Below are 71,689 nucleotides of genomic sequence, written 5' to 3'. Positions count from 1 at the left end.
ATGTAATGCTTTTGTGTGCGGGACGCTGTACTCAGATAATCGCATGGTTTGCTTTCGCCGTAAAGCCTTTTTGAAATCCGACAAAGCAGCTGGATTAACAAGAAGTTAATCTTTTAAATGATGTATGACACTTGTATTTTCATGTGTTGAATGTTTAATATTACGATTTCTGTTATTTGAATTTGGCGCTCTGCAATTTCCCCGGATGTTGGCCAGGTGGGACGGTAGCGTCCCAATGATCCGTAAGAAGTTAACAATGTCTACATTGTATTTCTGATCAATTTGATGTTATTTTAATGGACAAAAAAAACTTGCTTTTCTTTCAAAGACAAGGACATTTCTAAGTGACCCAAAAACTTTTGAACGGCAGTGTATGTATATTGTAGCTAAGAAAGTAATACTAAGTGTATGTTGTGTAGTAAGACATTAGTAGCCATGTGCCTCACCCTAATAATTTGGTCCCTCTTCCCCTCTTAATGTTGCCTACTGTTCTGACTTGGTGGTGCACATGTAGCCTATAGCCAGTTTTAGAGAAATGTAATCATTGAATATTGTAAGAGCTTTCATTGTCTGCTTATATGACCCCTATATTTATCCTACGGTTCTGACTTGGTGTACAGGGAGAAAACTGTAAGAACAGCCCATGTTCTGAATTCTGTCGCTGTACATTTCAAAAGTGCTAAACAAATACAGTGCCTTCGGAAAAGTATTCAGACCCCTTGAGTTCCCCCCCACATTTTGTTACATCTAAAGAAGAGTAAAGTTAAAGGCCTCTACAGGCCTCTTGCTGAATTTATCTGAAATAACATAGATCTGAATTTTCCGTCGGTGTCCATTTTGAAAGTGCTGAACGAAGGCCTACCTCGTCGCAGCTCGTTTTCTTGAACTTTCTTATTCTTAGTGTTAGATTCTAAATAAATAGAGTAAAACTCACGGATGAATATCTCAAACCAAGTTTATTCACCCACTGGGTCACACAGCTGCGTAAGACAAAATACATGCTTACACAAGCACATATATTTATACCTTCCTATGCGGTGTATCGTCCTTGCAGATCTAGACAAGCAATACATCTCTGTTTGCTAGACTTTAGTGACTCCTGTTCTTTCTCACTTCATCTGACCTGACCTCAGCCCCAATTCCTCACTCCTCCCCAACTCACGGCTGTCCTACCTTATCTGTTGACTGAAACCAAACTGTGGCCCTTCTCCTCTCCAATAGGATACCTGAGATTTAACAATAACATGTTGTGACAGATTGTACGTTTTCTGCATTCCTCAGTAACATGAATAAAGATATTTCATATTAGAAGCCATCATAAGTGTTAATGATGTCAGAACAAACATTATGAATTTACTGGACATTAATGTAATAATGTTTGTGTATGGTTCAAAAGTCTAAACTAATGTTGGTGTTCGTTATTATTGAAGGACAATGCGGTTCTCATCGACAATGCGGTTCTCATCATGTTTTTTTAAAAGGCAGTAAATGAGGCTGAATGTTTTGCTGCCAGACAAGGCTTCGCTGATAACCAGGTGTAACAGTGGTAAGGATTCACTCCATGGTGCTGAAAATAAAGCTCTGTTGTTGGGACAGCTTTATGTCGGCCCTAACCGTTTGTGGGCATCGTTTGCCACCGTTACAGTGCAATTAATGTATAGTTTAGTGTTGTGTTGTGTGGTAAGCATTCCCCCCCCAAAATGTTGAGTTTGCCCCACTGAGAACCTCAGTGCTAAAATTGCCACTGCTCATGTTGAAACTTTTCCACCAATTAACGTTTTAAACTAATCCGGGCCAACAGCCAACGTTGCCAGACAACGTGTGGAGCCTGAAGCCAGTAGGAAACGCCTTCTAAAGAGCAGCTTCAGGGAGTTAGACTTCAGAGTCCACCGGGGCGAACGCCAGGTTATAGACCACCCTCGTCTGAGCTCGTCTGTAACTCCAGAGGCTCCGGTTTGACCGGGAAGCTGTTGGTGATGTGGCTCCCGTTAACGGGTACAGGCTAGTTCTGAGTCTCTCATATAGAACGGCTCCTGTTTGATGATACAGTCTTTCTTAATGTCAGTCAGCAGCAGAGAATCAACTTTACATCCACCTGGTGATCCAGAGACTGACCAGACAGCAGGGACAGCTGCTCCAAGCTGCCCGGGGGGGAAGGCATCCTGACCGGGGTGGGAGAAGGGGTTGTGGTCGCAGTCCTGGCAGCTCCTGTTGAACTCGGTCTTGACCACCACAGGGGAAGCAGGAAGAGTCTGCATGTCCACTCCAGTGAAAGGAGATGGAATCTCGGTCAGAGCCTGGCTCCAGTTGCCACTGGATGGATGGAGAGTAAAGCGAGGGAGAGACAGCGCTCATGGCCAAGCAGGTTGAGGCAGAGGCCGAGAGGGAGGCAGAGAAAGTACCGGCTGGATACCTGGTCCTCCACCGTGCAGATCCCAGCTATCTCAGTGATCATGTTGAGCAGGGCTTCTATGCTGCAGGATGGTACCGTCCACGGTAACAGCTCCCTGGTGTAGGTAATAGGAGGGGACAGCGTGTCTGAGGAACAGTCACTCAGTTCGGAGAAGAAATCCGAGAGAACATAACCTGAGAGATGAACCTCACCACTATGGTTATTATCATTATATAAACTGATAGGCTACATAACAGAGTCAGCAAGCAGTGGGCAACAGGGAACATCTAGATGCATTACATTGCGTAATTAACATATTCTATATTTTATTATATGCATATTTACAAAACATTTGCATAATAGCTACTAGAGAATGCATATAATTTCTTTATGAGTGATGTATTCAAATGTTATTCAGAATGCATTGATGCCTTGATCCTTGTAGTCAGGGGTTAGAATCTAGAGAGAAACCCACCTTGTAGTCAGGGGTTAGAATCTAGAGAGAAACCCACCTTGTAGTCAGGGGTTAGAATCTAGAGAGAAACCCACCTTGTAGTCAGGGGTTAGAATCTAAATCAAATCAAATCAAATTTTATTAGTCACATACACATGGTTAGCAGATGTTAATGCGAGTGTAGCGAAATGCTTGTGCTTCTAGTTCCGACAATGCAGTAATAACCAACAAGTAATCTAACCTAACAATTCCACAACTACTACCTTACACACACACACAAGTGTAAAGGGATAAAGAATATGTACATAAAGATATATGAATGAGTGATGGTACAGAACGGCATAGGCAAGATGCAGTAGATGGTATAGAGTACGGTATATACATATGAGATGAGTACTGTAGGGTATGTAAACATAAAGTGGCATAGTTTAAAGTGGCTAGTGGTACATGTATTACATAAAGATGGCAAGATGCAGTAGATGATATAGAGTACAGTATATACATATGAGATGGGTAATGTAGGGTATGTAAACATTATATTAAGTGGCATTGTTTAAAGTGGCTAGTGGTACATTTTTACATAATTTCCATCAATTCCCATTTTTAAAGTGGCTGGAGTTGAGTCAGTATGTTGGCAGCGGCCGCTAAATGTTAGTGGTGGCTGTTTAACAGTCTGATGGCCTTGAGATAGAAGCTGTTTTTCAGTCTCTCGGTCCCTGCTTTGATGCACCTGTACTGACCTCGCCTTCTGGATGATAGCGGGGTGAACAGGCAGTGGCTTGGGTGGTTGTTGTCCTTGATGATCTTTATGGCCTTCCTGTGACATCGGGTGGTGTAGGTGTCCTGGAGGGCAGGTAGTTTGCCCCCGGTGGTGCGTTCTGCAGACCTCACTACCCTCTGGAGAGCCTTACGGTTGTGGGCGGAGCAGTTGCCGTACCAGGCGGTGATACAGCCCGACAGGATGCTCTCGATTGTGCATCTGTAGAAGTTTGTGAGTGCTTTTGGTGACAAGCCGAATTTCTTCAGCCTCCTGAGGTTGAAGAGGCGCTGCTGCGCCTTCTTCACGACGCTGTCTGTGTGGGTGGACCAATTCAGTTTGTCCGTGATGTGTACACCGAGGAACTTAAAACTTTCCACCTTCTCCACTACTGACCCGTCGATGTGGATAGGGGGGTGCTCCCTCTGCTGTTTCCTGAAGTCCACAATCATCTCCTTTGTTTTGTTGACGTTGAGTGTGAGGTTATTTTCCTGACACCACACTCCGAGGGCCCTCACCTCCTCCCTGTAGGCCGTCTCGTCGTTGTTGGTAATCAAGCCTACCACTGTAGTGTCATCCGCAAACTTGATGATTGAGTTGGAGGCGTGCATGGCCACGCAGTCGTGGGTGAACAGGGAGTACAGGAGAGGGCTCAGAACGCACCCTTGTGGGGCCCCAGTGTTGAGGATCAGCGGGGTGGAGATGTTGTTACCTACCCTCACCACCTGGGGGCGGCCCGTCAGGAAGTCCAGGACCCAGTTGCACAGGGCGGGGTCGAGACCCAGGGTCTCGAGCTTGATGACGAGTTTGGAGGGTACTATGGTGTTAAATGCTGAGCTGTAATCGATGAACAGCATTCTCACATGGGTATTCCTCTTGTCCAGATGGGTTAGGGCAGTGTGCAGTGTGGTTGCGATTGCGTCGTCTGTGGACCTATTGGGTCGGTAAGCAAATTGGAGTGGGTCTAGGGTGTCCGGTAGGGTGGAGGTGATATGGTCCTTGACTAGTCTCTCAAAGCACTTCATGATGACGGAAGTGAGTGCTACGGGGCGGTAGTCGTTTAGCTCAGTTACCTTAGCTTTCTTGGGAACAGGAACAATGGTGGCCCTCTTGAAGCATGTGGGAACAGCAGACTGGGATAAGGATTGATTGAATATGTCCGTAAACACACCAGCCAGCTGGTCTGCGCATGCTCTGAGGATGCGGCTGGGAATGCCGTCTGGGCCTGCAGCCTTGCGAGGGTTAACACGTTTAAATGTTTTACTCACCTCGGCTGCAGTGAAGGAGAGCCCGCAGGTTTTGGTAGGGGGCCGTGTCAGTGGCACTGTATTGTCCTCAAAGCGGGCAAAAAAGTTGTTTAGCCTGTCTGGGAGCAAGACATCCTGGTCCGCGACGGGGCTGGTTTTCTTTTTGTAATCCGTGATTGACTGTAGACCCTGCCACATACCTCTTGTGTCTGAGCTGTTGAATTGCGACTCGATTTTGTCTCTGTACTGGGACTTAGCCTGTTTGATTGCCTTGCGGAGAGAATAGCTACACTGTTTGTATTCGGTCATGCTTCCGGTCACCTTGCCCTGGTTAAAAGCAGTGGTTCGCGCTTTCAGTTTCACGCGAATGCTGCCGTCAATCCACGGTTTCTGGTTTGGGAATGTTTTAATCGTTGCTGTGGGTACGACATCGTCAATGCACTTCCTAATGAACTCGCTCACCGAATCAGCATATTCGTCAATATTGTTGTTGGACGCAATGCGGAACATATTCCAATCCGCGTGATCGAAGCAGTCTTGAAGCGTGGAATCAGATTGGTCGGACCAGCGTTGAACAGACCTGAGCGCGGGAGCTTGTTGTTTTAGTTTCTGTTTGTAGGCTGGAATCAACAAAATGGAGTCGTGGTCAGCTTTTCCGAAAGGGGGGCGGGGGAGGGCCTTATATGCGTCGCGGAAATTAGTATAACAATGATCTAGGGTTTTTCCAGCCCTGGTAGCACAATCGATATGCTGATAGAATTTAGGGAGTTTTGTTTTTAGATTAGCCTTGTTAAAATCCCCAGCTACGATGAATGCAGCCTCAGGGTGTGTGGTTTCCAGTTTACAAAGAGTCAGATAAAGTTCGTTCAGGGCCATCGATGTGTCTGCTTGGGGGGGAATATATACGGCTGTGATTATGACCGAAGAGAATTCCCTTGGTAGATAATGCGGTCGACATTTGATTGTGAGGAGTTCTAGATCAGGTGAACAGAATGACTTGAGTTCCTGTGTGTTGTTATGATGATCACACCACGTCTCGTTAATCATAAGGCATACCCCCCCGCCCCTCTTCTTACCAGAAAGATGTTTGTTTCTGTCGGCGCGATGCATGAAGAAACCAGCTGGCTGCACCGACTCCGTTAGCGTCTCTTGAGTTAGCCATGTTTCCGTGAAGCAGAGCACGTTGCAATCCCTGATGTCTCTCTGGAATGCTACCCGTGCTCGGATTTCATCAACCTTATTGTCAAGAGACTGGACATTGGCGAGTAGTATGCTAGGGAGTGGAGCGCGATGTGCCCGTCTCCGAAGCCTGGCCAGGAGACCGCCTCGTTTGCCCCTTTTACGGCGTCGCACAGGGTCGCCGGCTGGGATCAGATCCATTGTATTGGGTGGAAGGCAAAACACTGGATCCGTTTCGGGAAAGTCATATTCCTGGTAGGAACGATGATGAGTTGACGTTAATCGTATATTCAGTAGTTCCTCCCGACTGTATGTAATGAAACCTAAGATTACCTGGGGTACCGATGTAAGAAATAACACATAAAAAAACAAAATACTGCATATTTTCCAAGGAACGCGAAGCGAGGCGGCCATCTCGTTTCGGCGCCGGATGTAGAGAGAAACCCGCCTTGTAGTCAGGGGTTAGAATCTAGAGAGAAACCCGCCTTGTAGTCAGGGGTTAGAATCTAGAGAGAAACCCACCTTGTAGTCAGGGGTTAGAATCTAAAGAGAAACCCACCTTGTAGTCAGGGGTTAGAATCTAGAGAGAAACCCACCTTGTAATCAGGGGTTAGAATCTAGAGAGAAACCCGCCTTGGGGTTAGAATCTAGAGAGAAACCCGCCTTGTAGTCAGGGGTTAGAATCTAGAGAGAAACCCACCTTGTAGTCAGGGGTTAGAATCTAGAGAGAAACCCACCTTGTAGTCAGGGGTTAGAATCTAGAGAGAAACCCGCCTTGTAGTCAGGGGTTAGAATATAGAGAGAAACCCGCCTTGTAGTCAGGGGTTAGAATCTAGAGAGAAACCCACCTTGTAGTCAGGGGTTAGAATCTAGAGAGAAACCCACCTTGTAGTCAGGGGTTAGAATCTAGAGAGAAACCCACCTTGTAGTCAGGGGTTAGAATCTAGAGAGAAACCCACCTTGTAGTCAGGGGTTAGAATCTAGAGAGAAACCCACCTTGTAGTCAGGGGTTAGAATCTAGAGAGAACCCCGCCTTGTAGTCAGGGGTTAGAATCTAGAGAGAAACCTGCCTTGTAGTCAGGGGTTAGAATCTAGAGAGAAACCCGCCTTGTAGTCAGGGGTTAGAATCTAGAGAGAAACCCGCCTTGTAGTCAGGGGTTAGAATCTAGAGAGAAACCCACCTTGTAGTCAGGGGTTAGAATCTAGAGAGAAACCCACCTTGTAGTCAGGGGTTAGAATCTAGAGAGAAACCCACCTTGTAGTCAGGGGTTAGAATCTAGAGAGAAACCCATCTTGTAGTCATGGGTTAGAAGCTAGAGAGAAACCCACCTTGTAGTCAGGGGTTAGAATCTAGAGAGAAACCCACCTTGTAGTCAGGGGTTAGAATCTAGAGAGAAACCCACCTTGTAGTCAGGGGTTAGAATCTAGAGAGAAACCCACCTTGTTGAGCTGGAAGTGCGACATCAGAATCTGTACTAGTCCATCTGACACTGTCCACCCAGGGGCTGCTCGCCTCCTCAAACTCTGACATTGAAGATGTCTTCCTCTGTGAACAGCATGTTGACAGATCCGCTCTCAGTTAAATGAGAGGAAACGATGTGCTAAATCCAGAGGTAATCGATCAACCAATCAATTAAGTGATTGATCAAGTTCCAAAAACAGATATCCGATGAATCGTACATACGATGTGGGGATTCCCTTGTAGTGGTGAAGATGAGTCCTTGGTTGTAAGGTTGCTGTATTCCATCATTGGAGTCAATGTCGGAATGATAACCGGTGGCTCACGCCTCTCACTTTTATACTTTTCTGGTTGCTAGGTAACCCCTCCTCCCGCCATTGGTTCGACGTCTGCGAGGGTTCCCCCGCTGTGTAGGATTATGCCCAAACATGGACAGAGGATGTGATGCGGGGTATCCCCCTCCATATAAAGACACAGGTGTGGGATGTATCAGAGGCTTCTGAAGATCTGTGTCTGTACTGAAACCAGGGCAAAGCATCAGAGCGAGAGACACATAGCAGGTTAACCTACATGTCGGTTTGAAGGGTGAGCGACAGTCAGTTTGAAGGGTGAGCTACCGTCAGTTTGAAGGGTGAGCTACAGTCAGTTTGAAGGGTGAGCGACAGTCAGTTTGAAGGGTGAGCGACAGTCAGTTTGAAGGGTGAGCTACCGTTAGTTTGAAGGGTGAGCTACCGTCAGTTTGAAGGGTGAGCTACAGTCAGTTTGAAGGGTGAGCTACAGTCAGTTTGAAGGGTGAGCTACAGTCAGTTTGAAGGGTGAGCTACAGTCAGTTTGAAGGGTGAGCTACAGTCAGTTTGAAGGGTGAGCTACAGTCAGTTTGAAGGGTGAGCTACAGTCAGTTTGAAGGGTGAGCTACAGTCAGTTTGAAGGGTGAGCTACCGTCAGTTTGAAGGGTGAGCTACAGTCAGTTTGAAGGGTGAGCTACAGTCAGTTTGAAGGGTGAGCTACCGTCAGTTTGAAGGGTGAGCTACAGTCAGTTTGAAGGGTGAGCTACAGTCAGTTTGAAGGGTGAGCTACCGTCAGTTTGAAGGGTGAGCTACAGTCAGTTTGCAGGGTGAGCTACAGTCAGTTTGAAGGGTGAGCTACAGTCAGTTTGAAGGGTGAGCTACAGTCAGTTTGAAGGGTGAGCTACCGTCAGTTTGAAGGGTGAGCTACCGTCAGTTTGAAGGGTGAGCTACAGTCAGTTTGAAGGGTGAGCTACAGTCAGTTTGAAGGGTGAGCTACAGTCAGTTTGAAGGGTGAGCTACAGTTAGTTTGAAGGGTGAGCTACAGTTAGTTTGAAGGGTGAGCTACAGTCAGTTTGAAGGGTGAGCTACAGTCAGTTTGAATAGCAATATACCAAAACACAGCTTAGTTTGTTGTTAATCCACCTGGCGTGTCAGATTTAGAAAAAAAGCTTTACAGCGAAAGCAAACCAAGCGTTTGTGTGAGGACATCGATCAGTAGACCAAACATTACAAACAGCTAGCAGCAAAGTAGCTTGGTCACGAAAGTCAGAAAAGCAATAAAATGAATCACTTACCTTTGATGATCTTCAGATGTTTGCACTCACGAGACTCACGAGACTCACGAGACTCCCAGTTACACAATAAATGTTTGTTTTGTTCGATAAAGATTATTTTTATATCCAAAAACCTCCATTTGGTTGGCGCATTTTGTTGAGTAATCCACAGGCTCGTGCAGGTCACGACAGGCAAACGAAAATTCCAAATAATATCCGTAAAGTTCGTAGAAACATGTCAAACATTTTTCATAATCAATCCTCAGGTTGTTTTTAACATAAATAATCGCTAATATTTCAACCGGACGGTAAACTTTTCAATACAAGAGAGAAAGAAAATGTCTAGCTACCAGAGGCGCGCACATGAACAAATCTAAGGACATCTGGCTGTCCACTGACGCGATGGGATCATTCTCGCTCATTTTTCAGAATAAAAGCTTGAAACCATGTCTAAAGACTGTTCACACCCTGTGGAAGTCATAGGAAAAGGAATCTGGTTGATATCCCTTTAAATGGAGGATTGGCAGGCAATGGAACGCAATGGAACGGAGTAGTTTCAGAAAAACAACACTTCCTGGTTGGATTTTCCTCAGGTTTTCGCCTGCAAAATCAGTTCTATTATACTCACAGACAATATTTTGACAGTTTTGGAAACTTTAGAGTGTTTTCTATCCTAATCTGCCAATTATATGCAAATTCTAGCATCTGGGCCTGAGAAACAGGCAGTTTACTTTGGGAATGTTATTTATCCAAACATCAAAATACTGCCAAGATGAAGAGCTTGACCGGGTGGGGGGGGCTAGCTGGGGAGGGGTGAAGACCTTGACCTGGTGGGAGGCGCTAGCTGGGGAGGGATGAAGACCTTGACCTGGTGGGGGGCGCTAGCTGGGGAGGGATGAAGACCTTGACCTGGTGGGGGGCGCTAGCTGGGGAGGGGTGAAGACCTTGACCTGGTGGGAGGCGCTAGCTGGGGAGGGATGAAGACCTTGACCTGGTGGGGGGCGCTAGCTGGGGAGGGATGAAGACCTTGACCTGGTGGGGGGACGCTAGCTGGGGAGGGATGAAGACCTTGACCTGGTGGGGGACGCTAGCTGGGGAGGGATGAAGACCTTGACCGGGTGGGGGGCGCAAGCTGGGGAGGGATGAAGACCTTGACCTGGTGGGGGGCGCTAGCTGGGGAGGGATGAAGGACCTGGTGTGGGGCGCTAGCTGGGGAGGGATGAAGACCCTGACCTGGTGTGGGGCGCTAGCTGGGGAGGGATGAAGACCCTGACCTGGTGGGGGGCGCTAGCTGGGGAGGGATGAAGACCCTGACCTGGTGGGGGGCGCTAGCTGGGGAGGGATGAAGACCCTGACCTGGTGGGGGGCGCTAGCTGGGGAGGGATGAAGACCTTGACCTGGTGGGGGGGCGCAAGCTGGGGAGGGATGAAGACCCTGCCCTGGTGGGGGGCGCTAGCTGGGGAGGGATGAAGACCTTGACCTGGTGGGGGGCGCTAGCTGGGGAGGGATGAAGACCCTGACCTGGTGGGGGGCGCAAGCTGGGGAGGGATGAAGACCTTGACCTGGTGGGGAGCGCTAGCTGGGGAGGGATGAAGACCTTGACCTGGTGGGGGGCGCTAGCTGGGGAGGGATGAAGACCTTGACCTGGTGGGGGGTGCTAGCTGGGGAGGGATGAAGACCTTGACCTGGTGGGGGGCGCTAGCTGGGGAGGGATGAAGACCTTGACCTGGTGGGGGGCGCTAGCTGGGGAGGGATGAAGACCCTGACCTGGTGGGGGGCGCAAGCTGGGGAGGGATGAAGACCCTGACCTGGTGGGGGGCGCTAGCTGGGGAGGGATGAAGACCCTGACCTAGTGGGGGGCGCTAGCTGGGGAGGGATGAAGACCCTGACCTGGTGTGGGGCGCTAGCTGGGGAGGGATGAAGACCCTGACCTGGTGGGGGGCGCAAGCTGGGGAGGGATCAAGACCTTGACCTGGTGGGGGGCGCTAGCTGGGGAGGGGTGAAGACCTTGACCTGGTGGGGGGCGCTAGCTGGGGAGGGATGAAGACCCTGACCTGGTGTGGGGCGCTAGCTGGGGAGGGATGAAGACCCTGACCTGGTGTGGGGCGCTAGCTGGGGAGGGATGAAGACCCTGACCTGGTGGGGGGCGCTAGCTGGGGAGGGATGAAGACCCTGACCTGGTGGCGGGCGCTAGCTGGGGAGGGATGAAGACCCTGACCTGGTGGGGGGCGCTAGCTGGGGAGGGATGAAGACCTTGACCTGGTGGGGGGCGCTAGCTGGGGAGGGATGAAGACCCTGACCTAGTGGGAGGCGCTAGCTGGGGAGGGATGAAGACCCTGACCTGGTGGGGGGCGCTAGCTGGGGAGGGATGAAGACCTTGACCTGGTGGGGGGCGCTAGCTGGGGAGGGGTGAAGACCTTGACCTGGTGGGGGGCGCTAGCTGGGGAGGGATGAAGACCCTGACCTGGTGGGGGGCGCTAGCTGGGGAGGGATGAAGACCTTGACCTGGTGGGGGGCGCTAGCTGGGGAGGGATGAAGACCTTGACCTGGTGGGGGGGCGCTAGCTGGTGAGGGATGAAGACCTTGACCTGGTGGGGGGCGCTAGCTGGGGAGGGATGAAGACCCTGACCTGGTGGGGGGCGCTAGCTGGGGAGGGATGAAGACCTTGACCTGGTGGGGGGCCCTAGCTGGGGAGGGATGAAGACCTTGACCTGGTGGGGGGCGCTAGCTGGGGGGGGGTGAAGACCTTGACCTGGTGGGGGGCGCTAGCTGGGGAGGGATGAAGACCCTGACCTGGTGGGGGGCGCTAGCTGGGGAGGGATGAAGACCCTGACCTGGTGGGGGGCGCTAGCTGGGGAGGGATGAAGACCCTGACCTGGTGGGGGGCGCTAGCTGGGGAGGGGTGAAGACCCTGACCTGGTGGGGGACGCTAGTTGGGGAGGGATGAAGACCCTGACCTGGTGGGGGACGCTAGCTGGGGAGGGATGAAGACCCTGACCTGGTGGGGGGCGCTAGCTGGGGAGGGGTGAAGACCCTGACCTGGTGGGGGACGCTAGTTGGGGAGGGATGAAGACCCTGACCTGGTGGGGGACGCTAGCTGGGGAGGGATGAAGACCCTGACCTGGTGGGGGGCGCTAGCTGGGGAGGGATGAAGACCTTGACCTGGTGGGGGGCGCAAGCTGGGGAGGGATGAAGACCCTGCCCTGGTGGGGGGCGCTAGCTGGGGAGGGATGAAGACCTTGACCTGGTGGGGGGCGCTAGCTGGGGAGGGATGAAGACCCTGACCTGGTGGGGGGCGCAAGCTGGGGAGGGATGAAGACCTTGACCTGGTGGGGAGCGCTAGCTGGGGAGGGATGAAGACCTGGTGGGGGGCGCTAGCTGGGGAGGGATGAAGACCTTGACCTGGTGGGGGGCGCTAGCTGGGGAGGGTTGAAGACCTTGACCTGGTGGGGGGCGCTAGCTGGGGAGGGATGAAGACCCTGACCTCGTGGGGGGCGCTAGCTGGGGAGGGATGAAGACCCTGACCTAGTGGGGGGCGCTAGCTGGGGAGGGATGAAGACCCTGACCTGGTGTGGGGCGCTAGCTGGGGAGGGATGAAGACCCTGACCTGGTGGGGGGCGCAAGCTGGGGAGGGATGAAGACCTTGACCTGGTGGGGGGCGCTAGCTGGGGAGGGGTGAAGACCTTGACCTGGTGGGGGACGCTAGCTGGGGAGGGATGAAGACCTTGACCAGGTGGGGGGCGCAAGCTGGGGAGGGATGAAGACCTTGACCTGGTGGGGGGCGCTAGCTGGGGAGGGATGAAGACCCTGACCTGGTGTGGGGCGCTAGCTGGGGAGGGATGAAGACCCTGACCTGGTGTGGGGCGCTAGCTGGGGAGGGATGAAGACCCTGACCTGGTGGGGGGCGCTAGATGGGGAGGGATGAAGACCCTGACCTGGTGGCGGGCGCTAGCTGGGGAGGGATGAAGACCCTGACCTGGTGGGGGGCGCTAGCTGGGGAGGGATGAAGACCTTGACCTGGTGGGGGGCGCAAGCTGGGGAGGGATGAAGACCCTGCCCTGGTGGGGGGCGCTAGCTGGGGAGGGATGAAGACCCTGACCTAGTGGGAGGCGCTAGCTGGGGAGGGATGAAGACCCTGACCTGGTGGGGGGCGCTAGCTGGGGAGGGGTGAAGACCTTGACCTGGTGGGGGGCGCTAGCTGGGGAGGGGTGAAGACCTTGACCTGGTGGGGGGCGCTAGCTGGGGAGGGATGAAGACCCTGACCTGGTGGGGGGCGCTAGCTGGGGAGGGATGAAGACCTTGACCTGGTGGGGGGCGCTAGCTGGGGAGGGATGAAGACCTTGACCTGGTGGGGGGCGCTAGCTGGTGAGGGATGAAGACCTTGACCTGGTGGGGGGCGCTAGCTGGGGAGGGATGAAGACCTTGACCTGGTGGGGGGCGCTAGCTGGGGAGGGATGAAGACCTTGACCTGGTGGGGGGCCCTAGCTGGGGAGGGATGAAGACCTTGACCTGGTGGGGGACGCTAGCTGGGGAGGGGTGAAGACCTTGACCTGGTGGGGGGCGCTAGCTGGGGAGGGATGAAGACCCTGACCTGGTGGGGGGCGCTAGCTGGGGAGGGATGAAGACCCTGACCTGGTGGGGGGCGCTAGCTGGGGAGGGATGAAGACCCTGACCTGGTGGGGGGCGCTAGCTGGGGAGGGGTGAAGACCCTGACCTGGTGGGGGACGCTAGTTGGGGAGGGATGAAGACCCTGACCTGGTGGGGGACGCTAGCTGGGGAGGGATGAAGACCCTGACCTGGTGGGGGGCGCTAGCTGGGGAGGGATGAAGACCTTGACCTGGTGGGGGGCGCTAGCTGGGGAGGGATGAAGACCTTGACCTGGTGGGGGGCGCTAGCTGGTGAGGGATGAAGACCTTGACCTGGTGGGGGGCGCTAGCTGGGGAGGGATGAAGACCTTGACCTGGTGGGGGGCGCTAGCTGGGGAGGGATGAAGACCCTGACCTGGTGGGGGGCGCTAGCTGGGGAGGGATGAAGACCCTGACCTGGTGGGGGGCGCTAGCTGGGGAGGGGTGAAGACCCTGACCTGGTGGGGGACGCTAGTTGGGGAGGGATGAAGACCCTGACCTGGTGGGGGACGCTAGCTGGGGAGGGATGAAGACCCTGACCTGGTGGGGGGCGCTAGCTGGGGAGGGGTGAAGACCCTGACCTGGTGGGGGACGCTAGTTGGGGAGGGATGAAGACCCTGACCTGGTGGGGGACGCTAGCTGGGGAGGGATGAAGACCCTGACCTGGTGGGGGGCGCTAGCTGGGGAGGGGTGGCTCCCAAACGGCATCATTCAAACCCTCTGCATCCTCCACCTTGTGGTGAATAAAATAAAGGGATATATTGTTGTAAGACACACAGAATTACTGTTGACTATATTTACTAAACATCATTACTGTAAAGTAAAAACACCAAGCCTAAACTATATATGTACAGTGACTCACATAAAAGGTGTGAAGGATACACACAATACAAACAGTAAAACTTTGGAGACGAAGGTGACAACCAGAAATAAACAATGGCCCTGAGAGTTTAGTGTCCTCTCCAATGGCCCTGAGGTTTTAGTGGTCTCTCCAATGGCCCTGAGGGTTTAGTGGTCTCTCCAATGGCCATGAGAGTTTAGTGGCCTCTCCAATGGCCCTGAGAGTTTAGTGGCCCCTCCAATGGCCATGAGAGTTTAGTGGCCCCTCCAATGGCCCTGAGGGTTTAGTGGCCTCTCCAATGACCATGAGAGTTTAGTGGCCCCTCCAATGGCCCTGAGGGTTTAGTGGCCTCTCCAATGGCCCTGAGAGTTTAGTGGCCTCTCCAATGGCCACGAGAGTTTAGTGGCCCCTCCAATGGCCCTGAGAGTGTAGTGGCCCCTCCAATGACCCTGAGAGTTGAGTGGCCTCTCAAATGGCCATGCAAGTTTAGTGGCCTCTCAAATGGCCATGCAAGTTTAGTGGCCCCTCCAAAGACCCTGAGAGTTTAGTGGCCCCTCCAATGACCCTGAGAGTTTAGTGGCCCCTCCAATGGCCCTGAGAGTTGAGTGGCCCCTCCAATGACCCTGAGAGTTTAGTGGCCCCTCCAATGGCCCTGAGAGTTGAGTGGCCTCTCCAATGGCCCTGAGAGTTTAGTGGCCCCTCCTATGGCCCTGAGAGTTTAGTGGTCTCTCCAATGGCACTGAGAGTTTAGTGGCCTCTCCAATGGCCCTGAGGGTTTAGTGGCCTCTCCAATGGCCCTGAGAGTTTAGTGGCCCCTCCAATGGCCTTGAGAGTTTAGTGGTCTCTCCAATGGCCCTGAGAGTTTAGTGGCCTCTCCAATGGCCCTGAGGGTTTAGTGGCCCCTCCAAAGACCCTGAGAGTTGAGTGGCCCCTCCACCGGCCCTGAGGGTTTAGTGGCCCCTCCAATGGCCCCGAGGGTTTAGTGGCCCCTCCAATGGCCCTGCGGGTTTAGTGGCCCCTCCAATGACCTTGAGAGTTGAGTGGCCTCTCCAGTGACCCTGAGAGTTTAGTGGCCCCTCCAATGGCCCTGAGGGTTTAGTGGCCCCTCCAATGACCCTGAGAGTTGAGTGGCCTCTCCAGTGACCCTGAGAGTTTAGTGGCCCCTCCTATGGCCATGCAAGTTTAGTGGCCCCTCCAAAGTTACAAGGATGAAACTTAGAACAGCAAACAGTGAACTAATATGAAACATTGACAATAACTACTTTGGAATGATAAAACATTGAAATGACTTGTTACATAGGCCAATGTAAACTAAATCCAAAGACCAAAAAGCAGACAACTGATAAAAAAAGAAATACACATTGTAAATTGTCTATTTAAAGTCATGAAAATATTTTACTTACAGATTTAAAAGTGGTTCCAATCCTTCTTGAGAAGCTTCTACGTCGGTATAGTTATTCATAGTTGCTGTCTTTTTAGGTTCCTGTTCGATATTCTTAGTTTTTACCATATTTTATGGTAAAGCGATTAAATTAAAGCGATGAAATCTGTTTACAAAGAAATGTAGCGTGCTCGGTGCGTCTCGTCTCTGAGCCAGGTAGCAATAGTTCGCATTACGCATAAAAGGTTCTAGGCCTTGCTTTGTCCCACCCAGGTCAACTGCATATCACTGGAAAGCTTATCTCATTGGCTACAAGACTGTTTGTCCCACCCAGGTCAACTGCATATCACTGGAAAGCTTATCTCATTGGCTACAAGACTGTTTGTCCTACCCAGGTCAACTGCATATCCCTGGAAAGCTTATCTCATTGGCTACAAGACTGTTTGTCCCACCCAGGTCAACTGCATATCCCTGGAAAGCTTATCTCATTGGCTACAAGACTGTTTGTCCCACCCAGGTCAACTGCATATCCCTGGAAAGCTTATCTCATTGGCTACAAGACTGTTTGTCCTACCCAGGTCAACTGCATATCCCTGGAAAGCTTATCTCATTGGCTACAAGACTGTTTGTCCCACCCAGGTCAACTGCATATGCCTGGAAAGCTTATCTCATTGGCTACAAGACTATCAAGGTGCCATAGTAGCCAATCCTGTGTAATGGATGCCTACAGCGTGTAAGCAGAGGCAATAACATATTTCTGATGCACTAAGATATAGTCACTCGGTGGACATTAGATGTTGCCATTAAGTCATACATCAGATAACATGGCAATAGGCTAGATTTGTTCCTATCAACCTAAGGATTAATTGCATACCCCCCATGTAGCTATAGCTCAAACACAGACCAAACCGAAGCTTACCTTGTAAGATGTTTGCTGTTTGGTGAAAATGTGTAAAATAAACATTTAGACTCTGGGACAAACAGTGATCCATAACGGAAGGTCACAGGCAGACAAATCAGACATCCTCATGATCTGTGGAGTCCCGGCTTTCGGTGTCGACGTCCTCCGTGTTTATTTATTTCATGCTTCACAACGCTGACCGGAATGTAGGTAGCAGCCATCTTGAAATGAGGTCACCGGCTCGGCCTACCCTTTTAAATGTGTATGCCCAAATATGGTAGTAAGTCACACCAAAGATTTGAAGGCACCAATCAATAGCCAAGATTCTCAGCTTTCCGCAGACACCATGCTTTTACAGATAGGGGCTATCGTTCTCATGTCGGACTGAATTTAATTAAATAAATCAAATAGGGTCCCCAAAATATTTTAAGTTACTTTTTTGTCTTGTAAATTCCCATTTAGAAGGTGCATTGAAACATCATATAGTTTCTAGCACACCCAACTCGTTAGCTAGCATGCTATCTGAATACCACACTGAAAATAGAGGATCACTATTGTAGCTATGGCTATTCTCAAGAACAAGCAAGCCCCTATCATAGAAGCTTGTTCAACTGATCAAGCGTTCCACTGCTATCTACTCAATGCATTGTCAATAAGCGCTGATTTAATCACAAGTGCATTACAATGGATTGGAAGTATACTGAAATGTTCCATACGGACAACAAAAAAAGCTTATTAAAGCTGATTAAACAGCATGATCATTACACAGGAAGACCTTGTGCTGGGGACAACAAAAGGACACTTTAAAATTGTTGCAGTTGTCTCACACCACACAATGCCACAGATGTCTCAAGTTTTGAGGGTGGGTGTAATTGGTATGCTGACTGCACGAATGTCCACCAGAGCTGTAACCGGAGACTTGAATGTTCATCTCTCTACCATAAGCCGCCTCCAACGTCGTTTTGGAGAATTTGGCAGTGCGTCCAACCAGCCTCACAACCCGCAGACCACGTGTAACCACACCAGCCCAGGACTTCCACCTCGTCTGAGACCAGCCACCCGGACAGCCAAGTAGCCTATGCTAACGTATCAGCATAATAAAGTATATTTCTAAAAACGAATCTTTCTCCTTATAACGTGATAACGAAATAACAATAAAATAGACTTCACTCATTACTATTATATTACTATACTATATATTATATTATTATACTCATTGTGAAGTGTTTGGATTCTTTCAGAAGGGGAAATCTAGAACCAGAACTATCGGGGAGTTGTTCTATTGGTGAGAGAGGAGATGTGACACTCTCAATGTGGAGGAAGAGGGGTGGGAACAACTCTGAGTCTGTAACCATGGTGCTACTGGTAGGCTGTGTTCCTCCTAAAAACACGGAGACTATCAAAACACACATTGGGTCAAATGCAGAGTGTATGTGAGAGCCATGTCCTTGTATCTCTCTGGTCTCTAGCAGCTATACAGGCTGTCTGTTTATTCACTGACTGTCTCTCTTCCCCGGTGGACTGAGGCCTTGCCTGCTATGACGGAAGGACTGACAAACTCTCTCTCTCCTCTCCTCTCCCCCTAGAGCAGCGCTTCCCTCTCACCACTTACATCTGTTATGGTTGTTGTCTTTCCTGCTATGTTGCTGTGGTTCCAAGGAGACAGAGAGAGGCTAACTATGTTTGCTTTGCTTAGCAACCTTGACTGACTGGTGGGTTAGGGTTACACAAGGCTGGTATACTGAGAGAGAGAGAGAGAGAGAGAGAGAGAGAGAGAGAGAGAGAGAGAGAGAGAGAGAGAGAGAGAGAGAGAGAGAGAGAGAGAGAGAGAGAGAGAGAGAGAGAGAGAGAGAGAGAGAGAGAGAGAGAGAGAGAGAGAGAGAGAGAGAGAGAGAGAGAGAGAGAGAGAGAGAGAGAGAGAGAGAGAGAGAGAGAGAGAGAGAGAGAGAGAGAGAGCGAGCGAGCGAGCGAGCGAGAGAGAGAGAGAGAGAGAGAGAGAGAGAGAGAGAGAGACAACCCAAAAAGGCCTGTAGTGTTGATGGTATCCTCAATGAAATGATCAAATATACAGACCACTAATTCCAGTTGGCTATAGTTAAACTCTTTAACATCATCCTCAGCTCTGGCATCTTCCCCAATATTTGGAACGAAGGACTGATCACCCCAATCCACAAAAGTGGAGACAAATTTGACCCCAATAACTACCGTGGGATATGCGTCAACAGCAACCTTGGGGAAATCCTCTGCATCATCATTAACAGCAGACTCGTACATTTCCTCAGTGAAAACAATGTACTGAGCAAATGTCAAATTGGCTTTTTACCAAATTTTTACCAATAGACCACGTATTCACCCTCCACACCCTAATAGACAAACAAACAAACCAAAACAAAGGCAAAGTCTTCTCATGATTTGTTGGTTTCAAAAAAGCCTTCGACTCAATTTGGCATGAGGGTCTGCTATACAAATTGATGGAAAGTGGTGTTGGGGGTAAAACATACGACATTATAAAATCCATGTACATAAACAACAAGTGTGGGGTTAAAATTGGCAAAAAACACACACATTTATTTCCACAGGGCCGTGGGGTGAGACAGGGATGCAACTCACCGTACTAGAATCTGAAGTCAAATGTTTACTGTTCACTGATGATCTGGTGCTTCTGTCACCAACCAAGGAGGGCCTACAACAGCACCTAGATCTTCTGCACAGATTCTGCCAGACCTGGTCCCTGACAGTAAATCTCAGTAAGACAAAAATAATGGTGTTCCAAAAAAGGTCCAGTTGCCAGAACCACAAATACAAATTCCATCTAGACACTGTTGCCCTAGAGCACACAAAAAACTATACATACCTCGGCCTAGACATCAGGAACTTCCACAACTGTGAACGATCTGAGAGACAAGGCAAGAAGGGCCTTCTATGCCATCAAAAGGAACATCAAATTTGACATACCAATTAGGATCTGGCTAAAAATACTTGAATCAGTTATAGAACCCATTGCCCTTCATGGTTGTGAGTTCTCGGGTCCGTTCACCAACCAAGAATTCACAAAATGGGACAAACACCAAATTGAGACTCTGCATGCAGAATTCTGCAAAAATATCCTCCATGTACAACGTAAGCCACCAAATAATACATGCCGAGCAGAATTAGGCCGATACCCGCTAATTATCCAAATCCAGAAAAGAGACGTTGAATTCTACAACCAAGGAAAGCGATTCCCAAACCTTCCATAACAAAGCCATCACCTACAGAGAGATGAACCTGGAGAAGAGTCCCCTAAGCCAGCTGGTCCTGGGGCTCTGTTCACAAACACAAACAGACCTCACAGAGCCCCAGGACAGCAGCACAATTAGACCCAACCAAATCATGAGAAAACAAAAAGATAATTACTTGACATATTGGAAAGAATTAACAAAAAAACAGAGTAAACTAGAATGCTATTTGTCCCTAAACAGAGAGTACACAGTGGCAGAATACCTGACCACTGTGACTGACCCAAACTTAAGGAAAGCTTTGACTATGTACAGACTTGCTATTGAGAAAGGCCGTCGAAAGCAGACATGGCTCTCAAGAGAAGACAGGCTATGTGCTCACTGCCCACAAAATGAGGTGGAAACTGAGCTGCACTTCCTAACCTCCTGCCCAATGTATGACCATATTAGAGAGACATATTTCCATCAGATTACACAGACCCACAAAGAATTAGAAAACAAACCCGATTTTGATAAACTCCCATATCTACTGGGTGAAAGTCAAGGTGATTGTAGGAGATAAACACAAACACTACCAGACCAAGGTGGTCCAGCGTGACATTCATTGCCTAGTTAAATAAAGGTTAAAAAAATAAATACATATTATACCACGTCCCTGACCCGTGACCCCTCAATGCTCAGTGACGTCCCCCTGGCGAGGAGGGTGGAGGGGCGGAGGGATGGAAGGACAGTGAGAGAGAGAGAGAGAATCTCTTCTAGGTCCAGGATTCAGATAGCTAGTCAGTTGAACCAGAACAGTCAATTAGTCAGTTCCTTGGGGATTGTTGCTCTCTCACATTCATATTTATACAGGAACAAAGATCAAACTAGGAAGGAACAAAAAGGACATTTGGTGATTCCAACCTTTGGGACCTCCAGCTCCAGCGTTCTGTGGCTACGTGATGGCATCCGGAGGACTAGTGGTGTCTGTCCTATCAGTCTGTCCTACCACTCTGTTGCTGTGGGTCCTAGCTGGAGCTACGGCCTGTCTCCTGCTCAAAGGGGTGATGAGGATGGGAGGGGGGGACTCTCACCCCCCTAGTTACCCCCCATTACCCTGCCTCCCCTCCCTCCCTCTCCTGGGGAGTCTCCTGAGTCTGATGGGAGACCAGCCCCCTCATCTCCGCTTCACAGAGCTGGGACACAGGTAGGATGATGATGATGCTACAGCTGCTGCTGTTCTGTCCCCTGGTGTCAGATCCTACTATCTGTTCTGTCCCCTGGTGTCAGACAGATCCTACTATCTGTTCTGTCTCCTGGTGTCAGAACCTACTATCTGTTCTGTCCCCTGGTGTCAGACAGAACCTACTATCTGTTCTGTCCCCTGGTGTCAGACAGATCCTACTATCTGTTCTGTCCCCTGGTGTCAGACAGATCCTACTATCTGTTCTGTCTCCTGGTGTCAGATCCTACTATCTGTTCTGTCCCCTGGTGTCAGACAGAACCTACTATCTGTTCTGTCTCCAGGTGTCAGATCCTACTATCTGTTCTGTCTCCCGGTGTCAGACAGAACCTACTATCTGTTCTGTCCCCTGGTGTCAGACAGAACCTACTATCTGTTCTGTCCCCTGGTGTCAGACAGAACCTACTATCTGTTCTGTCCCCTGGTGTCAGACAGAACCTACTATCTGTTCTGTCCCCTGGTGTCAGACAGAACCTACTATCTGTTCTGTCCCCTGGTGTCAGACAGAACCTACTATCTGTTCTGTCCCCTGGTGTCAGACAGAACCTACTATCTGTTCTGTCCCCTGGTGTCAGACAGAACCTACTATCTGTTCTGTCCCCTGGTGTCAGACAGAACCTACTATCTGTTCTGTCTCCAGGTGTCAGACAGAACCTACTATCTGTTCTGTCTCCTGGTGTCAGACAGAACCTACTATCTGTTCTGTCCCCTGGTGTCAGATAGAACCTGTTCTGTCTCTCAGTATGTCTCTATTTTAGTGGTAGAAGTTGGTGAACATGAAGTTTATTTTGAAAATTGTTACATAAATGACTTAATTTTGCATTTCTGTCTGTCTGTCTGTCTGTCTGTCTGTCTGTCTGTCTGTCTGTCTGTCTGTCTGTCTGTCTGTCTGTCTGTCTGTGTGTGTGTGTGTGTGTGTGTGTGTAAGGTATGGCCCACTGTATGCCCTGTACCTCGGACCTCATTACACAGTGGTAGTGAACACCTACCAGCATGCCAGAGAAGTGCTACTGCAGAGAGGGAAGGAGTTCGCTGGGAGACCCAAGATGGTGAACCACAACCCAGAGGCAGCTCATATAGTCTGAGATGTCTTACTGCTGCAATTAAAGGACAGGACATTAGCTGCATAAGGCTTTCCTCAAATCAAACATACAGAATCCCTCTGTCTGCCCAGACCAGACATATAGAATCCCTCTGTCTGCCCAGACCAGACATACAGAATCACTCTGTCTGCCCAGACCAGACATATAGAATCCCTCTGTCTGCCCAGACCAGACATATAGAATCCCTCTGTCTGCCCAGACCAGACATATAGAATCCCTCTGTCTGCCCAGACCAGACATATAGAATCCCTCTGTCTGCCCAGACCAGACATATAGAATCCCTCTGTCTGCCCAGACCAGACATATAGAATCCCTCTGTCTGCCCAGACCAGACATATAGAATCCCTCTGTCTGCCCAGACCAGACATATAGAATCCCTCTGTCTGCCCAGACCAGACAAAATCATATTAGCCTTTGACCTGTTTCCTACACAAATACAGACAGATGCATTTTCTCTATCAGACCATATACCTTTGTATCTACCATCCCAACCTACACTCTTAGAAAAAAGGTTATATCAAGAACCTAAAGGGGTTCCTCGGCTGTCCCCGTAGGATAACCCTTAGAATAACCCTTTTTGGTTCCAGGTCAGTTTTTGGTTCCAGGTAGAACCCTTTCAGGTTGAACATAGAACTCTTTCCACAGAAGGTTCTACCTGGAACCCTTTTGGAACCCTTTTTTCTAAGAATGTACTCCCTCTCCCTCCTCTTCCTCCTCCTTCTCTCCTCTCCTCTCCTCTCCTCTCCTCTCCTCTCCTCTCCTCTCCTCTCCTCTCCCTCTCCCTCTCCCTCCTTCCCAGTTGACTACAGAGTTGTTGACCCGGGGGGGGGGGGAGGACATAGAGTTTCTCCTCTCCTCTCCTCTCCTCTCCTCTCCTCTCCTCTCCTCTCCTCTCCTCTCCTCTCCTCTCCTCTCCTCTCCTCTCCTCTCCTCTCCTCTCATCTCCTCTCCTCTCCTCTCCTCTCCTCTCCCTCTCCCTCTCCCTCCTCCCTAGTTGACTACAGACTTGTTGACCCGAGGGGGGAAGGACATAGAGTTTCTCCTCTCCTCTCCTCTCCTCTCCTCTCCTCTCCTCTCCTCTCCTCTCCTCTCCTCTCCTCTCCTCTCCTCTCCTCTCCTCTCCTCTCCTCTCCTCTCCCTCTCCCTCTCCCTCCTCCCTAGTTGACTACAGACTTGTTGACCCGAGGGGGGAAGGACATAGAGTTTCTCCTCTCCTCTCCTCTCCTCTCCTCTCCTCTCCTCTCCTCTCCTCTCCTCTCCTCTCCTCTCCTCTCATCTCCTCTCCTCTCCTCTCCTCTCCTCTCCCTCTCCCTCTCCCTCCTCCCTAGTTGACTACAGACTTGTTGACCCGAGGGGGGAAGGACATAGAGTTTCTCCTCTCCTCTCCTCTCCTCTCCTCTCCTCTCCTCTCCTCTCCTCTCCTCTCCTCTCCTCTCCTCTCCTCTCCTCTCCTCTCATCTCCTCTCCTCTCCTCTCCTCTCCTCTCCCTCTCCCTCTCCCTCCTCCCTAGTTGACTACAGACTTGTTGACCCGAGGGGGGAAGGACATAGAGTTTCTCCTCTCCTCTCCTCTCCTCTCCTCTCCTCTCCTCTCCTCTCCTCTCATCTCATCTCCTCTCCTCTCCTCTCCTCTCCCTCTCCCTCTCCCTCCTCCCTAGTTGACTACAGACTTGTTGACCCGAGGGGGGAAGGACATAGCGTTCTCTGACTACTCTCCTCTATGGAAGACCCACCGCAGGCTAGTACACAACTCCTTTACCCTGTTCGGAGAGGGGACCACCAAACTACAGAGCATCGGTGAGGCCAAGGTGTGTGTGTGTGTGTGTGTGTGTGTGTGTGTGTGTGTGTGTGTGTGTGTGTGTGTGTGTGTGTGTGTGTGTGTGTGTGTGTGTGTGTGTGTGTGTGTGTGTGTGTGTGTGTGTGTGTGTGTGTGTGTGCACGCATGCGTGTGTGACTACCATCTGTATGTGTGTGTTCAAATACTGTATCTGTTTGTCTTCTACATTTCTATGTGTTTGTCTGTCTGTGTGTGTGTGTGTGTGTGTGTGTGTGTGTGTGTGTGTGTGTGTGTGTGTGTGTGTGTGTGTGTGTGTGTGTGTGTGTGTGTGTGTGTGTGTGTGTGTGTGTGTGTGTGTGTGTGTGTGTGTGTGTGCACGCATGCGTGTGTGACTACCATCTGTATGTGTGTGTTCAAATACTGTATCTGTTTGTCTTCTACATTTCTATGTGTTTGTCTGTCTGTGTGTGTGTGTGTGTGTGTGTGTGTGTGTGTGTGTGTGTGTGTGTGTGTGTGTGTGTGTGCGTGCGTGCGTGCGTGCGTGCGTGCGTGCACAGTGCTTACTGTGCTTACACAGAAGTGTGTGTGTGTGTGTGTGTGTGTGTGTCTGTGTGTGTGTGTGTGTGTGTCCAGTACTAGAGGCAGTGGAGACGCTGTGCTGTGACCTCCAGGCCAGCAGGGGGAAGGCTATTGACCCTGGTCCTCCTCTGATGAGAGCTGTCACCAATGTGGTACTTATTGTTATTAAAATCTATGTGTTGGCTGTATGCACTGTAATGTGTTTTTTTAGCTGTCCCTCTTATCCAGGTCTCCCTCTTATCCAGGTCTCCCTCTTATCCAGGTCTCCCTCTTATCCGGTTCTCCCTCTTATCCAGGTCTCCCTCTTATCCAGGTCTCCCTCTTATCCGGGTCTCCCTCTTATCCGGGTCTCCCTCTTATCCGGTTCTCCCTCTTATCCAGGTCTCCTTCTTATCCGGGTCTCCCTCTTATCCAGGTCTCCCTCTTATCCAGGTCTCCCTCTTATCCAGGTCTCCTTCTTATCCAGGTCTCCCTCTTATCCAGGTCTCCCTCTTATCCAGGTCTCCCTCTTATCCAGGTCTCCCTCTTATCTAGGTCTCCCTCTTATCCAGGTCTCCCTCTTGGCCAGGTCTACCTCTAATCCAGGTCTCCCTCTTGGCCAGGTCTCCCTCTTGGCAGGGTCTCCCTCTTATCCAGGTCTCCCTGTTATCCGGGTCTCCCTCTTATTCAGGTCTACCTCATATCCAGGTCTCCCTCTTATCCGGGTCTCCCTCTTATCCAGGTCTCCCTCTTATCCAGGTCTCCCTCTTGGCCAGGTCTACCTCTTATCCAGGTCTCCCTCTTATCCAGGTCTCCCTCTTATCCAGGTCTCCTTCTTATCCAGGTCTCCCTCTTATCCAGGTCTCCCTCTTATCCAGGTCTCCTTCTTATCCAGGTCTCCCTCTTATCCAGGTCTCCCTCTTATCCAGGTATCCCTCTTATCCAGGTCTACCTCTTATCCAGGTCTCCCTCTTATCCAGGTCTCCCTCTTATCCAGGTCTCCCTCTTGGCCAGGTCTCCCTCTTATCCAGGTCTCCCTCTTGGCCAGGTCTCCCTCTTATCCAGGTCTCCCTCTTATCCAGGTCTCCCTCTTATCCAGGTCTCCCTCTTATCCAGGTCTACCTCTTATCCAGGTCTCCCTCTTATCCAGGTCTCCCTCTTATCCGGTTCTCCCTCTTATCCGGGTCTCCCTCTTATCCGGGTCTCCCTCTTTTCCGGGTCTCCCTCTTATCCGGTTCTCCCTCTTATCCGGTTCTCCCTCTTATCCAGGTCTCCTTCTTATCCGGGTCTCCCTCTTATCCAGGTCTCCCTCTTATCCAGGTCTCCCTCTTATCCAGGTCTCCTTCTTATCCAGGTCTCCCTCTTATCCAGGTCTCCTTCTTATCCAGGTCTCCCTCTTATCCAGGTCTCCCTCTTATCCAGGTCTCCCTCTTATCCAGGTCTCCCTCTTATTCAGGTCTCCCTCTTATCCAGGTCTCCCTCTTGGCCAGGTCTACCTCTTATCCAGGTCTCCCTCTTGGCCAGGTCTCCCTCTTGGCCAGGTCTCCCTCTTGGCAGGGTCTCCCTCTTATCCAGGTCTACCTCTTATCCAGGTCTCCCTCTTATCCAGGTCTACCTCTTATCCAGGTCTCCCTCTTATCCAGGTCTCCCTCTTATTCAGGTCTACCTCATATCCAGGTCTCCCTCTTATCCGGGTCTCCCTCTTATCCAGGTCTCCCTCTTATCCAGGTCTCCCTCTTGGCCAGGTCTACCTCTTATCCAGGTCTCCCTCTTATCCAGGTCTCCCTCTTATCCAGGTCTCCTTCTTATCCAGGTCTCCCTCTTATCCAGGTCTCCCTCTTATCCAGGTCTCCTTCTTATCCAGGTCTCCCTCTTATCCAGGTCTCCCTCTTATCCAGGTCTCCCTCTTATCCAGGTCTACCTCTTATCCAGGTCTCCCTCTTAGCCAGGTCTCCCTCTTATCCAGGTCTCCCTCTTGGCCAGGTCTCCCTCTTATCCAGGTCTCCCTCTTGGCCAGGTCTCCCTCTTATCCAGGTCTCCCTCTTATCCAGGTCTCCCTCTTATCCAGGTCTACCTCTTATCCAGGTCTCCCTCTTATCCAGGTCTCCCTCTTGGGCAGGTCTCCCTCTTATCCAGGTCTCCCTCTTATCCAGGTCTCCCTCTTATCCAGGTCTCCCTCTTATCCAGGTCTCCCTCTTATTCAGGTCTCCCTCTTATTCAGGTCTCCCTCTTATCCAGGTCTCCCTCTTGGGCAGGTCTCCCTCTTATCCAGGTCTCCCTCTTATCCAGGTCTCCCTCTTATCCAGGTCTCCCTCTTATCCAGGTCTCCCTCTTATCCAGGTCTCCCTCTTATTCAGGTCTCCCTCTTATCCAGGTCTCCCTCTTGGGCAGGTCTCCCTCTTATCCAGGTCTCCCTCTTATCCAGGTCTCCCTCTTATCCAGGTCTCCCTCTTATCCAGGTCTCCCTCTTGGCCAGGTCTCCCTCTTATCCAGGTCTCCCTCTTATCCAGGTCTCCCTCTTATCCAGGTCTCCCTCTTATCCAGGTCTCCCTCTTATCCAGGTCTCCCTCTTATCCAGGTCTCCCTCTTGGCCAGGTCTCCCTCTTATCCAGGTCTCCCTCTTGGCCAGGTCTCCCTCTTATCCAGGTCTCCCTCTTATCCAGGTCTCCCTCTTATCCAGGTCTCCCTCTTATCCAGGTCTCCCTCTTATCCAGGTCTCCCTCTTATCCAGGTCTCCCTCTTATCCAGGTCTCCCTCTTATCCAGGTCTCCCTCTTGGGCAGGTCTCCCTCTTATCCAGGTCTCCCTCTTATCCAGGTCTCCCTCTTATCCAGATCTCCCTCTTATCCAGGTCTCCCTCTTATCCAGGTCTCCCTCTTGGCAGGGTCTCCCTCTTATCCAGGTCTCTCTCTTGACAGGGTCTCCCTCTTATCCAGGTCTCCCTCTTGGCCAGTTCTCCCTCTTATCCAGGTCTCCCTCTTATCCAGGTCTCCCTCTTATCCAGGTCTCCCTCTTATCCAGGTCTCCCTCTTGGCAGGGTCTCCCTCTTATCCAGGTCTCCCTCTTGGCCAGTTCTCCCTCTTGGCCAGGTCTCCCTCTTATCCAGGTCTCCCTCTTATCCAGGTCTCCCTCTTATCCAGGTCTCCCTCTTGGCCAGGTCTCCCTCTTGGCCAGGTCTCCCTCTTATCCAGGTCTCCCTCCTATCCAGGTCTCCCTCTTATCCAGTTCTCCCTCTTGGCCAGGTCTCCCTCTTGGCAGGGTCTCCCTCTTGGCAGGGTCTCCCTCTTGGCCAGGTCTCCCTCTTGGCCAGGTCTCCCTCTTATCCAGGTCTCCCTCTTGGCCAGGTCTCCCTCTTGGCCAGGTGTCCCTTGTAAAAGAGGTCTTCTGACTTGCTGGATAATAAAAGTCTAAGTATATCACCACCATATTAATAAACATGTATGACCTTTGATCCTTGACCTTTAGGTGTGTACCCTGGTGTTCAGCTCCACCTACCAACCTGGTGACCCTGAGCTGACCTCTGTGATGGAATACAACGACGGTATCGTCCAGACCATCGCTAGAGGGGGACTAGTTGACATCTTCCCCTGGCTACGGGTAGGAGACTCGCAGGGTCATACACAGACACAGACACATCCGCACACACAACTGATACAAATAGGTGAACAGGTTGTTGAAACATGTACAATGCCATGAAAAAGTATTTGCCCCCTTCCTGATATATCATTTTTTTGCACATATGTTTCAGATCATCAAACAAATTTAAATATTACACAAAGATAACCCAACTAAACACAAAATGCAGTTTTTAAGTGATAATTTTATTTATTAAGGGAAAAATCTATCTGAACCTTCATGGCCCTATGTGACAAAGTAATTACCCCCTAAACCTAATAATTGGTTTTGCCACCCTCACCACCCTCCGCAGCAACAACTGCAATCAAGCGTTTGCGATAACTGGCAACGAGTCTTCCACATCGCTGTGGAGGAATTTTGGCCCACTCTTCTTTGCAGAATTGTTTTAATTCAGCCACATTGGATGGTTTTCGAGCATAAACCGACTTTTTAAGGTCACGCCACAGCATCTCAATCGGATTCAAGTCCGGACTTTGACTAGGCCACTCCAAAACCTTCATTTTGTTTTTTTAAGCCATTCAGAGGTGGACCTGCTGGTGTGTTTTGGATCGTTGTCCTGTTGCAGAACCCACGTGCCCTTCAGCTTGAGGTCACGACCTGGTGGCCCGTTATTCTCCTTCAGGATGTTTTGGTAGAGAGCAGAATTCATGGTTCCATCAATCACAGCAAGTCGTCCAGGTGCTGAAGCAGCAAAGCAGACCATCACACTACCACCATCATCACACTACCACCATCACCACTACCACCATCACTACCACCACCACCACCACTACCACCACCATCACTACCACCACCATCACTACCACCATCACTACCACCACCACCATCACTACCACCACCATCACCACCACCACCATCACTACCACCACCATCACCACTACCACCATCACTACCACCACCACCATCACTACCACCACCATCACTACCACCACCATCACTACCACCACCATCACTACCACCATCACTACCACCACCACCATCACTACCACCATCACTACCACCACCATCACTACCACCACCATCACTACCACCACCATCACTACCACCACCATCACTACCACCACCATCACTACCACCACCATCACTACCACCATCACTACCACCACCATCACTACCACCATCACTACCACCACCACCATATTGGACTGTTGGTATGATGTTCTTTTTCTGAAATGCTGTGTTACTTTTACACCAGATGTAACGGCACACCTTCCAAAAAGTTCAACTTTTGTCTCGTCAGTCCACAGAATATATTCCCAAAAGTCGTGGGGATCATCAAGATGTTTTTTGCCAAAAGTGAGACGAGCCTTTATGTTCTTTTTGGTCAGCAGTGGTTTTCTCCTTGGAACTCTGTTATGGATGCCATTCTTGCCCAGTGTCTTTCTTCTGGTCATGAACACTGACCTTAACTGAGGCAAGTGAGGCCTGCAGTTCTTTTAGATGTTGTTGTGGGTTCTTTTGTGACCTCTTGGATGAGTCGTCGCTGCGCTCTTGGGGTAGTTCTGGTTGGCCGGCCGGGAAGGTTCACCGTTGTTCTAAATGTTCTCCATTTATGTCTCTCACCGTGGTTCGCTGGAGTCCCAAAGCTTTAGAAATGGCTTGGTAACCCTTTCCAGACTGATAGATGTCAATTACTTTGTTTCTCATCTGTTCCTGAATTTCTTTGAATCGCGGCGTGATGTCTTGCTTTTTGAGATCTTTTGTCCTACTTCACTTTGTCAGACAGGTTCTATTTAAGTGATTTCTTGATTCAACAGCTCTGGCAGTAATCAGGCCTGGGTGTGGCTAGTGAAATTGAACCACAGTAAATTCCTGTTTTAACAAGGGGCAGTAATTACTTTGTCTGTCACGTTCCTGACCTGTTTTCTCTTGTTTTGTATGTGTTTATTGGTCAGGGCGTGAGCGGGGTGGGCATTTCTATGTGTTGTGTTTCTATGTTGGGTTAAAGGCTTGCCTGGTATGGCTCTCAATTAGAGGCAGGTGTTTGGCATTTCCTCTGATTGAGAGTCATATTAAGGTAGGTTGTTCTCACTGTTTGTTTGTGGGTGATTGTCTCCTGTGTCTTTCGTGTCTGTGTATGTGCACCACACGAGACTGTCTTGGCTGTTCGTTCGTTTGATGTAGTCTGTTCCTGTTCGTGAGTTCTGCGTGTAGTTATGTAAGTTCCATGTTCAGGTCTGTCTACGTCGTGTTTGTTATTTTGTAATTTCCAAGTGTTTTCGTATTTCGTCTTCGTGTTTCAATAAATATCATTTATGTCTAATTACCTCGCTGCGTATTGGTCCACCGATCCTTCTCTCCTCTCCTCGTCCGAGGAAGAGGAGGAAGACGACAGCCGTAACATTGTCACATAGGGCCATGAAGGTTCAGATAGCTTTTTTCCCTTAATAAATAAAATTATCACTTAAAAACTGCATTTTGTGTTTACTTGGGTTATCTTTGTGTAATATTAAAATGTGTTTGATGTTCTGAAACATTTAAGTGTGACAAATGTGCAAAAAAATTATATATATGGAAGGGGGCAAATACTTTTTCACAGCACTGTACATGTTTCTAGTTGTCACCCCATGTCAATAGTTCGTGTAAGGAAGCATATTGTTTAATTTCAGACACATCCACTGTTGGTTTGCTGATGTCATGACTTACGTATCTCATGATCACCAGAGAACAAAAGTTGTTATGTTGCGATCAAAAGCATCAACATTAATTTGTTTCAGACACCACCTGCAAAAAAAAGAAACGTCCCTTTTTCAGGACCCCGTCTTTCAAAGGATAATTCGTCAAAATCCAAATAACTTCACAGATCTTCATTGTAAAGGGTTTAAAAATAAGTTTCCCATGCTTGTTCGATGAACCATAAACAATTAATGAACATGCACCTGTGGAACGATCGTTAATACACTAACAGCTTGCAGACGGTAGGCAATTAAGGTCACAGTTATGAAAACTTAGGACACTAAAGTGGCCTTTCTACTGACTCTGAAAAACACCAAAAGAAAGATGCCCAGGGTCCCTGCTCATCTGCATGAACGTGCCTTAGGCATGCTGCAAGGAGGCATGAGGACTGCAGATGTGGCCATGGCAATAAATTGCAATGTAAGTACTGTGAGACGCCTAAGACAGCACTACAGGGAGACAGGACAGACAGCTGATCGTCCTCGCAGTGGCAGACCACGTGTAACAACACCTGCACAGGATCGATACAATACAATACCTAACAATACAATACCTGGCTCAGACGGAGGGTGCAATGCTTCAAGCTCCGATAAAACAGGTTTATTTGATTTATTTTTCTGTGTGTTTTCTAGTGTTTTTCTCATGTTCTTAATCAGTTTGTTTCATTACTACATACACCCACTACATACACCCGGGTAGAACTATTGGAATGCGAATCGTTTACTCACCGTCCACCCGACCTTCCCGAATTCACGGAGAAGGCAGACCAATGAGCTCGCCTTATCGATGAGACCTCGGGCTACCTGGGAGTCCTGCCGGAGAGTAGGAAGCAGAGATGCCGACGGAGAGGCAGACATGGCGGGGTCTTAGTGAGATTAAGACGTCGGCGACCAGTCCTCTATTGCCGAGCATACTACTCCCCAATGTCCAAATCATTAAGACGTCGGCGACCAGTCCTCTATTGCCGAGCATACTACTCCCCAATGTCCAAATCATTAAGACGTCGGCGACCAGTCCTCTATTGCCGAGCATACTACTCCCCAATGTCCAAATCATTAAGACGTCGGCGACCAGTCCTCTATTGCCGAGCATACTACTCCCCAATGTCCAAATCATTAAGACGTCGGCGACCAGTCCTCTATTGCCGAGCATACTACTCCCCAATGTCCAAATCATTAAGACGTCGGCGACCAGTCCTCTATTGCCGAGCATACTACTCCCCAATGTCCAAATCATTAAGACGTCGGCGACCAGTCCTCTATTGCCGAGCATACTACTCCCCAATGTCCAAATCATTAATGAATAAACTTCAAGAGCTCAGAGCGAGGATCTCCTTCCAGAGGGACATCAGATTCTGCATCATACTCTGACTTTCAGAGATTCCTGCATAAATTATGTTTTTTTTAGATTTCTGTAAGTCTTTAGCTGACAGTCTAGGATTCTTCTTAACCTCATTGAGCATTCTGCGCTGTGCTCTTGCAGTCATCTTTGCAGGACAGCCACTCCTAGGGAGTGGTGGACTGATGAACATCAAGGCTTTTAGAGATACTTTTGTAACCCTTTCCAGCTTTATCCAAGTCAACAATTCTTAATCTTAGGTCTTCTGAGATCTCTTATGTTCGAGGCATGGTTCCCATCAGGCAATGCTTCTTGTGAATAGCAAACTCTAATGTTGTGAGTGTGTTTTATAGGGCAAAGCAGCTCTAACCAACATCTCCAATCTCGTCTCATTGATTGGACTCCAAGTTAGCTGACTCCTGACTCCAATTAGCTTTTGGAGAAGTCATTAGCCTAGAGGTTCACATACTTTTTCCAACCTACACTGTGAATGCTTAAATGATGTATTCAATATAGACAAGTAAAATACAATAATTTGTGTGTTATTAGTTTAAGCACACTATGTTTGTCTGTTGTTGTGACTTAGATGAAGATCAGATCAAATTTGATGACCAATTTATGCAGAAATCCAGGTAATTCCAAAGGGTTCACATACTTTTTATTGCCTCTGTAGGTCCTGTATGATGTACTGGGCTGTACGCACTACCCTCCGTGGTGCCTTATGGTCAGATGCCCAACAGTTCCCATGTCTGTTAAGATGTCTGTTAAGGGGAGTAAGAGTACAAGGCGGTGATGCAACCGGTCAGGATGCTCTTCTGTCTGCGTTGTCCGTTTTGTCTTCCATTGTTTTGTTGTTGTTTGTTTATTTTCAGCCCCCGTCCACACAGGAGGCCTGATGCCTGGTTATCCTGGTTCAATATAGGTTAAATAAAATAAACCGAGACTCTGTGATATGATATTTCCATGAGCAGCTCATAGATGAGACGTCACTACCTGTTGACTACCTGTTGAGTCTGCAGACGTGTTGCTGTGCGTTTTGCTGCCAACTTTACTTTACTTTGCTAGCTGACAACTTTACGTTTTTTTTGTTTTGTTTTTAATTACCGTTTATATTTTTAGTTTTTCCATCGCAACTTTCTTCCCTCATTCAACTTTTTCACTCCGGACGCTTTATCTGGACATGGTTCGTCAACACCTTCAACAGCCGAAGCTAAGTACTAACATTAACATGATGTCTTTTAATTGCAGTCGCTGTACTCATAATATACAGGAGAACGATCGCCTTACGGCGAGAATAGCTGTGCTACAAGCCCAGCTTCAGACGCAATCGTTAGGCAAGGGTAATTTCAGTGTAGGAAAGGAAGAAACAGCGTCTGTGCCACCAGTAAGTACAGATAGTAACGTTAGTATAAATCCCCCCGCACAGTCCCCGCAGCCGGACAACTTTCTCGTGGCTTCTGGAGGGAAATGCTGTTGGAATGCTCAACCGGTGTCGCTCATTCAGCCGACAGAAACTTTCAACCGGTTCTCCCCATTATGTAGCGAGTCGGAGTCTGAGTCTGAGTTTTCTCTTGTCTCTACTCCTCCCGTTACGGGGTCTGAGACGCCGAAGGCTCCCACCATTAGCTCTGACAAATTGAAAACCCTAGTCATTGGCGACTCCATTACCCGCAGTATTAGACTTAAAGCGAATCACCCAGCGATCATACACTGTTTACCAGGGGGCAGGGCTACCGACGTTAAGGCTAATCTAAAGATGGTGCTGGCTAAAGCTAAATCTGGCGAGTGTAGAGAGTATAGAGATATTGTTATCCACGTCGGCACCAACGATGTTAGGATGAAACAGTCAGAGGTCACCAAGTGCAACATAGCTTCAGCGTGTAAATCAGCTAGAAAGATGTGTCGGCATCGAGTAATTGTCTCTGGCCCCCTCCCAGTTAGGGGGAGTGACGAGCTCTACAGCAGAGTCTCAGCACTCAATCGCTGGTTGAAAACTGTTTTCTGCCCCTCCCAAAAGATAGAATTTGTAGATAATTGGCCCTCTTTCTGGGACTCACCCACAAACAGGACCAAGCCTGACCTGCTGAGGAGTGACGGACTCCATCCTAGCTGGAGGGGTGCTCTCATCTTATCTACCAACATAGATAGGGCTCTAACTCCTCTAGCCCCACAATGAAATAGGGTGCAGGCCAGGCAGCAGGCTGTTAGCCAACCTGCCAGCTTAGTGGAGTCTGCCAATAGCACAGTCAGTGTAGTCAGCTCAGCCATACCCATTGAGACTGTGTCTGTGCCTCGACCTAGGTTGGGCAAAACTAAACATGGCGGTGTTCGCCTTAGCAATCTTATTAGGATAAAGACCTCCTCCATTCCTGCCATTATTGAAAGAGATCGTGATACCTCACATCTCAAAATAGGGTTACTTAATGTTAGATCCCTCACTTCAAAGGCAGTCATAGTCAATGAACTAATCACTGATCATAATCTTGATGTGATTGGCCTGACTGAAACATGGCTTAAGCCTGATGAATTTACTGTGTTAAATGAGGCCTCACCTCCTGGTTACACTAGTGACCATATCCCCCGTGCATCCCGCAAAGGCGGAGGTGTTGCTAACATTTACGATAGCAAATTTCAATTTACAAAAAAAAAAATGGCGTTTTCGTCTTTTGAGCTTCTAGTCATGAAATCTATGCAGCCTACTCAATCACTTTTTATAGCTACTGTTTACAGGCCTCCTGGGCCATATACAGCGTTCCTCTCTGAGTTTCCTGAATTCCTATCAGACCTTGTAGTCATAGCAGATCATATTCTAATTTTTGGTGATTTTAATATTCACATGGAGAAGTCCACAGACCCACTCCAAAAGTATTTCGGAGCCATCATCGACTCAGTGGGTTTTGTCCAACATGTCTCTGGACCTACTCACTGCCACAGTCATACTCTGGACCTAGTTTTGTCCCATGGAATAAATGTTGTAGATCTTAATGTTTTTCCACATAATCCTGGACTATCGGACCACCATTTTATTACGTTTGCAATCGCAACAAATAATCTGCTCAGACCCCAACCAAGGAGCATCAAAAGTCGTGCTATAAATTCTCAGACAACACAAAAATTCCTTGATGCCCTTCCAGACTCCTTCTGCCTACCCAAGGACATCAGAGGACAAAAAATCAGTTAACCACCTAACTGAGGAACTCAATTTAACCTTGCGCAATACCCTAGATGCAGTTGCACCCCTAAAAACGAAAAACATTTGTCATAAGAAACTAGCTCCCTGGTATACAGAAAATACCCGAGCTTTGAAGCAAGCTTCCAGGAAATTGGAACGGAAATGGCGCCACACCAAACTGGAAGTCTTCCGACTAGCTTGGAAAGACAGTACCGTGCAGTACCGAAGAGCCCTCACTGCTGCTCGATCATCCTACTTTTCCAACTTAATCGAGGAAAATAAGAACAATCCAAAATTTCTTTTTGATACTGTTGCGAAACTAACTAAAAAGCAGCATTCCCCAAGAGAGGATGGCTTTCACTTCAGCAGTAATAAATTCATGAACTTCTTTGAGGAAAAGATCATGACCATTAGAAAGCAAATTACGGACTCCTCTTTGAATCTGCGTATTCCTCCAGGGCTTAGCTGTCCTGGATCCGCACAGCTCTGCGAGGGCCTGGGATCGGGAGAGACACTTAAGTGTTTTAGTACTATATCTCTTGACACAATGATGAAAATAATCATGGCCTCTAAACCTTCAAGCTGCATACTGGATCCTATTCCTACTAAACTGCTGAAGGAGCTGCTTCCTGTGCTTGGCCCTCCTATGTTGAACATAATAAACAGCTCTCTATCCACCGGATGTGTACCAGACTCACTAAAAGTGGCAGTGATAAAGCCTCTCTTGAAAAAGCCAAACCTTGACCCGGAAAATATAAAAAACTATCGGCCTATATCGAATCTTCCATTCCTCTCAAAAATTTTAGAAAAAGCTGTTGCGCAGCAACTCACTGCCTTTCTGAAGACAAACAATGTATACGAAATGCTTCAGTCTGGTTTTAGACCCCATCATAGCACTGAGACTGCACTTGTGAAGGTGGTAAATGACCTTTTAATGGCGTCAGACCGAGGCTCTGCATCTGTCCTCGTGCTACTAGACCTTAGTGCTGCCTTTGACACCATCGATCACCATATTCTTTTGGAGAGACTGGAAACCCAAATTGGTCTACACGGACAAGTTCTGGCCTGGTTTAGATCTTACCTGTCGGAAAGATATCAGTTTGTCTCTGTGAATGGTCTGTCCTCTGACAAATCAACTGTACATTTCGGTGTTCCTCAAGGTTCCGTTTTAGGACCACTATTGTTTTCACTATATATTTTACCTCTTGGGGATGTTATTCGAAAACATAATGTTAACTTTCACTGCTATGCGGATGACACACAGCTGTACATTTCAATGAAACATGGTGAAGCCCCAAAATTGCCCTCGCTAGAAGCCTGTGTTTCAGACATAAGGAAGTGGATGGCTGACAACTTTCTACTTTTAAACTCGGACAAAACAGAGATGCTTGTTCTAGGTCCCAAGAAACAAAGAGATCTTCTGTTAAATCTGACAATTCATCTTGATGGTTGTAAAGTCGTCTCAAATAAAACTGTGAAGGACCTCGGCGTTACTCTTGACCCTGATCTCTCTTTTGACGAACACATCAAGACTGTTTCAAGGACAGCTTTTTTCCATCTACGTAACATTGCAAAAATCAGAAATTTTCTGTCCAAAAATGATGCGGAAAAATTAATCCATGCATTTGTTACTTCTAGGTTAGACTACTGCAATGCTCTACTTTCCGGCTACCCGGATAAAGCACTAAATAAACTTCAGTTAGTGCTAAATACGGCTGCTAGAATCCTGACTAGAACCAAGAAATTTGATCATATTACTCCAGTGCTAGCTTCCCTACACTGGCTTCCTGTTAAGGCAAGGGCTGATTTCAAGGTTTTAATGTTAACCTATAAAGCGTTACATGGGCTTGCTCCTACCTATCTTTCCGAGTTGGTCCTGCCGTACATACCAATACGTACGCTACGGTCACAAGACGCAGGCCTCCTAATTGTCCCTAGAATTTCTAAGCAAACAGCGGGAGGCAGGGCTTTCTCCTATAGATCTCCATTTTTATGGAACAGTCTGCCTACCCATGTGAGAGACGCAGACTCGGTCTCAACCTTTAAGTCTTTACTGAAGACTTATCTCTTCAGTAGGTCATATGGTTGAGTGTAGTCTGGCCCAGGAGTGTGAAGGTGAACGGAAAGGCTCTGGAGCAACGAACCGCCCTTGCTGTCTCTGCCAGGCCGGTTCCCCTCTCTCCACTGGGATTCTCTGCCTCTAACCCTGTTACAGGGGCTGAGTCACTGGCTTGCTGGTGCTCTTTCATGCCGTCCCTAGGAGGGGTGCGTCACTTGAGTGGGTTGAGTTACTGACGTGATCTTCCTGTCTGGGTTGGCGCCCCCCCTTGGTTTGTGCTGTGGTGGAGACCTTTGTGGGTTATACTCGGCCTTGTCTCCGGATTGTAATGTTGGTGGTTGAGGATTTCCCTCTAGTGGTGGGGGGGCTGTGCTTTGGCAAAGTGGGTGGGGTTATATCCTTCCTGTTTGGCCCTGTCCGGGGGTTTCTTCGGATGGGGCCACAGTGTCTCCTGACCGCTCCTGTCTCAGCCTCCAGTATTTATGCTGCAGTAGTTTATGTGTCGGGGGGCTAGGGTCAGTTGGTTACCTGGAGTACTTCTCCTGTCTTATCCAGTGTCCTGTGTGAATTTAAGTATGCTCTCTCTAATTCTTTCGTTCTCTCTTTCTCTCTGAGAACCTGAGCCCTAGGACCATATGTCAGGACTACCGGGCATGATGACACCTTGCTGTCCCCAGTCCGCCTGGCCTTGCTGCTATTCCAGTTTCAACTGTTCTGCCTGCGGTTACGGAACCCCTACCTGTCCCAGACCTGCTGTTTTCAACTCTTAATGATCGGCTATGAAAAGCCAACTGAGATTTATTCCTGATTATTATTTGACCATGCTTGTCATTTATGAACATTTTGAAAATCTTGGCGCTCTCTAATTTTCTCCTTCTCTCTTTCTTTCTCTCGGAGGACCTGAGCCCTAGGACCATACGTCGGGACTACCGGCCGTGGTGACTCCTTGCTGTCCCCAGTCCGCCTGGCCTTGCTGCTATTCCAGTTTCAACTGTTCTGCCTGCGGTTATGGAACCCCTACCTGTCCCAGACCTGCTGTTTTCAACTCTTAATGATCGGCTATGAAAAGCCAACTGAGATTTATTCCTGATTATTATTTGACCATGCTTGTCATTTATGAACATTTTGAAAATCTTGGCTCTCTCTAATTTTCTCCTTCTCTCTTTCTTTCTCTCGGAGGACCTGGGCCCTAGGACCATGCGTCGGGACTGCCGCCCGTGGTGACTCCTTGCTGTCCCCAGTCCGCCTGGCCTTGCTGCTATTCCAGTTTCAGCTGTTCTGCCTGCGGTTATGGAACCGCCACCTGTCCCAGACCTGTTGTTTTTCAACTCTTGATGATCGGCTATGAAAAGCCAACTGAAAATTATTCATGATTATTATTTGACCATGCTTGTCACTTATGAACATTTTTGAACATCTTGGCATAGTTCTGTTATAATCTCCACCCGGCACAGCCAGAAGAGGACTGGCCACCCCTCATAGCCTGGTTCCTCTCTAGGTTTCTTCCTAGGTTTTGGCCTTTCTAGGGAGTTTTTCCTAGCCACCGTGCTTCTACACCTGCATTACTAGCTGTTTGGGGTTTTAGGCTGGGTGTCTGTACAGCACTTCGAGATATTAGCTGATGTACGAAGGGCTATATAAAATAAAATTGAATTGAATTGAATGTGAAATGGCTAGCTAGTTAGCGGTGGTGCGCGCTAATAGCGTTTCAATCGGTTACGTCACTCGCTTTGAGACCTCGAAGTAGTGGTTCCCCTTGCTCTGCAAGAGCCGCGGATTTTGTGGAGCGATGGGTAACGAAGCTTCGTGGGTGACTGTTGATGTGTGCAGAGGGTCCCTGGTTCGCGCCCGGGTTCAGGGCGAGGGGACGGACGTAAAGTTAAACTGTTACGTTGGTACACGAGCAGCTCATAGATGAGACGTTACATGCATAGCAATACACTTACAAGAGTCACAGAATATCTTCCCCAGTGGAGGCTGCTGATGGGAGGACAGCTTGAACAGAATAAATGTAACGGTACCAAACACCATTTCGTTCCAGCCGTTATTATGAGCCGTCCTCCAATCAGCAGCCTCCACTGATCTACGCATGTGCAAGGCTGCACTTTGCTACAACACGAGTCGCGGGACCAAAACAGCCTTCGTGCTTCATACTCTTAGTTGTTGTGAAAATCTTGCCGATATGTTGTTGTGCATCTCGCTGAGTCTACCTTTAACTAAAACTCTATCCTGTCTCTTCTGTAGTTTCTCCCCAACCAGAATCTGACCACGCTGACAGAGTGTATCGCCATCAGGGATCAGCTACTCAGCAGGAAACTAGAGGAACACAAGGTACACACAAGCACGCACACACACACACTCCACAGGAGGTTGGTGGCACCTTAATTAGGGAGGAGGGGCTCGTGGTATTGGCTGGAGGGGAATCAGTGGAATGGTATCAAACACATGGTTTCCATGGTTTCCAGGTGTTTCCATGGTTTCCAGGTGTTTGATGTCATTTCATTTCCAGCCATTATTATAAGCCGTCCTCCCCTCAGCAGCTTCCACTGACACACAAAAGCGCATGCACACACACACACACACGCACGCACGCACGCACGCACACACACACACGCACACACACACACACACACACACACACACACACACACACACACACACACACACACACACACACACACACACACACACACACACACACACACACACACACACACACACACACACACACACACACACACACACACTGAGGGAAAGTGGACAAGGAAAGGAAGCCATCCTACAGTATTGAGACACAGCCTTGACCTCTAACCTCTGATCCTCCGTAGGTGTCGCTGATCGGCGGGGAGCCCCGTGACCTACTGGACGCTCTGCTGCAGGGTCAGACGAGTTTCAAACATAACCAGGGGTCAGGGGTCAGAGGTCAGGGGTTAGGAGCGGAGCAGGAAGAGGAGGGGATCAGCGATGACCACGTCTTGATGACTGCGGCTGAAGCATTCGGAGCCGGAGTAGAAACCACCTCGACGACACTACTCTGGGTCCTGGCCTTCCTCCTGCACCACCCACAGGTAGGAAGGAGGGAGGAGGAAGAAGGAGAGGGGGGGACTGGGGGAGGAGGGAGAAAACCAACTGAGAAAAATGAAGAGACAACGAGAGAAGTTATAGGAACACCGCAAGTTATATTCAAGAAATCTGCTTTCTACTGAACTGTCTCGTCCATCCCCCTATCCCCCCAACCCAGGTCCAGGAGCGTGTGCAGAAGGAGCTGGATGAGGTGGTGGGTTGTGTAAGGAGTCCAGATGTGTCAGACCGCCCTCACCTGCCCTATCTGGACTCTGTCATCAATGAGGTCATGAGGATACGCCCTGTCAGCCCCGTCCTCATACCTCACACCGCCCTGACTCACAGCAGGTAACTAACACACCTGACCTGCCTCACCTGTTATAGTCCCCATCCCTCCTCACTCACAGCAGGTAACTAACACACCTGACCTACCACACCTGTTATAGTCCCATCCCTCCTGACTCACAGCAGGTAACTAACACACCTGACCTGCCTCACCTGTTATAGTCCCCATCCCTCCTCACTCACAGCAGGTAACTAACACACCTGACCTACCTCACCTGTTATAGTCCCATCCCTCCTGACTCACAGCAGGTAACTAACACACCTGACCTACCTCACCTGTTATAGTCCCATCCCTCCTGACTCACAGCAGGTAACTAACACACCTGACCTACCTCAGCTGTTATAGTCCCATCCCTCCTGACTCACAGCAGGTAACTAACACACCTGACCTGCCTCACCTGTTATAGTCCCCATCCCTCCTCACTCACAGCAGGTAACTAACACACCTGACCTACCTCACCTGTTATAGTCCCATACCTCACACCGCCCTGACTCACAGCAGGTAACTAACACACCTGACCTACCTCACCTGTTATAGTCCCTATCCCTCCTGATTCACAGCAGGTAACTAACCCACCTGACCTACCTCACCTGTTATAGTCCCCATCCCTCCTGACTCACAGCAGGTAACTAACCTACCTGACCTACCTCAGCTGTTATAGTCCCATCCCTCCTGACTCACAGCAGGTAACTAACACACCTGACCTACCTCAGCTGTTATAGTCCCATCCCTCCTGACTCACAGCAGGTAACTAACACACCTGACCTACCTCACCTGTTATAGTCCCATCCCTCCTGACTCACAGCAGGTAACTAACACACCTGACCTACCTCACCTGTTATAGTCCCATCCCTCCTGACTCACAGCAGGTAACTAACACACCTGACCTACCTCACCTGTTATAGTCCCCATCCCTCCTGACTCACAGCAGGTAACTAACACACCTGACCTACCTCACCTGTTATAGTCCCATCCCTCCTGACTCACAGCAGGTAACTAACACACCTGACCTACCTCACCTGTTATAGTCCCATCCCTCCTGACTCACAGCAGGTAACTAACACACCTGATCTACCTCACCTGTTATAGTCCCATCCCTCCTGACTCACAGCAGGTAACTAACCCACCTGACCTACCTCACCTGTTATAGTCCCATCCCTCCTGACTCACAGCAGGTAACTAACCCACCTGACCTACCTCACCTGTTATAGTCCCCATCCCTCACACCGCCCTGACTCACAGCAGGTAACTAACACACCTGACCTACCTCACCTGTTATAGTCCCATCCCTCACACCGCCCTGACTCACAGCAGGTAACTAACCCACCTGACCTACCTCACCTGTTATAGTCCCCATCCCTCCTGATTCACAGCAGGTAACTAGCCCACCTGACCTACCTCACCTGTTATAGTCCCATCCCTCCTGACTCACAGCAGGTAACTAACACACCTGACCTACCTCACCTGTTATAGTCCCCATCCCTCACACCGCCCTGACTCACAGCAGGTAACTAACACACCTGACCTACCTCACCTGTTATAGTCCCCATCCCTCACACCGCCCTGACTCACAGCAGGTAACTAACCCACCTGACCTACCTCACCTGTTATAGTCCCCATCCCTCACACCGCCCTGACTCACAGCAGGTAACTAACACACCTGACCTACCTCACCTGTTATAGTCCCATCCCTCCTGACTCACAGCAGGTAACTAACACACCTGACCTACCTCACCTGTTATAGTCCCCATCCCTCCTGACTCACAGCAGGTAACTAACCCACCTGACCTACCTCACCTGTTATAGTCCCATCCCTCCTGACTCACAGCAGGTAACTAGCCCACCTAACCTACCTCACCTGTTATAGTCCCATCCCTCCTGACTCACAGCAGGTAACTAACACACCTGACCTACCTCACCTGTTATAGTCCCATCCCTCCTGACTCACAGCAGGTAACTAACACACCTGACCTACCTCACCTGTTATAGTCCCCATCCCTCCTGACTCACAGCAGGTAACTAACACACCTGACCTACCTCACCTGTTATAGTCCCCATCCCTCCTGACTCACAGCAGGTAACTAACAACCCTGACCTACCTCACCTGTTATAGTCCCCATCCCTTCTGACTCACAGCAGGTAACTAACACACCTGACCTACCTCACCTGTTATAGTCCCTACCCCTCCTGACTCACAGCAGGTAATTAACACACCTGACCTACCTCACCTGTTATAGTCCCTATCCCTCCTGACTCACAGCAGGTAACTAACCCACCTGACCTACCTCACCTGTTATAGTCCCCATCCCTCCTGACTCACAGCAGGTAACTAACACACCTGACCTACCTCACCTGTTATAGTCCCATCCCTCCTGACTCACAGCAGGTAACTAACACACCTGACCTACCTCACCTGTTAAAGTCCCATCCCTCCTGACTCACAGCAGGTAATTAACACACCTGACCTACCTCACCTGTTATAGTCCCATCCCTCCTGACTCACAGCAGGTAACTAACCCACCTGACCTACCTCACCTGTTATAGTCCCCATCCCTCCTGACTCACAGCAGGTAACTAACCCACCTGACCTACCTCACCTGTTATAGTCCCATCCCTCCTGACTCACAGCAGGTAACTAACACACCTGACCTACCTCACCTGTTATAGTCCCATCCCTCCTGACTCACAGCAGGTAACTAACACACCTGACCTACCTCACCTGTTATAGTCCCATCCCTCCTGACTCACAGCAGGTAACTAGCCCACCTGACCTACCTCACCTGTTATAGTCCCATCCCTCCTGACTCACAGCAGGTAACTAACCCACCTGACCTACCTCACCTGTTATAGTCCCATCCCTCACACCGCCCTGACTCACAGCAGGTAACTAACACACCTGACCTACCTCACCTGTTATAGTCCCATCCCTCACACCGCCCTGACTCACAGCAGGTAACTAACCCACCTGACCTACCTCACCTGTTATAGTCCCATCCCTCACACCGCCCTGACTCACAGCTGGTAACTAACACACCTGACCTACCTCACCTGTTATAGTCCCATCCCTCACACCGCCCTGACTCACAGCAGGTAACTAACCCACCTGACCTACCTCACCTGTTATAGTCCCATCCCTCCTGACTCACAGCAGGTAACTAGCCCACCTGACCTACCTCACCTGTTATAGTCCCATCCCTCACACCGCCCTGACTCACAGGAGGTAACTCTACAAGATGAAAAGCCTAATACAATAGTACATCCTTGCACGTAAAGCATACTACAGCATACTACAGCATACTACAGTATACTAAAGCATACTACAGCATACTGCAGCATACTAAAGCATACTACAGCACACTACAGCATACTACAGTATACTAAAGCATACTACAACATACTACAGCATACTACAGCATACTACAGCATACTACAGTATACTACAGCCTACTACGGCATACTACAGCATACTAAAGCATTCTACAGCATACTAAAGCATACTAAAGCATACTACAGCATACTACAGCATATTACAGCATACAAAAGCATACTACAGCATACTAAAGCATACTACAGCACACTACAGCATACTAAAGCATACTACAGCATACTACAGCGTACTACAGCATATTACAGCATACTACAGCCTACTACAGCATACTACTGCATACTACAGCATACTACAGCATACTAAAGAGTACTACAGCGTACTACAGCGTACTACAGCATAATACAGCATACTACAGCATACTGCAGCGTACTAAAGCGTACTACAGCGTACTACAGCATACTACAGCATACTACAGCATACTACAGCATACTACAGCATACTAAAGCATACTACAGCATACTACAGCATACTACAGCATACTAAAGCACACTACAGCATACTAAAGCATACTACAGCATACTACATCATACTACAGCGTACTACAGCATACTACAGCATACTACAGCATACTACAGCCTACTACAGCATACTGCAGCATACTACAGCATACTACAGCATACCACAGCATACTACAGCATACTACAGCATACCAAAGCATACTACAGCGTACTACATCCTACTACAGCGTACTACAGCATACTACAGCGTACTGCAGCGTACTGCAGCGTACTACAGCGTACTACAGCGTACTACAGCATACTACAGCATACTAAAGCATACTACAGCATACTACAGCATACTGCAGCATACTACAATATACTACAGCATACTACAGCATACTACAGCATACCAAAGCATACTACAGCATACTACATCATACTACAGCGTACTACAGCATACTACAGCCTACTACAACATACTAAAGCATACTAAAGCGTACTACAGCGTACTACAGCATACTAAAGCATACTACAGCATACTACAGCATACTACAGCGTACTAGAGCATACTACAGCGTACTAAAGCATACTAGCGCATACTACAGCATACTACAGCATACTACGGTATATTAAAGTATACTACAGTATACTTCAGCATACTACAGCATACTACATCGTAGTAAGGCGTAGTAAAGCGTACTAAAGCGTACTACATTATCAAACTTTCACATACTATAAAACGTATATTTTCGCATACCCAAAATGCCTACTATTTAGAGATCAAGTTCAGGTATTTGGACATGGCCAGTCTCTCTGTCCTCCCCAGTATCGGCGGTCATTCCATCTGTAAGGGAAGCCGTGTACTGGTGAACATGTGGGCCATACACCACGACCCGGAACACTGGGACCAACCAGAGGACTTCAGACCAGGTGAGATCCTCACACACACACACACACACACACATACACACACACACACACACACAGTTGAAAATAACACACCCCTCCCTTCTCCATCCGCAGAGCGTTTCCTAGACGACAAGGGCCAGCGCTTCATTCCTTCCTGTTTCATGCCATTTGGGGCAGGGCCTCGGGTCTGCGTGGGCGAATCACTGGCCAGGCTGGAGCTGTTCCTGTTTGTGAGTGGTCTGCTGCAGAGGTTCAGCTTCAGCCCCGCCCCTGGGGATTCCCTACCCGACCTGGAAGGGCGCCTAGGGGTGGTGCTACAGCCACTCAGATACACCCTCACTGTTACACCTAGACCAGGCTGGGAGGGGGTGAGGGGGGAGAGGGAGGGGGAGACTGAGGGGGAGGGGAAGAGAGTGGGGAGGGGGTAGAAACTGGGGGGAGGGGGGAGAGAGTGGGGAGGGGGTAGAAACTGGGGGGAGGGGGGAGAGACGGAGATGGGGGGAGGGAAGGGAGGGGGAGTGGTGGAAGGTTTTAGGGGGAGGGGGGGTTGACTGAGGTAGAGGGTTAGGGGGAGTGTTGGAAGGATTGAGGGGGAAGGGGACAGACTGAGGGGGAGGGACTGGGGGGCAGGGGAAGAGAGGGGAGAGGGGGTAGAAACTGGGGGGAGGGACTGAGGGGGAGAGATACTGAGATGGAGGGACTGAGGGGGAGAGATACTGAGAGGGAGGGACTGAGGGGGAGAGATACTGAGAGGGAGGGACTGAGGGGGAGAGATATTGAGAGGGAGGGACTGAGGGGGAGAGATATTGAGAGGGGGAGACTGGGGGGGAGAGATATTGAGAGGGAGGGGGAGACTGGGGGGGAGAGATACTGAGAGGGAGGGACTGAGGGGGAGAGATACTGAGAGGGAGGGACTGATGGGGAGAGATACTGAGAGGGAGGGACTGAGGGGGAGAGATACTGACAGGGAGGGACTGAGGGGGAGAGATACTGAGAGGGAGGGACTGATGGGGAGAGATATTGAGAGGGAGGGGGAGACTGGGGGGGAGAGATACTGAGAGGGAGGGACTGAGGGGGAGAGATACTGAGAGGGAGGGACTGATGGGGAGAGATACTGAGAGGGAGGGACTGATGGGGAGAGATACTGAGAGGGAGGGACTGAGGGGGAGAGATACTGAGAGGGAGGGACTGAGGGGGAGAGATACTGAGAGGGAGGGGGAGACTGGGGGGGAGAGATACTGAGAGGGAGGGACTGATGGGGAGAGATACTGAGAGGGAGGGACTGAGGGGGAGAGATACTGAGAGGGAGGGACTGAGGGGGAGAGATACTGAGAGGGAGGGGGAGACTGAGGGGGAGAGATACTGAGAGGGAGGGACTGATGGGGAGAGATACTGAGAGGGAGGGGGAGACTGAGGGGGAGAGATACTGAGAGGGAGGGACTGATGGGGAGAGATACTGAGAGGGAGGGGGAGACTGAGGGGGAGAGATACTGAGAGGGAGGGACTGATGGGGAGAGATACTGAGAGGGAGGGGGAGACTGAGGGGGAGAGATACTGAGAGGGAGGGACTGATGGGGAGAGATACTGAGAGGGAGGGGGAGACTGAGGGGGAGAGATACTGAGAGGGAGGGACTGATGGGGAGAGATACTGAGAGGGAGGGGGAGACTGAGGGGGAGAGATACTGAGAGGGAGGGACTGATGGGGAGAGATACTGAGAGGGAGGGGGAGACTGAGGGGGAGAGATACTGAGAGGGAGGGACTGATGGGGAGAGATACTGAGAGGGAGGGGGAGACTGAGGGGGAGAGATACTGAGAGGGAGGGACTGATGGGGAGAGATACTGAGAGGGAGGGGGAGACTGAGGGGGAGAGGGGAGAGGGGGAGGGAGACAGAGACTGATGGGAAGAGGGAGGGAGAAGGGAGCATGCAATGCATCTGACTCTTGGTAATTCAATGTTTTAATTCAATGTTTTAATACAATGTTTTAATTCAATGTTTTAAATGTCCATAATCAAACCAATAAATGATGATAACCTAATGAAATATATCTTTATGGTTCCATTTAACCATCACAGAGACTACTGATGGGAGCTATAGTTTAGATATTTATTATCAGGCAGACAGTACAGTATATAGACAGGCTGATTTAGGACACAGACAGACACAGAGGGTTACTCTCTAATCAACAGAGATCTATAGTAACAACTGGTCTGGGAGCAGACTGCAGTAACAACACCTCTGTTAGACAAACCATACCACAGGAGTGGACCTTTAAATCCCAGATTGGCCGTTTAAATCCCAGACCGGCCCCTTAAATCCCAGACCGGCCCTTTAAATTCCAAACTGGCCCTTTAAATCCCAGACCGGCCCTTTGAATCCCAGACCGGCCCTTTGAATCCCAGACCGGCCCTTTGAAACCCAGACCGGCCCTTTAAATCCCAGACCGGCCCTTTGAATCCCAGACCGGCCCTTTGAATCCCAGACCGGCCCTTTAAATCCCAGACCGGCCCTTTAAATCCCAGACCGGCCCTTTAAGTGACTCTGAGAGGGAAATGTGGGACCGACTGTACTAGCTGGATGAGCCTGGTTCTTGACCGGTTCTGCTGTCTAGCTAACTGTTTAATAGATCTGGGACCAGACTAGGACGAGGCTGGGATCTGTAAAAACCACAAAGACACTTTCCATGGAGATATGATACTGTAAACTCCTGGGGAGCAACATCATATGTTGTAAACAACAATAACAACAATAATAACAACAAAATCAGAACGCCATATGATATTCAAAAAGTCTCAGTTTTCCTCATGATCCGCTGTCATCGAGTCACATTCCCCACAGTCTGGTAACAGAGGACATGCTGGGATCTGTAGTTCCTAAACGAACGCTCCCACAGTCTGGTAACAGAGGACATGCTGGGATCTGTAGTTCCTAAACGAACACTGCTACACTCTCTCCTAGAACTACAGTATGTCTGTGTGCCTGGGCATGTCTCTGGGTTTAAACTGTAGAGGAATGGACCAAATGGAAACCTAATCCCTATAGTGCACTACTTCTGACCAGAGGCCCTTAATGCCAAGCCTAAAGTAGTGCACTATGAAGGGAATAGGGTGCCATTGGGAATGCAGCTATACTGAATGTGAGTAGGGAGAATACTGGAACATGTAGGCAGAATACTGACTGACCGGCTGGCAGACTGGTATACTGACTGACCGGCTGGCAGACTGGTTTACTGACTGGATTACTGACTGACTGGTTTACTGACTGACCGGTTTACTGACTGACAGGTTTACTGACTGACTGGTTTACTGACTGGTTTACTGACTGACTGCTTTACTGACTGGTTTACTGACTGACTGCTTTACTGACTGACTGCTTTACTGACTGACCGGCTGGCAGACTGGTTTACTGACTGACCGGCTGGCAGACTGGTTTACTGACTGACCGGCTGGCAGACTGGTTTACTGACTGACCGGCTGGCAGACTGGTTTACTGACTGACTGGCTGGCAGACTGGTATACTGACTGACTGGCTGGCAGACTGGGTTACTGACTGACTGGCTGGTAGACTGGTTTACTGACTGACTGGTTTACTGACTGACTGGCTGGCAGACTGCTTTACTGAATGACTGGCTGGTAGACTAATTTACTGACTGACTGGTTTACTGACTGACCGGCTGGCAGACTGGTTTACTGACTGACCGGCTGGCAGACTGGTTTACTGACTGACTGGCTGGTAGACTGGTTTACTGACTGACTGGCAGGTAGACTGGTTCCCTGACTGGCTGGTTTACTGACTGACTGGCTGGTAGACTGGTTTACTGACTGGCTGGGTTTCTGACTGGCTGGTTTACTGACTGACTGACTGGTTTACTGATTTACTGGTTGTTTACTGGTTGTTTTACTGACTGGCTAATTTACTGACTGGTTGGTTTTCTGACTGACTGGTTTACTGGTTGTTTTACTGACTGGCTAATTTACTGACTGGTTGGTTTTCTGACTGACTTTTTTTTACTGACTGACTGCCTGACTGGCTGGCTGACTGGTTTACTGGCTGGCTGACCTAGTGACGTCATGGGTGTTCTCTTCAGTAAAACTCCCTCTGTTCCTCCATGGTAGAAAGATACAACTCTCCTTCTGTACAGAGCCTCTACAGCCAGACGGACGGACACTAGCTAGAAGATCACAGCACCTTGTGTTTCTCCCGTATGTTAGCCATGTTGTTAAATGAGCACAGCACACTGTTAGGAAACAAGACTCAGGACTTAATGAACGGTGATCCTTAAATGTGACTTTTTCCGGCGTTAGGATTCTAAATGTCTTGTAGTGTATCCATGGCTTGAGGACAATGTGAGCTGTAGATGTAGTTGAACACAGACACACATTGGTTCTGAGTTCTTCTCTGGTGAACTGCAGCATCTGAAGGTCAAGCTGGCGAGAACGAGGTGCTCTGAAACACTCTGGATATAAAAATGTCTTCTGGTCCTGCAGAACTCTGGACTAGAATCAGTCATGTAGAGTCTAGTGATCAACAGAGTTCTAGAACATTCCTGTTGACCCAGTCCATTCTAGAACATTCCTGTTGACCCAGTCAGTTCTAGAACATTCCTGTTGACCCTGTCCGTTCTAGAACATTCCTGTTGACCCTGGCAGTTCTAGAACATTCCTGTTGACCCAGTCAGTTCTAGAACATTCCTGTTGACCCTGTCCGTTCTAGAACATTCCTGTTGACCCTGGCAATTCTAGAACATTCCTGTTGACCCTATCAGTTCTAGAACATTCCTGTTGACCCTGTCCGTTCTAGAACATTCCTGTTGACCCTGTCAGTTCTAGAACATTCCTGTTGACCCTGTCCGTTCTAGAACATTCCTGTTGACCCTGTCAGTTCTAGAACATTCCTGTTGACCCTGTCCATTCTAGAACATTCCTGTTGACCCTGGCAGTTCTAGAACATTCCTGTTGACCCAGTCAGTTCTAGAACATTCCTGTTGACCCTGTCAGTTCTAGAACATTCCTGTTGACCCAGTCAGTTCTAGAACATTCCTGTTGACCCTGTCCGTTCTAGAACATTCCTGTTGACCCTGGCAATTCTAGAACATTCCTGTTGACCCTGGCAGTTCTAGAACATTCCTGTTGACCCTGTCCGTTCTAGAACATTCCTGTTGACCCTGTGGAGTCACACTGTCACACTACACTACCCAGAGTTCCACAGCAGGTTTAGTCACATGGTAGTCAGGTTATTGCCTTGCTATTGGCTGGTGTTATACACTGTTACTATGGTTACTATGAGAGAGACAGAGCTAGTGATGTTAACAGAACTACAGGCGGTGAAATGGTTGGTGTGTGTGTCCGGGGGACTGAGGGGACCATTGTGACACTGAGTTCAAACACAGGCCACACAACATGCATTGTTCTGATCTGACGAGAGAGAGACAGAGAGTTTGTCTTCTCTCCTCTCTTTGTGTTGTAGTGTCTCTATAGACCAGGTTGTAGTGTCTCTCTAGACCAGGTTGTAGTGTCTCTGTAGTGTCTCTGTAGACCAGGTTGTAGTGTCTCTCTAGACCAGGTTGTAGTGTCTCTGTAGTGTCTCTGTAGACCAGGTTGTAGTGTCTCTCTAGACCAGGTTGTAGTGTCTCTCTAGTGTCTCTATAGACCAGGTTGTAGTGTCTCTCTAGACCAGGTTGTAGTGTCTCTGTAGTGTCTCTGTAGACCAGGTTGTAGTGTCTCTCTAGACCAGGTTGTAGTGTCTCTGTAGTGTCTCTCTAGACCAGGTTGTAGTGTCTCTCTAGACCAGGTTGTAGTGTCTCTATAGACCAGGTTGTAGTGTCTCTGTAGTGTCTCTCTAGACCAGGTTGTAGTGTCTCTGTAGACCAGGTTGTAGTGTCTCTGTAGACCAGGTTGTATTGTCTCTCTAGACCAGGTTGTAGTGTCTCTGTAGACCAGGTTGTAGTGTCTCTCTAGACCAGGTTGTAGTGTCTCTCTAGTGTCTCTCTAGACCAGGTTGTAGTGTCTCTCTAGTGTCTCTCTAGACCAGGTTGTAGTGTCTCTCTAGACCAGGTTGTAGTGTCTCTCTAGACCAGGTTGTAGTGTCTCTCTAGACCAGGTTGTAGTGTCTCTGTAGACCAGGTTGTATTGTCTCTCTAGACCAGGTTGTAGTGTCTCTCTAGTGTCTCTCTAGACCAGGTTGGAGTGTCTCTGTAGTGTCTCTCTAGACCAGGTTGTATTGTCTCTCTAGACCAGGTTGTATTGTCTCTCTAGACCAGGTTGTAATGTCTTTCTAGACCAGGTTGTAGTGTCTCTCTAGACCAGGTTGTAGTGTCTCTCTAGACCAGGTTGTAGTGTCTCTCTAGACCAGGTTGTAGTGTCTCTGTAGACCAGGTTGTAGTGTCTCTGTAGACCAGGTTGTAATGTCTCTCTAGACCAGGTTGGAGTGTCTCTGTAGTGTCTCTCTAGACCAGGTTGTATTGTCTCTCTAGACCAGGTTGTAGTGTCTCTGTAGTGTCTCTCTAGACCAGGTTGTAGTGTCTCTGTAGTGTCTCTCTAGACCAGGTTGTATTGTCTCTCTAGACCAGGTTGTAGTGTCTCTGTAGTGTCTCTCTAGACCAGGTTGTAGTGTCTCTGTAGTGTCTCTCTAGACCAGGTTGTAGTGTCTATATAGACCAGGTTGTAGTGTCTCTCTAGACCAGGTTGTAGTGTCTCTGTAGACCAGGTTGTAGTGTCTCTGTAGACCAGGTTGTAGTGTCTCTCTAGACCAGGTTGTATTGTCTCTCTAGACCAGGTTGTAGTGTCTCTGTAGTGTCTCTCTAGACCAGGTTGTAGTGTCTCTGTAGACCAGGTTGTAGTGTCTCTGTAGACCAGGTTGTAGTGTCTCTCTAGACCAGGTTGTAGTGTCTCTATAGACCAGGTTGTAGTGTCTCTCTAGACCAGGTTGTAGTGTCTCTATAGACCAGGTTGTAGTGTCTCTGTAGTGTCTCTCTAGACCAGGTTGTAGTGTCTCTATAGACCAGGTTGTAGTGTCTCTCTAGACCAGGTTGTAGTGTCTCTCTAGACCAGGTTGGAGTGTCTCTCTAGACCAGGTTGTAGTGTCTCTGTAGTGTCTCTATAGACCAGGTTGTAGTGTCTCTCTAGACCAGGTTGTAGTGTCTCTCTAGACCAGGTTGTAGTGTCTCTCTAGACCAGGTTGTAGTGTCTCTCTAGACCAGGTTGTAGTGTCTCTCTAGACCAGGTTGTAGTGTCTCTGTAGACCAGGTTGTAGTGTCTCTGTAGACCAGGTTGTAGTGTCTCTCTAGACCAGGTTGTAGTGTCTCTCTAGACCAGGTTGTAGTGTCTCTGTAGACCAGGTTGTAGTGTCTCTCTAGACCAGGTTGTAGTGTCTCTCTAGACCAGGTTGTAGTGTCTCTGTAGACCAGGTTGTAGTGTCTCTATAGACCAGGTTGTAGTGTCTCTGTAGTGTCTCTGTAGTGTCTCTGTAGTGTCTCTCTAGACCAGGTTGTAGTGTCTCTCTAGACCAGGTTGTAGTGTCTCTCTAGACCAGGTTGTAGTGTCTCTCTAGACCAGGTTGTAGTGTCTCTGTAGTGTCTCTCTAGACCAGGTTGTAGTGTCTCTCTAGACCAGGTTGTAGTGTCTCTGTAGTGTCTCTGTAGTGTCTCTGTAGTGTCTCTCTAGACCAGGTTGTAGTGTCTCTCTAGACCAGGTTGTAGTGTCTCTCTAGACCAGGTTGTAGTGTCTCTCTAGACCAGGTTGTAGTGTCTCTGTAGTGTCTCTCTAGACCAGGTTGTAGTGTCTCTCTAGACCAGGTTGTAGTGTCTCTATAGACCAGGTTGTAGTGTCTCTGTAGTGTCTCTCTAGACCAGGTTGTAGTGTCTCTGTAGACCAGGTTGTAGTGTCTCTGTAGACCAGGTTGTATTGTCTCTCTAGACCAGGTTGTAGTGTCTCTGTAGACCAGGTTGTAGTGTCTCTCTAGACCAGGTTGTAGTGTCTCTCTAGTGTCTCTCTAGACCAGGTTGTAGTGTCTCTCTAGTGTCTCTCTAGACCAGGTTGTAGTGTCTCTCTAGACCAGGTTGTAGTGTCTCTCTAGACCAGGTTGTAGTGTCTCTCTAGACCAGGTTGTAGTGTCTCTGTAGACCAGGTTGTATTGTCTCTCTAGACCAGGTTGTAGTGTCTCTCTAGTGTCTCTCTAGACCAGGTTGTAGTGTCTCTCTAGTGTCTCTCTAGACCAGGTTGTAGTGTCTCTCTAGACCAGGTTGTAGTGTCTCTCTAGACCAGGTTGTAGTGTCTCTGTAGACCAGGTTGTAGTGTCTCTGTAGTGTCTCTCTAGACCAGGTTGTAATGTCTTTCTAGACCAGGTTGTAGTGTCTCTCTAGACCAGGTTGTAAAGTAACAGGTCTTTATCTCCAGGATAACTGAAACATTAACAACACTACAACCAGGTTATATTAACAACACTACAACCAGGTTATATTAACAACACTATGACCAGGTTAGATTAACAACACTATGACCAGGTTAGATTAACAACACTACGACCAGGTTATATTAACAACACTACGACCAGGTTAGATTAACAACCAGGTTAGATTAACAACACTACAACCAGGTTATATTAACGACCAGGTTAGATTAACAACACTACAACCAGGTTAGATTAACAACACTACGACCAGGTTATATTAACGACCAGGTTAGATTAACAACACTACAACCAGGTTAGATTAACAACACTACAACAGGTTATATTAACAACACTACAACCAGGTTAGATTAACAACACTACGACCAGGTTAGATTAACAACACTATGACCAGGTTAGATTAACAACACTACGACCAGGTTATATTAACAACACTACGACCAGGTTAGATTAACAACACTACGACCAGGTTAGATTAACAACACTACAACCAGGTTATATTAACAACACTACGACCAGGTTATATTAACAACACGACAACCAGGTTAGATTAACAACACTATGACCAGGTTAGATTAACAACACTACGACCAGGTTAGATTAACAACACTACGACCAGGTTATATTAACAACATTACAACTAGGTTAGATTAACAACCAGGTTATATTAACAACACTACGACCAGGTTAGATTAACAACACTACGACCAGGTTAGATTAATAACACTACAACCAGGTTAGATTAACAACACTATGACCAGGTTAGATTAACGACCAGGTTAGATTAACAACACTACGACCAGGTTAGATTAACGACCAGGTTATATTAACAACACTACGACCAGGTTAGATTAACAACACTACGACCAGGTTAGATTAACAACACTACAACCAGGTTAGATTAACGACCAGGTTATATTAACGACCAGGTTAGATTAACAACACTATGACCAGGTTAGATTAACGACCAGGTTATATTAACAACACTACGACCAGGTTAGATTAACAACACTACGACCAGGTTAGATTAACAACACTACAACCAGGTTAGATTAACGACCAGGTTATATTAACGACCAGGTTAGATTAACAACACTACAACCAGGTTAGATTAACAACACTATGACCAGGTTAGATTAACGACCAGGTTAGATTAACAACACTATGACCAGGTTAGATTAACGACCAGGTTATATTAACAACACTACGACCAGGTTAGATTAACAACACTACGACCAGGTTAGATTAACAACACTACGACCAGGTTAGATTAACAACACTATGACCAGGCACACACAGTCTCAAATGGAACCCTTTTCCACAGCTCCCTATGTGGGATCTGGTCAATAGTAGTGCACTATGTAGGGGATAGAGTGCCCATTGGCCCCTGATCAAAAGTAGTGCACTATGTAGGGGATAGAGTATCATTTGGGTCAGACCCAAACTAATCTGCCTCTGTGCTAAACCCCTCCACAGAACCAGTGACCCATCTTGACTGTATCTCCTGTAGCTCAGGACAGGAGCTTCATGTCGGGCCCTCCTGTGTCTGATCCACACATCAGAGCTATGTTCAGGATCCCCAGTGTTGTGGAACATTACCTAATAAAACAGTTGTTGTTGTGGGGGTTTTTCCGTTCACTTGCATCCCCCCCCCACCCCCCCCCCGTTCAGGATGAAAATGGTTTAGTCCACTGACTCCGCTCAGCTGTCCATCACACGCTCTCCATGATGATCACCACAGAATCTTCCTCAGCCAATGGGGTGTCTCCTGGGGCGGGGCTACACAGGGTTAGTCCCTCCCCTGACCCCTGACCTCTAACCGGACAGTCCAGGCTGTCATGGAGCTCGCTCACCCCCTCCTCTCCTTCATCCCCCCCTCCTCCTCTCCTCCCTTCCCCCGCTTCCTCCTCTCTCTCCTCCTCTTCCTCCTCCTCCTCGTCTTCCTCAACCTGACAGCGACACACCTCGATGCCTGAGTCCCCGGTCAGACGACGGTGGCGGTACTGACTCTCATCAGCCCCAACTTCCTCCTGCTCTTCCTCCTCCTCCTCTCCCTCGCTCCTGTAGGTGTGGGGGACAAGCTGGTACACGTCCACACAGGGGGAGAACAGGGTCTGCTTGGGGGGAGACTGGGTGGGCCTGGGGGAGACAGGGGGAGGAGAGGAGGATGAGGGGGAGAAGGGGGGAGGAGAGGAGGGGGAGAAGGGGGGAGGAGAGGACAAGGGGAAGACAGGGGGAGGAGAGGAGGAAGAGGGGGAGAAGTGGGGAGGAGATGAGGGGGAGGGGGAGAAGGGGGGAGGAGAGGACAAGGGGAAGACAGGGGGAGGAAAGCAGGAGGGAGAGACCGTCTCTGTCCGTCCCACTGCTAGAGCTCCAAGAGGATCAAAAAAGGCCAGAACTGAAGAAACCGGGGCAGAGGGGGTAGGAGCTGGAGAGACCGGAGCAGAGGGGGTAGGAGCTGGAGAGACCGGGGTAGAGGGGGTAGGAGATGGAGAGACCGGGGCAGAGAGGGTAGGAGCTGGAGAGACCGGGGCAGAGAGGGTAGGAGCTGGAGAGACCGGGGCAGAGGGGGTAGGAGCTGGAGAGACCGGGGCAGAGGGGGTAGGAGTTGGAGAGACCGGGGCAGAGGGGGTAGGAGCTGGAGAGACCGGGGCAGAGGGGGTAGGAGTTGGAGAGACCGGGGCAGAGGGGGTAGGAGTTGGAGAGACCGGGGCAGAGGGGGTAGGAGCTGGAGAGACCGGGGCAGAGGGGGTAGGAGCTGGAGAGGCCGGGGCAGAGGGGGTAGGAGCTGGAGAGACCGGGGCAGAGGGGGTAGGAGCTGGAGAGACCGGAGCAGAGGGGGTAGGAGCTGGAGAGGCCGGGGCAGAGGGGGTAGGAGTTGGAGAGACCGGGGCAGAGGGGGTAGGAGCTGGAGAGGCCGGGGCAGAAGGGGTAGGAGCTGGAGAGGCTAGGGTAGAGAGGGTAGGAGCTGGAGAGGCTAGGGTTAGGGTAGGAGGTTGGGCTGGAGAGAGCGCAGAGTGGTTAGGGGCACAAGAGGTGGGGGTGGCAGGGGAGGGGTCAGCAGAGGTGGGGGGGGTAGGGGAGGGGACAGCAGAGGTGGGGGTGGTAGGGGAGGGGACAGCAGAGGTGGGGGTGGTAGGGGAGGGGACAGCAGAGGTGGGGGTGGTAGGGGAGGGGACAGCAGAGGTGGGGGTGGGGGTAGGGTAAAGGAGAGAGGATGGTGTGGGGGAGGGGCTGTGGGGAGAGGATGGTGTGGGGGAGGGGCTGTGGGCAGAGGATGGTCTGTCGTGGCCTGGATTGGTTGAAGGACAAGCAGTCCCAGCTAGAGGGTGTTCTGTTGTCGTAGCAACAAGAGGGTGTTCTGTAGACGTGGGTGAGGTACGAGAAAAGAGAGGAGCTACATTACAGACATCTGTCTCCATAGTAACAGTTTCCATGGTAGCACCAGGAAAGTAGTGCACCTGTGCAGGTTCTGTAGATTGTTCGCTTAAGTTGTTGTCGGCCTCTGAGGTTATAACAACACTAAACGGATCAGCAACAACACCCCTCCTGTTGCCACCGGCAATATCCGCCTCTGTCTCTGAAGATACCGAGACAATCATCTCCGAGGATGTTACCGTGGCAACTGTCTCCAAGACAACAGCAGCAGTGGTCTCTGCAGCGTATTGGGACAGTGTTGTGGGCGTGGAAGCACGGCTTGTGTCGGTCTCGTAGGTGCTACAGGGAGAAGATGGACAGCAAGACTCACAGGAACAGCTGGAGCTGCAGGGTCAGAGGTCAGAACCACAATGCCATCTTTACTACAGCTTCTATCACAAATATCTTTACTACAGCTTCTATCACAAATATCTTTACTACAGCTTCTATCACAAATATCTTTACGACAGCTTCTATCACAAATATCTTTACTACAGCTTCTATCACAAATATCTTTACGACAGCTTCTATCACAAATATCTTTACGACAGCTTCTATCACAAATATCTTTACGACAGCTTCTATCACAAATATCTTTACGACAGCTTCTATCACAAATATCTTTACGACAGCTTCTATCACAAATATCTTTACTACAGCTTCTATCACAAATATCTTTACGACAGCTTCTATCACAAATATCTTTACTACAGCTTCTATCACAAATATCTTTACTACAGCTTCTATCACAAATCAGAAAGGTGTTTTTTCATCCTTTCTCATCTCAAACTCAAAGTGGCTTCTTTACATTGTCAAGTGTGTTTTATATCAATATTATTCAACCAACCAACCAATCACTCAGTCAGCCAGACAATCAGTGTTCCCACCTGTTGTCAGAACTGAAGGAGGAGGGTGCAGCGCTGGCGCTGGTGCCGGGGTGGGGGTGTGATCCCGGGGGATGGTGGGGTGGCTGGGGGTAGCGAGCGGCGCCCCCCTGGGCAGCGAACACAGTGCTGTAGGGAGGTGGGGGAGTGGAGGGCTGAGCTGCTACCTCTTCATAGGACGGGAGCTTCAGAGACGCCAGGAAACCTGGAGAGAGGAGAGGAGAGGAGAGGAGAGGAGAGGAGAGGAGAGGAGAGGAGAGGAGAGGAGAGGAGAGGAGAGGAGAGGAGAGGAGAGGAGAGGAGAGGAGAGGAGAGGAGAGGAGAGGAGAGGAGAGGAAAGGAGAGGAGAGGAGAGGAGTCTTATTGAGGTCTAACATGGAGGAGGGTTAGGCCAGTAGGATGTCGCCACATGGTAGGCCAGTATATTAGGGTTAGGCCAGTAGGCTGTAGATCCATGATAGGACAGTAGGTTAGGGTTAGGCCAGTAGGATATAGATCCATGATAGGACAGTAGGTTAGAGTTAGGCCAGTAGGATATAGATCCATGATAGGACCGTAGGTTAGGGTTAGGCCAGTAGGATATAGATCCATGATAGGACAGTAGATTAGGGTTAGGCCAGTATATTAGGGTTAGGCCAGTAGGATATAGATCCATGATAGGACAGTAGGTTAGGGTTAGGCCAGTAGGATATAGATCCATGATAGGACAGTAGATTAGGGTTAGGCCAGTATATTAGGGTTAGGCCAGTAGGATATAGATCCATGATAGGACAGTAGGTTAGGGTTAGGCCAGTAGGATATAGATCCATGATAGGACAGTAGGTTAGGGTTAGGCCAGTATATTAGGGTTAGGCCAGTAGGATATAGATCCATGATAGGACAGTAGGTTAGAGTTAGGCCAGTAGGATATAGATCCATGGTAGGACAGTAGGTTAGAGTTAGGCCAGTAGGATATAGATCCATGATAGGCCAGTAGATTAGGGTTAGGCCAGTATATTAGGGTTAGGCCAGTAGGATATAGATCCATGATAGGACAGTAGGTTAGGGTTAGGCCAGTAGGATATAGATCCATGATAGGACAGTAGGTTAGAGTTAGGCCAGTAGGATATAGATCCATGGTAGGACAGTAGGTTAGAGTTAGGCCAGTAGGATATAGATCCATGATAGGCCAGTAGATTAGGGTTAGGCCAGTATATTAGGGTTAGGCCAGTAGGATATAGATCCATGATAGGACAGTAGGTTAGGGTTAGGCCAGTAGGATATAGATCCATGATAGGCCAGTAGGTTAGGGTTAGGCCAGTATATTAGGGTTAGGCCAGTAGGATGTAGCTCCATGGTAGGCCAGTAGGCTACTCACTGAGGTCTAACATGGAGGAGGGGTAGGATATAGCTCCATGGTAGACCAGTAGGATACTCACTGAGGTCTAACATGGAGGAGGGGTAGGATGTAGATCCATGGTAGGCCAGTAGGCTACTCACTGAGGTCTAACATGGAGGAGGGGTAGGATGTAGATCCATGGTAGGCCAGTAGGATACTCACTGAGGTCTAACATGGAGGAGGGGTAGGATGTAGCTCCATGGTAGGCCAGTAGGATACTCACTGAGGTCTAACATGGAGGAGGGGTAGGATGTAGATCCATGGTAGGCCAGTAGGATACTCACTGAGGTCTAACATGGAGGAGGGGTAGGATGTAGCTCCATGGTAGGCCAGTAGGATACTCACTGAGGTCTAACATGGAGGAGGGGTAGGATGTAGATCCATGGTAGGCCAGTAGGATACTCACTGAAGTCTAACATGGAGGAGGGGTAGGATGTAGATCCATGGTAGGCCAGTAGGATACTCACTGAGGTCTAACATGGAGGAGGGGTAGGATGTAGCTCCATGGTAGGCCAGTAGGATACTCACTGAGGTCTAACATGGAGGAGGGGTAGGATGTAGCTCCATGGTAGGCCAGTAGGATACTCACTGAGGTCTAACATGGAGGAGGGGTAGGATGTAGCTCCATGGTAGGCCAGTAGGCTACTCACTGAGGTCTAACATGGAGGAGGGGTAGGATGTAGCTCCATGGTAGGCCAGTAGGCTACTCACTGAGGTCTAACATGGAGGAGGGGTAGGATGTAGCTCCATGGTAGGCCAGTAGGCTGCTCACTGAGGTCTAACATGGAGGAGGGGTAGGATGTAGCTCCATGGTAGGCCAGTAGGATGCTCACTGAGGTCTAACATGGAGGAGGGGTAGGATGTAGATCCATGGTAGGCCAGTAGGATACTCACTGAGGTCTAACATGGAGGAGGGTAGGATGTAGCTCCATGGTAGGCCAGTAGGATACTCACTGAGGTCTAACATGGAGGAGGGGTAGGATGTAGCTCCATGGTAGGCCAGTAGGATACTCACTGAGGTCTAACATGGAGGAGGGGTAGGATGTAGCTCCATGGTAGGCCAGTAGGATACTCACTGAGGTCTAACATAGAGGAGGGGTAGGATGTAGATCCATGGTAGGCCAGTAGGATACTCACTGAGGTCTAACATGGAGGAGGGGTAGGATGTAGCTCCATGGTAGGCCAGTAGGATACTCACTGAGGTCTAACATGGAGGAGGGGTAGGATGTAGCTCCATGGTAGGCCAGTAGGTTACTCACTGAGGTCTAACATGGAGGAGGGGTAGGATGTAGCTCCATGGTAGGCCAGTAGGATACTCACTGAGGTCTAACATGGAGGAGGGGTAGGAAGTAGCTCCATGGTAGGCCAGTAGGATACTCACTGAGGTCTAACATGGAGGAGGGGTAGGATGTAGCTCCATGGTAGGCCAGTAGGATACTCACTGAGGTCTAACATGGAGGAGGGGTAGGATGTAGATCCATGGTAGGCCAGTAGGATACTCACTGAGGTCTAACATGGAGGAGGGGTAGGATGTAGCTCCATGGTAGGCCAGTAGGATACTCACTGAGGTCTAACATGGAGGAGGGGTAGGATGTAGCTCCATGGTAGGCCAGTAGGTTACTCACTGAGGTCTAACATGGAGGAGGGGTAGGATGTAGCTCCATGGTAGGCCAGTAGGATACTCACTGAGGTCTAACATGGAGGAGGGGTAGGATGTAGCTCCATGGTAGGCCAGTAGGTTGATCTCTCTCTGTCTCTGCTGCTGTTGGACTCTGAGTTTAGCCCGGCGGTGTCGGTAAGCACAGCAACAACTGAACAGGATCAGAACTGTCCACAGCAGCCAGAACCCTGAATAATACAGAGAGAACCGGTTAAAACACCTTACAGAACCATGAAGAATACAGAGAGAACCGGTTAGAACATACAGAACCCTGAAGAATACAGAGAGAACTGGTTAGAACACCTTACAGAACCATGAATAATACAGAGAGAACCGGTTAGAACATACAGAACCCTGAAGAATACAGAGAGAACCGGTTAGAACACCTTACAGAACCATAAATAATACAGAGAGAACCGGTTAGAACAAACAGAACCCTGAAGAATACAGAGAGAACCGGATAGAACATACAGAACCCTGAAGAATACAGAGAGAACCGGATAGAACATACAGAACCCTGAAGAATACAGAGAGAACCAGTTAGAACACCATACAGAACCCTGAATAATACAGAGAGAACCGGTTAGAACACCTTACAGAACCCTGAATAATACAGAGAGAACCGGATAGAACATCATACAGAACCCTGAATAATACAGAGAACCTGTTAGAACATACAGAACCATGAGGAATACAGAGAGAACCTGTTAGAACATCATACAGAACTCTGAAGAATACAGAGAGAACCGGATAGAACATACAGAACCCTGAATAATACAGAGAGAACCGGTTAGAACATCATACAGAACCCTGAATAATACAGAGAACCTGTTAGAACATACAGAACCATGAGGAATACAGAGAGAACCAGTTAGAACATCATACAGAACCCTAAAGAATACAGAGAACCGGTTAGAACATCATACAGAACCCTGGAGAATACAGAGAGAACCGGTTAGAACATCATACAGAACCCTGAATAATACAGAGAGAACCTGTTAGAACATCATACAGAACCCTGAATAATACAGAGAACCGGTTAGAACATCATACAGAACCCTGAATAATACAGAGAGAACCGGATAGAACACCATACAGAACCCTGAATAATACAGAGAGAACCGGATAGAACATACAGAACCCTGAAGAATACAGAGAGAACCAGTTAGAACACCATACAGAACCCTGAATAATACAGAGAGAACCGGTTAGAACACCTTACAGAACCCTGAATAATACAGAGAGAACCGGATAGAACATCATACAGAACCCTGAATAATACAGAGAACCTGTTAGAAGATACAGAACCATGAGGAATACAGAGAGAACCTGTTAGAACATCATACAGAACTCTGAAGAATACAGAGAGAACCGGATAGAACATACAGAACCCTGAATAATACAGAGAGAACCGGTTAGAACATCATACAGAACCCTGAATAATACAGAGAACCTGTTAGAACATACAGAACCACGAGGAATACAGAGAGAACCAGTTAGAACATCATACAGAACCCTAAAGAATACAGAGAACCGGATAGAACATCATACAGAACCCTGGAGAATACAGAGAGAACCGGTTAGAACATCATACAGAACCCTGAATAATACAGAGAGAACCTGTTAGAACATCATACAGAACCCTGAATAATACAGAGAACCGGTTAGAACATCATACAGAACCCTGAAGAATACAGAGAGTACAGTAGTAGTGTTATAGTAGTGTTGTAGTAGTATTGTAGTTGTACCGTAGTAGTGTTGTAGTAATGTGATAGTAGTGTTGTAGTAGTGTTGTAGTAGTGTTGTAGTAGTGTTGTAGTAGTACAGTAGTAGTACTGTAGTAGTGTTGTAGTAGTACTGTAGTAGTGGTGTAGTAGTACAGTAGTAGTGTTGTAGTAGTACAGTAGTAGTACTGTAGTAGTGGTGTAGTAGCGTTGTAGTAGTACAGTAGTAGTGTTATAGTAGTGTTGTAGTAGTATTGTAGTTGTACTGTAGTAGTACAGTAGTAGTTTTGTAGTAGTACAGTAGTAGTAGTATTGTGGTAGTACTGTAGTAGTACAGTAGTAGTACAGTAGTAGTGTTGTAGTAGTGTTGTAGTAGTATTGTGGTAGTACTGTAGTAGTACAGTAGTAGTGTTGTAGTAATATTGTAGTTGTATTGTAGAAGTACAGTAGTATTATTGTAGTAGTACAGTAGCATGATAGTAGTAGTATTGCAGTAGTACAGTAGTAGGACAGTAGTAGTGTTATAGTAGTGTTGTAGTAGTACAGTAGTAGTGGTGTAGTAGTGTTGTAGTAGTACTGTAGTAGTACAGTAGTAGTGTTGTAGTAGTGTTGTAGTAGTACAGTAGTAGTGTTGTAGTAGTACAGTAGTAGTGTTATAGTAGTGTTGTAGTAGTATTGTAGTTGTACTGTAGTAGTACAGTAGTAGTGTTATAGTAGTATTGTAGTAGTACAGTAGTAGTGTTGTAGTGGTGTTGTAGTAGTACAGTAGTAGTACAGTAGTAGTACAGTAGTAGTGTTGTAGTAGTATTGTAGTAGTACAGTAGTAGTGCTGTAGTAGTACTGTATTAGTACAGTAGTAGTGTTGTAGTAGTACAGTGGTAGTACAGTAGTAGTGTTGTAGTAGTATTGTAGTAGTACTCACACCAAAGTTCATAGTAATAGGTGCAGCAGCCTGTCTCCCCACAGCAGTGTCCTGTAGTACAGTAGTAGTATTGTAGTAGTACTGTAGTAGTATTGTAGTAGTGTTGTAGTAGTGTTGTAGTAGTGTTGTAGTAGTGTTGTAGTAGTACAGTAGTAGTGTTGTAGTAGTATTGTAGTAGTGTTGTGGTAGTATTGTAGTAGTACAGTAGTAGTGTTGTAGTAGTATTGTAGTAGTACAGTAGTAGTGTTGTAGTAGTATTGTAGTAGTACTCACACCACAGTTCATAGTAATAGGTGCAGCAGCCTGTCTCCCCACAGCAGTGTCATGTAGTACAGTAGTAGTATTGTAGTAGTACAGTAGTAGTGTTGTAGTAGTATTGTAGTAGTACTCACACCACAGTTCATAGTAATAGGTGCAGCAGCCTGTCTCCCCACAGCAGTGTCCTGTAGTACAGTAGTAGTGTTGTAGTAGTACAGTAGTAGTACAGTAGTAGTGTTGTAGTAGTATTGTAGTAGTACAGTAGTAATACAGTAGTAGTGTTGTAGTAGTGTTGTAGTAGTACAGTAGTAGTGTTGTAGTAGTACAGTAGTAGTGTTATAGTAGTGTTGTAGTAGTATTGTAGTTGTACTGTAGTAGTACAGTAGTAGTGTTGTAGTAGTATTGTAGTAGTACAGTAGTAGTGTTGTAGTGGTGTTGTAGTAGTACAGTAGTAGTACAGTAGTAGTACAGTAGTAGTGTTGTAGTAGTATTGTAGTAGTACAGTAGTAGTGCTGTAGTAGTACTGTATTAGTACAGTAGTACTGTTGTAGTAGTACAGTGGTAGTACAGTAGTAGTGTTGTAGTAGTATTGTAGTAGTACTCACACCAAAGTTCATAGTAATAGGTGCAGCAGCCTGTCTCCCCACAGCAGTGTCCTGTAGTACAGTAGTAGTATTGTAGTAGTACTGTAGTAGTATTGTAGTAGTGTTGTAGTAGTGTTGTAGTAGTGTTGTAGTAGTGTTGTAGTAGTACAGTAGTAGTGTTGTAGTAGTATTGTAGTAGTGTTGTGGTAGTATTGTAGTAGTACAGTAGTAGTGTTGTAGTAGTATTGTAGTAGTACAGTAGTAGTGTTGTAGTAGTATTGTAGTAGTACTCACACCACAGTTCATAGTAATAGGTGCAGCAGCCTGTCTCCCCACAGCAGTGTCATGTAGTACAGTAGTAGTATTGTAGTAGTACAGTAGTAGTGTTGTAGTAGTATTGTAGTAGTACTCACACCACAGTTCATAGTAATAGGTGCAGCAGCCTGTCTCCCCACAGCAGTGTCCTGTAGTACAGTAGTAGTGTTGTAGTAGTACAGTAGTAGTACAGTAGTAGTGTTGTAGTAGTATTGTAGTAGTATTGTAGTAGTACAGTAGTAGTGTTGTAGTAGTACAGTAGTAGTACAGTAGTAGTGTTGTAGTAGTATTGTAGTAGTACAGTAGTAGTGTTGTAGTAGTATTGTAGTAGTACTCACACCACAGTTCATAGTAATAGGTGCAGCAGCCTGTCTCCCCACAGCAGTGTCCTGTAGTACAGTAGTAGTATTGTAGTAGTATTGTAGTAGTACTCACACCACAGTTCATAGTAATAGGTGCAGCAGCCTGTCTCCCCACAGCAGTGTCCTGTCTCACAGAGGTATCCTCCGTTGGAGCTGGCCCCAGAGCAGTACCTGGGTCGACCCAGCAGGGGCAGGCTACCACTACTGTGGTACTCCATCACCCCAACACGCAGTACGGTCACAACCCCGGTCAGGCAACGCGGTCAGCGGTCCAGTCAGGCAACACGGTCAGCGGTCCAGTCGACTGCAGCGGTCTGGTAGTGTCAGAGAGAGCGCTCCCGGTCATCTGGCAGGTCGGGGGAATCTGGACGGGGACAGAGTCAAAGGAGAGCTTTGTTTATTTACTGACAGAGGACACATCCCAAATGGGACCCTATTCCCTATATAGTGCACTACTTTAGACCAGGGCCCTATGGAACCCTATTCCCTATATAGTGCATTACTTTAGACCAGGACCCATAGGGCTGACCATAGGGCTCTGGTCTAAAGTAGTGCACTATATAAGGAATAGGGATTGCATTTAGGACGAAGCCAAGAGGAACCAACCAACATCACTCACTGGCTGACACTATCACACAATGCTTCTGTTTGACACACACACACACACACACACACACACACACACACACACACACACACACACACACACACACACACACACACACACAGACACACACACCACACTGTTTCACTGTTTCCTTTAGCCTACTGAAGGCCAACAGTATAAGTGATGATTTACGCATTAGGAGGATCAAGACTTCTACAGACCCAATCTTAAGAGATGATGGTGGGGCCACACACACAAAACACGCAGCCACACACACACACAAAACACGCATCCACACACACACACAAAACACGCAGCCACACACACACACAAAACACGCATCCACACACACACACAAAACACGCATCCACACACACACACAAAACACGCATCCACACACACACAAAACACGCATCCACACACACACACAAAACACGCATCAACACACACACACAAAACACGCAGCCACACACACACACAAAACACGCAGCCACACACACACACAAAACACGCATCCACACACACACACAAAACACGCATCCACACACAAACAAAACACGCATCCACACACACACAAAACACGCAGCCACACACACACACAAAACACGCAGCCACACACACACACAAAACACGCAGCCACACACACACACAAAACACGCAGCCACACACACACACAAAACACGCATCCACACACACACACAAAACACGCATCCACACACACACACAAAACACGCATCCACACACACACAAAACACGCATCCACACACACACAAAACACGCATCCACACACACACAAAACATGCATCCACACACACACAAAACACACTTCCACATACACAGTTATGGGATGTGCTCCTTGTATATAATGTATAAATAACACCATGGAATAGTTGGAGAGACAAAGATCCAATCATATTTGCTGCATTGCCACAATTTCACACTATACTGGCTGGCTGCACACACACAGAGAGAGAGAGAGAGAGAGAGAGAGAGAGAGAGAGAGAGAGAGAGAGAGAGAGAGAGAGAGAGAGAGGAGAGAGGTGGAAAGAGAGAGAGAGATCTGAGAGGAGAGAGGTGGAAAGAGAGAGAGAGATCTGTTCATGCAGAAATAGGAAACATCCACAGTGTCCATAATAATAAGCTCATAGACAAACAGAAGCATGTCGGTACCATAAGGTTTCAGCCTAAAGCCCGCTGTAGTATGGCGCCTATACCTTATTAAAGCTCATTCATATAGCTAGAGGTACATCCAGCCGACTAGTCCTGCAAACCAGAGATTCAACATTTTATATAACACCAAACAACCAAGGTTATAAAATGTACTTTTGAACGATTCACCCACCGGTTCATTGTCTAACTGCGAGGCACAAGGCCACGGCATCACTCAGGTTGGTGGAGAATCTAGAACCGATCCGCTGCTCTCCGGTAGAAGTCTCCATCATCGCTCTCTCTCTCTCTCTCCGGCAGACTGGCCGCCATTGCCACCCGGTACCGTTCCGTTAACGATACTTCTCCCCCAAAGTCCGCATCGGTAGGATACTCTTCTCATTCCCCGCACGGAAGAAAAACAACAACCGTCCACATAGAAAAACGGTACATCGATGCACACAAAAACAACAAATAAAATGTGTATTTCATGTTGCGATATAAATGAATATCAAACGATTTATTTTACTCGCACTGAACGCATTCAACTCTGATTGGCCCAGGGTGACAGCGGTTCAGCCAATCAGGGTTACCGTGGCAGTAAGCTCAGACAAGTAGTTCGTTTTAGTCAACCTGGACTCAAGGGTAGACGTAACATAGTAAACGTAAATCAGTCTTCCCTCCATTTAATATGTATGTCACGTTTCGTATGGTATGTATTCATTTGTGGATGTCCATCATCCATTATGTATGATATGTTAAGAATTGCAATTCGTACACTGTCAATCGATAAGGAATTTAATAGCCTATAGAACTGACAGTGCACATTATATGATTAAACATGTTGGCTCTTGGGATGTTTAAAATGTTTTCCTATATGGGCTCAAAATGTCATATAGTGCCTACAGATTCAAAGACCTTGTGCCTACAGGTTCAAAGACCTTGTGCCTACAGGTTCAAAGACCTTGTGCCTACAGGTTCAAAGACCTTGACCTTGTGCTTACAAAATCAAATCAAACCAACATGTATTGGTCACATGCAGATGTTAATGCGAGTGTAGCGAAATGCTTGTGATCTAGTTTGGACAGTACAGTAATATCTAACAAGTAATCTAACAATTCCCAACAACTACCTAATACACACAAATCTTAAGGGGTGAATGAGAATATGTACAGCTGAAGTCGGAAGTTTACATACACCTTAGCCAAATACATTTGAACTCAGTTTTTCACAATTCCTGACATTTAATCCCAGTAAAAATTCCCTGTCTTAGGTCAGTTAGGATCGTCACTTTATTTTAAGAATGTGAAATGTCAGAATATTAGTGGAGAGAATTATTTATTTCAGCTTTTATTTCTTTCATCACATTCCCAGTGGGTCAGAAGTTTACATACACTCAATTTGTATTTGGTAGCATTGCCTTTAAATTGTTTAACTTGGGTCAAACGTTTTGGGTAGCCTTCCACAAGCTTCCTACAATAAGTTGGATGAATTTTGGCCCATTCCTCCTGACAGAGCTGGTGTAACTGAGTCAGGTTTGTAGGCCTCCTTGCTCGCACATGCTTTTTCAGTTCTGCCCACAAATTTTCTATAGGATTGAGGTCAGGGCTTTGTGATGGCCACTCCAATACCTTGACTTTGTTGCCCTTAAGCCATTTTGCCACAACTTTGGAAGTATGCTTGGGGTCATTGTCCATTTGGAAGACCCATTTGCGACCAAGCTTTAACTTCCTGAGTGATGTCTTGAGATGTTGCTTCAATATATCCACATAATTTCCTTTCCTCTTGAAGCCATCTATTTTGTGAAGTGCACCAGTCCCTCCTGCAGCAAATCACCCCCACAACATGATGCTGCCACCCCCATGCTTCACGGTTGGGATGATGTTCTTTGGCTTGCAAGCTTCACCCTTTTTCCTCCAAACAGAACGATGGTCATTATGGCCAAACAGTTCTATTTTTGTTTCATCAGACCGGAGGATATTTCTCCAAAAAGTAAGATCTTTGTCCCCATGTGCAGTTACAAACCGTAGTCTGGCTTTTTTATGGCGGTTTTGGAGCAGTGGCTTCTTCCTTGCTGAGCGGCCTTTCAGGTTATGTCGATATAGGACTCGTTTTACTGAGGATATAGATACTTTTGTACCTGTTTCCTCCAGCATCTTCATAAGGTCCTTTGCTGTTGATCTGGGATTGATTTGCACTTTTCATACCAAAGTATGTTCATCTCTAAGAGACAGAACGCGTCTCCTTCCTGAGCGGTATGACGGCTGCGTGGTCCCATGGTGTTTATACTTGCGTACTATTGTTTGTACAGATGATCGTGGTACCTTCAGGCGTTTGGAAATTGCTCCCAAGGAAGAACCAGACTTGATTTCTTTTGATTTTCCCATGATGTCAAGCAAAGAGGCACTGAGTTTGAAGTTAGGCCTTGAAATACATCCACAGGTACACCTCCAATTTACTAAAATTATGTCAATTTGCCTATCAGAAGCTTCTAAAGCCATGACATCATTTTCTGGAATTTTCCAAGCTGTTTAAAGGCACAGTCAACTTAGTGTATGTAAACCTCTGACCCACTGGAATTGTGATACAATGAATTATACTGTAAGTGAAATAATCTGTCTGTGAACAATTGTTGGAAAAATGACTTGTGTCATGCACAAAGTAGATGTCCTAACCGACTTGCCAAAACGATAGTTTGTTTAACAAGAAATGTGTGGAGTGGTTGAGAAACGAGTTTTAATGACTCCAACCTAAGTGGATGTAAACTTCCGACTTCAACTGTACATATAAATACATGGATGAGCGATGGCCGTGCGGCATAGGCAAGATGCAGTAGATCATATAAAATACTGTTGTAACGGCAGCCTTCCTCCTCTTCACGAGAAGAGAAGGTGTAGCAAGGATCAGACCAACACGCAGCGTAGCCAGTGCTCAACATGTTTAATTACAAAACTGTGAACACTTACAAATAAAAACATGTGGCAAACCGATACAGTCCTAGCTGGTGCAGAGAAAACACAGAGACAGCAAACAACCACCCACAAACCCCAACACAAAACAAGCCACCTATATATGATTCCCAATCAGAGACAACACAAAACATCTGCCTCTGATTGAGAACCATATTAGGCCAAACATAGAAACAGACAAACTAGACACACAACATAGAATGCCCACCCAGCTCAAGTCCTGACCAACACTAAAACAAGCAAAACACACAAGAACTATGGTCAGAACGTGACAACTGTATATACATAAGAGATGAGTAATGTAGGATATTTAGACATTATTAAAGTGGTGTTCTTTAAAGTGGCTAGTGATACCTTTATTAAATCCATTTATTACATTTATTGAAGTGGCCAGAGATTTGAGTCTGTATTTTGGTAGCAGCCACTCTATGTTAGTGATCATTTGAACAAACATTATTGTGGCAATTCTGATATTGGAGTAAAACTGTAAATAAGACTTGAATCTGAAGAGAAGACAGGTTTAAATCTATTGAAGCTCCCTCTGAGGAGATCTGTGGTGCTCTCCATTCTGATTGCTTCAGGAAAGTCTGTGGTAAGAGGGAGAAGGTTTAATGTTAAAGTTATATGATCTCTTACTAAGAAAACAGTCGTGGTCATATAGGCCTCGAAAATATACAAAACAACAATACACAGAATAAATACATTATATTTAAACAACAATACACAGAATAAATACATTATATTTAAACAACAATACACAGAATAAATACATTATATTTAAACAACAATACACAGAATGAATACATTATATTTAAACAACAATAAACAGAATGAATACATTATATTTAAACAACAATAAACAGAATGAATACATTATATTTAAACAACAATACACAGAATTAATACATTATATTTAAACAACAATACACAGAATTAATACATTATATTTAAACAACAACACACAGAATTAATACATTATATTTAAACAACAATACACAGAATAAATACATTATATTTAAACAACAATACACAGAATAAATACATTATATTTAAACAACAATACACAGAATAAATACATTATATTTAAACAACAACACACAGAATTAATACATTATATTTAAACAACAATACACAGAATAAATACATTATATCCAAAACAACAACACACAGAAATAATACATTATATTTAAACAACAATACACAGAATAAATACATTATATTTAAACAACAACACACAGAATTAATACATTATATTTAAACAACAATACACAGAATAAATACATTATATTTAAACAACAACACACAGAATTAATACATTATATTTAAACAACAACACACAGAATAAATACATTATATC

General features: G+C 48.0%; 2 protein-coding genes across 6 annotated transcripts; one reads left to right on the top strand and one right to left on the bottom strand.

The window, feature by feature from the left end:
* Window positions 1-20,748: 20,748 nt before the first annotated feature.
* On the top strand, window positions 20,749-40,969 carry cyp17a2 (cytochrome P450, family 17, subfamily A, polypeptide 2). Its single transcript, XM_071334223.1, has 8 exons — window positions 20,749-21,201; window positions 22,166-22,286; window positions 23,998-24,136; window positions 24,750-24,847; window positions 28,139-28,270; window positions 39,799-39,885; window positions 40,383-40,622; window positions 40,796-40,969. The coding sequence occupies exons 1-8, from the start codon at window positions 20,957-20,959 to the stop codon at window positions 40,967-40,969; spliced, it is 1,236 nt and encodes a 411-aa protein (XP_071190324.1). The 5' UTR covers window positions 20,749-20,956.
* Window positions 40,970-47,654: 6,685 nt separating this feature from the next.
* On the bottom strand, window positions 47,655-67,927 carry LOC139534777 (uncharacterized). 5 transcript variants are annotated; one of them, XM_071334217.1, is made up of 5 exons: window positions 67,560-67,927; window positions 65,684-65,974; window positions 61,472-61,633; window positions 58,411-58,612; window positions 47,655-57,868 (listed from the first exon to the last, which is right to left on the bottom strand). In XM_071334217.1, exons 2-5 carry the CDS (start codon window positions 65,826-65,828, stop codon window positions 55,819-55,821), a joined length of 2,559 nt encoding a protein of 852 aa, XP_071190318.1. In that variant the 5' UTR covers window positions 65,829-65,974; window positions 67,560-67,927; the 3' UTR covers window positions 47,655-55,818. The 5 variants fall into 5 exon arrangements, with proteins under 5 accessions (XP_071190318.1, XP_071190320.1, XP_071190319.1 ...); XM_071334219.1 differs by lacking the exons at window positions 65,684-65,974; window positions 67,560-67,927 and adding an exon at window positions 64,484-64,532; XM_071334218.1 differs by lacking the exons at window positions 65,684-65,974; window positions 67,560-67,927 and adding an exon at window positions 64,365-64,426.
* Between the last annotated feature and the right edge of the window lie 3,762 nt (window positions 67,928-71,689).

This window comes from Salvelinus alpinus, chromosome 11 (genome assembly GCF_045679555.1).
Source record: "Salvelinus alpinus chromosome 11, SLU_Salpinus.1, whole genome shotgun sequence".
Taxonomy (NCBI): Eukaryota; Metazoa; Chordata; class Actinopteri; order Salmoniformes; family Salmonidae; genus Salvelinus; species Salvelinus alpinus.
This window is presented reverse-complemented; position numbering and strand designations above follow the sequence as displayed.

Bases quoted from the DNA above. Each gene is read 5' to 3' on its own strand.
- cyp17a2 (XM_071334223.1), top strand. From the start codon at position 20,957: ATGGCATCCGGAGGACTAGTGGTGTCTGTCCTATCAGTCTGTCCTACC. The intron at 24,137-24,749 runs GTGAGGCCAAGG...GTGTGTGTCCAG, and splicing joins CACCAAACTACAGAGCATCG to TACTAGAGGCAGTGGAGACG. The intron at 40,623-40,795 runs GTAGGAAGGAGG...CCCCCAACCCAG, and splicing joins TCCTCCTGCACCACCCACAG to GTCCAGGAGCGTGTGCAGAA.
- LOC139534777 (XM_071334217.1), bottom strand. From the start codon at position 65,828: ATGGAGTACCACAGTAGTGGTAGCCTGCCCCTGCTGGGTCGACCCAGG. The intron at 61,634-65,683 runs GTGAGTACTACT...TGTATTATTCAG, and splicing joins CTATTACTATGAACTGTGGT to GGTTCTGGCTGCTGTGGACA. The intron at 57,869-58,410 runs GTGGGAACACTG...CTGACCCTGCAG, and splicing joins TCCTTCAGTTCTGACAACAG to CTCCAGCTGTTCCTGTGAGT.